Below are 69,194 nucleotides of genomic sequence, written 5' to 3'. Positions count from 1 at the left end.
GCCTCACCCTGGACAGGGGAGGTAATTAGCGGACTTCCCCCTGCCAGGGAACACCTGTGACACCAGGCAGCTGCGTGGTGGGCGGCCTCAAACCTCCCCCACACTGTCAGCCGTATTCCGGAATTCAGAGTGTGGGCAGGTTCCGTCATCTGTCTGCAGCACCGGGGATCACCTAGGAGCCCTTCGCGTGTCATCCCTGAGTGCCTCCCAGTGCGGGCTGCCGGGGAAATGCGGGGGTTGGGCTGGAAATGCTGGTAGCATCTAGTGCCTCCCCCTGGACAGGGGAGGTAATTAGCCGACTTCCCCCTGCCAGGGAACACCTGTGACACCAGGCAGCTTCGTGGAGGGCGGCCCCAAACCTCCCCCACACAGTCAGCCATGTTCCGGGATTCTGATTGTGGGGAGGTACCGTCATCTGTCTGCAGCACCCGGGATCTCCTAGGAGCCATTCGCGTGTCTTCCCCGAGTGCCTCCCACTGCGGGCTGCCGGGGAAAGCCGGGGGTTGGGCTGGAAATGCAGGTAGAATCTAGTGCCTCCCCCTGGACAGGGGAGGTAATTAGCGGACTTCCCCATGCCAGGGAACACCTGTGACACCAGGCAGCTGCGTGGAGGGCGGCCACAAACCTCCCCCACACTGTCAGCCGTATTCCGGAATTCAGAGTGTGGGCAGGTTCCGTCATCTGTCTGCAGCACCGGGGATCACCTAGGAGCCCTTCGCGTGTCATCCCTGAGTGCCTCCCAGTGCGGGCTGCCGGGGAAATGCGGGGGTTGGGCTGGAAATGCTGGTAGCATCTAGTGCCTCCCCCTGGACAGGGGAGGTAATTAGCCGACTTCCCCCTGCCAGGGAACACCTGTGACACCAGGCAGCTTCGTGGAGGGCGGCCCCAAACCTCCCCCACACAGTCAGCCATGTTCCGGGATTCTGATTGTGGGGAGGTACCGTCATATGTCTGCAGCACCCGGGATCTCCTAGGAGTCATTCGCGTGTCTTCCCCGAGTGCCTCCCACTGCGGGCTGCCGGGGAAAGCCGGGGGTTGGGCTGGAAATGCAGGTAGAATCTAGTGCCTCCCCCTGGACAGGGGAGGTAATTAGCGGACTTCCCCCTGCCAGGGAACACCTGTGACACCAGGCAGCTGCGTGGAGGGCGGCCACAGACCTCCCCCACACAGTCAGCCGTGTTCCGGAATTCTGAGAGTGGGGAGGTTCCGTCTTCGGTCTGCAGCACCCGAGATCACCTAGGAACCATTCGCGTGTCTTCCCCGAGTCCCTCCCTTTGCGGGCTGCCAGGGAAAGGCGGGGGTTGGGCTGGAAATGGAGGTAGAATCTAGTGCCTCCCCCTGGACAGGGGAGGTAATTAGCGGACTTCCCCCTGCCAGGGAACACCTGTGACACCAGGTAGCTGCGTGGAGGGCGGCCCCAAACGTCCCCCACACAGTCAGCCTTGTTACAGAATTCTGAGTGTGTGGAGGTTCCGTCTTCGCACTGCAGCACCCGGGATCTCCTAGGACACCTTCGCGTGTCTTACCCGAGTGCCTCCCACTGCGGGCTGCTGGGGAAAGCCGGGGGATGTGCTGGAAATGCAGGTAGCATCTAGTGCCTCCCCCTGGACAGGGGAGGTAATTAGCGGACTTCCCCCTGCCAGAGAACACCTGTGACACCAGGCAGTTGCGTGGAGGGCGGCCCAAACCTCCTCCACACAGTCAGCCGTTTTCCGGAATTCTGAGTGAGGGAGGTTCCGTCTTCGATCTGCAGCACCCGGGATCTCCTAGGAGCACTTCGCTTATCTTCCCCGAGTGCCTCACAGTGCGGGCTGCCGGGGAAAGGCGGGGGTTGGGCTGGAAATGCAGGTAGCATCTAGTGCCTCCCCCTGGACAGGGGAGGTAATTAGCGGACTTCCCCCTGCCAGGGAACACCTGTGACAACACTAAGCTGCGTGGAGTGCTGCCCAAAACCTCCCCCACACAGTCAGCCGTTTTCCGGAATTCAGAGTTTGGGGAGGTACCGTCATCTGTCTGCAGCACCCCGGATCACCTAGGAGCCATTCGCGAGACTTCCCCGAGTCCCTCCCATTGCGGGCTGCCGGGGAAATGCGGGGGTTGGGCTGGAAATGCAGGTAGCATCTAGTGCCTCCCCCTGCACAGGGAAGGTAATTAGCGGACATCCCCCTGCCAGGGAACACCTGTGACACAAGGCAGCTGCTTGTAGGGCGCCCCAAACCTCCCCCACACAGTCAGCCGTGTTCCGGAATTCTGAGTGTCGGGAGGTTCCGTCTTCGGTCTGCAGGACCCGGGATCTCCTAGGAGCCATTCGCGTGTCTTCCCCGAGTCCCTCCCATTGTGGGATGCCGGGGAAAGATGGGGGTTGGCCTGGAAATGCAGGTAGCATCTAGTGCCTCCCCCTGGACAGGGGAGGTAATTAGCGGAATTCCCCCTGCCAGGGAACACCTGTGACAACAGGCAGCTGCGTGGAGGGTGGCCCCAAACCTCCCCCACACTGTCAGTCGTGTTCCGGAATTCTGAGTGTGGGCAGGTTCCGTCATCTGTCTGCAGCACCCGGGATCACCTAGGAGCCATTCGCGTGTCATCCCCGAGTGCCTCCCATTGCGGGCTGCCGGGGAAAGGCGGGGGTTGGGCTGGAAATGCAGGTAGCATCTAGTGCCTCCCCCTGGACAGGGGAGGTAATTAGCGGACTTCCCCATGCCAGGGAACACCTGTGACACCAGGTAGCTGCGTGGAGGGCGGCTCCAAACCTCCCCCACACAGTCATCCGTGTTACAGAATTCTGAGTGTGGGGAGGTTCCGTCTTCGCACTGCAGCACCCGGGATCTCCTAGGAGCACTTCGCGTGTATTACCCGAGTGCCTCCCAGTGCGGGGTGCCCGGGAAATGCGGGGGTTGTGCTGGAAATGCAGGTAGCATCTAGTGCCTGCCCCTGCACAGGGGAGGTAATTAGCGGACATCCCCCTGCCAGGGAACACCTGTGACACCAGGCAGCTGCTTGGAGGGCGCCCCAAACCTCCCCCACACAGTCAGCCGTTTTCCGGAATTCTAAGTGTGGGGAGGTTCCGTCTTCGCACTGCAGCACCCGGGATCTCCTAGGACACCTTCGCGTGTCTTACCCGAGTTCCTCCCACTGCGGGCTGCTGGGGAAAGCCGGGGGTTAGGCTGGAAATGCAGGTAGCATCTAGTGCCTCCCCCTAGACAGGGGAGGTAATTAGCGGACTTCCCCCTGCCAGGGAACACCTGTGACACCAGGCAGCTTCGTGGAGGGCGGCCCCAAACCTCCCCCACACAGTCAGCCATGTTCCGGGATTCTGATTGTGGGGAGGTACCGTCATCTGTCTGCAGCACCCGGGATCACCTAGGAACCATTCGCGTGTCTTCCTCGATTCCCTCCCATTGCGGGCTGCCGGGGAAAGGCAGGGGTAGGGCTTGAAATGCAGGTAGCATCTAGTGCCTCCCCCTGGACAGGGGAGGAAATTAGCGGAATTCCCCCTGCCAGGGAACACCTGTGACACCAGGCAGCTGCGTGGAGTGCGGCCCCAAACCTCCCCCAAACAGTCAGCCGTGTTCCGGAATTCTGAGTGTGGGGAGGTTCCGTCTTCGGCCTGCAGCACCCGGGATTTCCTAGGAGCCATTCGCGTGTCTTCCCCGAGTGCCTCCCACTGCGGGCTGCCGTGGAAACCCGGGGGTTGGGCTGGAAATGCAGGTAGCATCTAGTGCCTCCCCCTGGACAGGGGAGGTAATTAGCCGAATTCCCCCTGCCAGGGAACACCAGTGACACCAGGCAGATGCGTGGAGGGCGGCCACAAAACTCCCCCACACAGTCAGCCGTGTTCCGGAATTCTGAGTGTTGGGAGGTTCTGTATTCGGTCTGCAGCACCCGGGATAACCTAGGAGCCCTTCGCGTTTCTTCCCCGCGTCACTCCCAGTGCGGGCTGCCGGGGAAAGGCGGGGGTTGTGCTGGAAATGCAGGTAGCATCTAGTTCCTCCCCCTAGACAGGGGAGGTAATTAGCGGAATTCCCCCTGCCAGAAAACACCTGTGACACCAGGCAGCTTCGTGGAGGGCGGCCCCAAACCTCCCCCACACAGTCAGCCATGTTCCTTGATTCTGATTGTGGGGAGGTACCGTCATCTGTCTGCAGCACCCGGGATCACCTAGGAACCATTTGCGTGTCTTCCTCGATTCCCTCCCATTGCGGGCTGCCGGGGAAAGGCAGGGGTAGGGCTTGAAATGCAGGTAGCATCTAGTGCCTCCCCCTGGATAGGGGAAGAAATTAGCGGAATTCCCCCTGCCAGGGAACACCTGTGACACCAGGCAGCTGCGTGGAGTGCGGCCCCAAACGTCCCCCAAACAGTCAGCCGTGTTCCGGAATTCTGAGTGTGGGGAGGTTCCGTCTTCGGCCTGCAGCACCCGGGATTTCCTAGGAGCCATTCGCGTGTCTTCCCCGAGTGCCTCCCACTGCGGGCTGCTGGGGAAAGCCGGGGGTTGTGCTGGAAATGCAGGTAGCATCTAGTGCCTCCCCCTGGACAGGGGAGGTAATTAGCGGACTTCCCCCTGCCAGAGAACACCTGTGACACCAGGCAGCTGCGTGGAGGGCGGCTCCAAACCTCCCCCACACAGTCAGCCGTGTTACAGAATTCTGAGTGTGGGGAGGTTCCGTCTTCGCACTGCAGCACCCGGGATCTCCTAGGAGCCCTTCGCGTGTATTACCCGAGTGCCTCCCAGTGCGGGCTGCCCGGGAAATGCGGGAGTTGTGCTGGAAATGCAGGTAGCATCTAGTGCCTGCCTCTGCACAGGGGAGGTAATTAGCGGACATCCCCCTGCCAGGGAACACCTGTGACACCAGTCAGCTGCTTGGAGGGCGCACCAAACTTCCCCCACACAGTCAGCCGTGTTCCGGAATTCTGAGAGTGGGGAGGTTCCGTCTTCGGTCTGCAGCACCCGAGATCACCTAGGAACCATTCGCGTGTCTTCCCCGAGTCCCTCCCATTGCGGGCTGCCGGGGAAAGGCGGGGGTTGGGCTGGAAATGCAGGTAGCATCTAGTGCCTCCGCCTGAACAGGGGAGGTAATTAGCGGAATTCCCCCTGCCAGGGAACACCTGTGACACCAGGCAGCTTCGTGGTGGGCGGCCCCAATCCTCCCCCACAGTGTCAGCCGTGTTCCGGAATTCTGAGTGTGGGCAGGTTCCGTTATCTGTCTGCAGCACCCGGGATCACACAGGAGCCCTTCGCGTGTCATCCCCGAGTGCCTCCCATTGCGGCCGCCGGGGAAAGGCGGGGGTTGGGCTGGAAATGCAGGTAGCATCTAGTGCCTCCCCCTGGACAGGGGAGGTAATTAGCGGACTTCCCCCAGCCAGGGAACACCTGTGACACCAGGTAGCTGCGTGGAGGGCGGCCCCAAACGTCCCCCACACAGTCAGCCTTGTTACAGAATTCTGAGTGTGGGGAGGTTCCGTCTTCGCACTGCAGCACCCGGGATCACCTAGGAGCCCTTCGCGTGTCATCCCCGAGTGCCTCCCATTGCGGGCTGCCGGGGAAAGGCGGGGGTTGTGCTGGAAATGCAGGTAGCATCTAGTGCATCCCCCTGGACAGGGGAGGTAATTAGCGGACTTCCCCCTGCCAGGGAACACCTGTGACACCAGGCAGCTTCGTGGAGGGCGGCCCCAAACCTCCCCCACACAGTCAGCCATGTTCCGGGATTCTGATTGTAGGGAGGTACCGTCATCTGTCTGCAGCACCCGGGATCACCTAGGAACCATTCGCGTGTCTTCCTCGATTCCCAACCATTGCGGGCTGCCGGGGAAATGCGGGGTTTTGTTGGAAAAACAGGTAGCATCTATTGCCTCCCCCTGGACGGGGGAGGAATTTAGCAGACTTCCCCCTGCCAGGGAACACCTGTGAAACCAGGCAGCTGCGTGGAGGGCGGCCCCAAACCTCCCCCACACAGTCAGCCCTGTTCCGGAATTCTGAGTGTGGGGAGGTTCCGTCATCTGTCTGCAGCACCCGGGATCGCCTAGGAGCCCTTCGCGTGTCTTCCCCGAGTGCCTCCCAGTGCGGGCTCCCGGGGAAAGTCGGGGGTTGGGCTGGAAATGCAGGTAGCATCTAGTGCCTACCCCTGGACAGGGCAGGTAATTAGCGGACTTCCCCCTGCCAGGGAACACCTGTGACACCAGGCAGCTGCGTGGAAGGCGGCCCCAAACCTCCTCCACACAGTCAGCCGTTTTCCGGAATTCTGAGTGAGGGAGGTTCCGTCTTCGATCTGCAGCACCCGGGATCTCCTAGGAGCCCTTCGCTTATCTTCCCCGAGTGCCTCCCAGTGCGGGCTGCCGGGGAAAGGCGGGGGTTGGGCTGGAAATGCAGGTAGCATCTAGTGCCTCCCCCTGTACAGGGGAGGTAATTAGCGGACTTCCCCCTGCCAGGGAACACCTGTGACAACAGTAACCTGCGTGGAGATCTGCCCAAAACCTCCCCCACACAGTCAGCCGTGTTGCGGAATTCTGAGTGTGGGGAGGTACCGTCATCTGTCTGCAGCACCCGTGATCACCTAGGAACCATTCACGTGTCTACCCCGAGTGCCTCCCACTGCGGGCTGCCGAGGAAAGGCGGGGGTTGGTATGGGCTGGAAATGCAGGTAGCATCTAGTGCCTCCCCCTGGACAGGGGAGTTAATTAGCGGACTTCCCCCTGCCAGGGAACACCTGTGACACCAGGCAGCTGCGTGGAGGGCGGTCACAAACCTCCCCCTCACAGTCAGCCGTGTTCCGGAATTCTGAGTGTGGGCAGGTTCCGTCATCTGTCAGCAGCACCCGGGATCACATAGCAGCCCTTCGCGTGTCATCCCCGAGTGCCTCCCATTGCGGGCTGCCGGGGAAAGGCGGGGGTTGGGCTGGAAATGCAGGTAGCATCTAGTGCATCCCCCTGGACAGGGGAGGCAATTAGCGGACTTCCCCCTGCCAGGGAACACCTGTGACACCAGGCAGCTGCGTGGTCGGCGGCCCCAAACCTCCCCCACACTGTCAGCCGTGTTCCGGAATTCAGAGTGTGAGCAGGTTCCGTCATCTGTCTGCAGCACCGGGGATCACCTAGGAGCCCTTCGCGTGTCATCCCCGAGTGCCTCACAGTGCGGGCTGCCGGGGAAATGCGGGGGTTGGGCTGGAAATGCAGGTAGTATCTAGTGCCTCCCCCTGGACAGGGGAGGTAATTAGCCGACTTCTCCCTGCCAGGGAACACCAGTGACACCAGGCAGATGCGTGGAGGGCGGCCACAAATCTCCCCCACACAGTCAGCCGTGTTCCGGAATTCTGAGTGTGGGGAGGTTCTATCTTCGGTCTGCAGCACTCGGGATAACCTAGGAGCCCTTCGCGTTTCTTCCCCGAGTCACTCCCATTGCGGGCTGCCGGGTAAAGGCGGGGGTTGGGCTGGAAATGCAGGTAGCATCTAGTGCCTCCCCCTGGACCGGTGAGGTATTTAGCGGACTTCCCCCTGATTGGGAACACTTGTGACACCAGGCAGATGCGTGGAGGGCGGCCCCAAACCTCCCCCACACAGTCAGACCTGTTCCGGAATTCTGTGTGGGAAGGTTCCGTCTTCGGTCTGCAGCACCCGGGATCTCCAAGGAGCCTTTCGCGTGTCTTCCCCGAGTGCCTCCCGGTGCGGGCTGTCGAGGAAAGTGGGGGTTGGGCTGGAAATGCAGGTAGCTTGTAGTGCCTCCCCCTGGACAGGGGAGTTAATTAGCGGACTTCCCCCTGCCAGGGAATACCTGTGACACCAGGCAGCTGCGTGGATTGCGGCACCAAACCTCCCCCACAAAGTCAACCGTATTCCGGAATTCTGAGTGTGGGGAGGTTCCGTCTCCGGTCTGCAGCACCCGGGATCACCTAGGAGCCATTCGCGTGTGTTCCCCGAGTGCCTCCGTAGCGGGCTGCAAGGCAAAGAGTGGGTTGGGCTGGAAATGCAGGTAGCATCTAGTGCCTCCCCCTGGACAGGGGAGGTAAATAGCGGAATTCCCTCTGCCAGGGAACACCTGTGACCCCTGGTAGCTGCGTGGTGGGCGGCCCCAAATCTCCCCCACACAGTCAGGCGTGTTCCGGAATTCTGAGTGTGGGGAGGTTCCGTCATCTGTCAGCAGCACCCGGTATCCTCTAGGAGCCCTTCGCGTGTCTTCACCGTTTGACTCCCGGTGCGGTCTGTCGGGGAAAGAGGCGGTTGGGCTGGAAATGCAGGTAGCATCTAGTGCCTCCCCCTGGAAAGGAGAAGTAATTACCGGACTTCCCCCTGCCAGTGAACACCTGTGAAACCAGGCAGCTGCGTGGAGTGCGGCCCCAAACCTCCCACAAAAAGTCAGCCGTGTTCCGGAATTCTAAATGTGGGGAGGTTCCGTCTTCGGTCTGCAGCACCCGGGATCTCCTAGTAGCCATTCGCGTGTCTTCCCCGAGTGCCTTCCAGTGCGGGGTGCCGGAGAAATGCGGGGAATGCGGTGGAAATGCAGGTAACTTGTAGTGCATCCCCCTGGACAGGGGAGGTAATTAGCGGACTTCCCCCTGCCAGGGAACACCTGTGACACCAGGCAGCTGCGTGGAGGGCGGCCCCAAACCTCCCCCACGCAGTCAGCCGTGTTCCGGAATTCTGAGTGTGGGGAGGTTCCGTCATCTGTCTGCAGCACCCGGGGTCTCCTAGGATCCCTTCGATTGTCTTCCCCTAGTGCCTCCAGAGCGGGCTGCCAGGGAAAGAGGGGGTTGGGCTGGAAATGCAGGTAGCATCTAGTGCCTTCCCCTGGACAGGGGAGGTAATTAGCGGATTTCCCCCTGCCAGGGAACACCTGAGACTCCAGGCAGCTGCGTGGAGGGCGGCCCCAAAACTCCCCCACAAAATCAGCCGTGTTCCGGTATTCTCAGTGTGGGGAGGTTCCGTCTTCTGTCTGCAGCACCCGGGAACTCCTAGGAGCCCTTCGCGTGTCTTCCCCGAGTGCCTCCCAGTGCGGGCTGGCGGGGAAATTCGGGGGTTGGGCTGGAAATGCAGGTAGCATCTAGTGCCTCCCCCTAGACCGGTGAGGTATTTAGCGGACTTCCCCCTGCCTGGGAACACTTGTGACACCAGGCAGATGCGTGGAGGGCGGCCCCAAACCTCCCCCACACAGTCAGACCTGTTCCGGAATTCTGAGTGTGGGGAGGTTCCGTCTTCGGTCTGCAGCACCCGGGATCTCCAAGGAGCCCTTCGCGTGTCTTCCCCGAGTGCCTCCCAGTTCGGGCTGCCGAGGAAAGGCGGGGGTTGGGCTGGAAATGCAGGTAGCATCTAGTGCCTCCCCCTGGACAGGGGAGGTAATTAGTGGACTTCACCCTGCCAGGGAACACCTGTGACACCAGGCAGCTGCGTGGAGGGCGGCCCCAAACCTCCCCCACAGAGTCAGCCGTGTTCCGGAATTCTGAGTGTGGGGAGGTTCCATCATCTGTATGTAGCACCCGCGATCTCCTAGGAGACCTTCGCGTGTCTTCACCGAGTGCCTCCCGGTGCGAGCTGTCGGGGAAAGTGGTGGTTGGGCTGGAAATGCAGGTAGCATCTAGTGCTTCCACATGGACAAGGGAGGTAATTAGCGGACTTCCCCCTGCCAGGGAACACCTGTGACACCAGGCAGCTGCGTGGAGGGAGGAACCAAACCTCCCCCACACAGTCAGCCGTGTTCCGGAATTCTGAGTGTGGTGAGGTTCCGTCGTCAGTCTGCAGCACCCGGGATATCCTAGGAGCCCTTCGCTTGTCTTCCCCTAGTGCCTCCGGAGCGTGCTCGAGGGAAAGAGGGGGTTGGGATGGAAATGCAGGTAGCATCTAGTGCCTCCCCCTGGACAGGGGTGGTAATTAGCGGAATTCCTCCTTCCAGGGAACACCTGTGACCCCAGGTAGCTTCAAGGCTTTCGGCCCCAAACCTCACCAACACAGTCAGCCGTGTTCCGGAATTCTGAGTGTGGGGAGGTTCCGTCATCTGTCAGCAGCACCCGGGGTCACCTTGGAGCCCTTCGAGTGTCTTCCCCGAGTGCGTCTCTGTGCGGTGTGCCGGGGAAAGGCGGGGGTTGGGCTGGATATGCAGGTAGCATCTAGTGCTTCCCCCTGGAGAGGGGAGGTAATTAGAGGAATTCCCCCTTCCAGGGAACACCCGTGACACCAGGCAGCTGCGTGGAGGGTGGCCCCAAACCTCCCCCACACAGTCAGCCTTGTTCCGGAATTCTGAGTGTGGGGAGGTTCCGTCTTCGGTCTGCAGCACCCGGGATCTCATAGGAGCCATCCGCGTGTCTTCCCCGAGTGCCACCCAGTTCGGGCTGCCGAGGAAGTGCGGGGGTTGGGCTGGAAATGCAGGTAGCATCTAGTGCCTCCCCCTGGACAGGGGAGGTAATTAGCGGATTTCCCCTGCCAGGGAACAACTGTGACACCAGGCAGCTGCGTGGAGGGCTTCCCAAAACCTCCCCCACACAATCAGGCGTGTTCCGGAATTCTGAGTGTGGGGAGGTTCCATCATCTGTATGCAGCACCCGCGATTTCCTAGGAGCCATTCGCGTGTCTTCACCGAGTGCCTCCCGGTGCGGGCTGTCGAGGAAAGTGGGGGTTGGGCTGGAAAAGCAGGTAGCATCTAGTGCCAACCCCTGGACAGGGGAGGTAATTAGCGGACTTCACCCTGCCAGGGAACACCTGTGACATCAGGCAGCTGCGTGGAGCGCGCCCCCAAACCTCCCCCACACAGTGAGCCGTGTTCTGGAATTCTGAGTGTGGGGAGGTTCCGTCACCTGTCTGCAGCACCCTGGATATCATAGGAGCCCTTCGCGTGTTTTCCACAAGTGCCTCCGTAGCGGGCTGCCGGGGAAAGAGGGGGATGGGCTCGAAATGCATGTAGCATCTAGTGCCTTCCCCTGGACAGGGGAGGTAATTAGCGGAATTCCCCCTGCCAGGGAACACCTGTGACCCCAGGAAGCTGCGTGGGGGGCGGCCCCAAACCTCCCCCACACAGTCAGCCGTGTTCCGGAATTCTGAGTGTGGGGAGGTTCCGTCATCTGTCTGCAGCACCCGGGATCTCCTAGCAGCCATCCGAGTGTCTTCACCGAGTCCCTCTCAGTGCGGGCTGCCGAGGAAAGGCGGGGGTTGGGCTGGAAATGCAGGTAGCATCTAGTGCCTCCCCCTGGACAGGGGAGGTAATTAGCGGACTTCCCCCTGCCAGGGAACACCCGTGACACCAGGCAGCTGCGTGGAGGGCGGACCCAAACCTCCCAGACACAGTCTGCCGTGTTCTGGATTTCTGAGTGTGGGGAGGATCCGTCTTTGGTCTGCAGCACCCGGGATCTCCTAAGAGCCATTCGCGTGTTTTCCCCGAGTGCCTCTCTGTGCGGGCTGCCGGGGAAACGCGGGGGTTGGGCTGGAAATGCAGGTAGAATCTAGTGCCTCCCCCTGGACAGGGGAGGTAATTAGCGCACTTCCCCCTGCCAGGGAACACCTGTGACCCCAAGTAGCTGTGTGGTGGGCGGCCCCAAACCTCCCCCACACAATCAGGCGTGTTCCGGAATTCTGAGTGTGGGGAGGTTCTGTCATCTGTCTGCAGCACCCGGGATCTCCTTGGAGCCCTTCGCGTGTTTTCCCTGAGGGCCTAAGGAGCGGGCTGCCGGGGAAAGAGCGGGTTGGGCTGGACATGCAGGTAGCATCTTGTGCCCTCCCCTGGACAGGGGAGGTAATTAGCGGAATTCCCTCTGACAGGGAACACCTGTGACCCCAGGAAGCTGCGTGGGGGGCGGCCCCAAACCTCCCCCACACAGTCAGCCGTGTTCCGGAATTCTGAGTGTGGGGAGGTTCTGTCATCTGTCTGCAACACCCGGGATCTCCTAGCAGCCATCCGAGTGTCTTCCCCGAGTGCATCCCAGTTCGGGCTGCCGAGGAAAGGCGGGGATTGGGCTGGAAATGCGGGTAGCATCTAGTGCATCCCCCTGGACAGGGGAGGTAATTAGCGGATTTCACCCTGCCAGGGAACACCTGTGACACCAGGAACCTGCGTGGATGGCGGCCCCAAACCTCCCGCACACAGTCAGCCGTGTTCCAGAATTCTGAGTGTGGGGAGGTTCCGTCTTCGGTCTGCAGCACCCAGGATCTCCTAGGAGCCCTTCGCGTGTTTTCCCCGAGTGCCTCCGTAGCGGGCTGCCGGGAAAAGAAGGGGTTTGGCTCGAAATGCATGTAGCATCTAGTGCCTCCCCCAGTACAGGAGAGGTAATTAGCGGAATTCCCTCTGCCAGGGAACACATGTGACCCCAGGAAGCTGCGTGGGGGGCGGCCCCAAACCTCCCCCACACAGTCAGCCGTGTTCCGGAATTCTGAGTGTGGGTAGGTTCCGTCATTTCTCTGCAGTACCCGTGATCTCCTAGGATCCCTTCGCATTTCTTCACGGAGTGCCTCCCCGTGCGGGCTGTCAGGGAAAGACGGGGTTGGGCTGGAAATGCAGGTAGCATCTAGTGCCACCCCCTGAATAGAGGAGGTAATTAGCGGACTTCCCCCTGCCAGGGAACACCTGTGACAGCAGGCAGCTGATTGGAGGGCGGCCCCAAACCTCCGCCACACAGTGAGCCGTGTTCTGGAATTCTGAGTGTGGGGAGGTTCCGTCATCTGTCTACAGCACCCGGGATATCCTAGGAGCCCTTCGCGTGTTTTCCCCGAGTGCCTCCACTTGCGGGCTACCGGGGAAATGCGGGGATTGGGCTGGAAATGCAGGTAGCATGTAGTGCCTCCCCCTGGACAGGGGAGGTAATTAGCGGACTTCCCCCTGCCAGGGAACACCTGTGACAGCAGGCAGCTGATTGGAGGGCGGCCCCAAACCTCCCCCACACAGTGAGCCGTGTTCTGGAATTCTGAGTGTGGGGAGGTTCCGTCATCTGTCTGCAGCACCCGGGATATCCTAGGAGCCCTTCGCTTGTTTTCCCCGAGTGCCTCCACTTGCGGGCTGCCGGGGAAATGCGGGGATTGGGCTGGAAATGCAGGTAGCATGTAGTGCCTCCCCCTGGACAGGGGAGGTAATTAGCGGACTTCACCCTGCCAGGGAACACCTGTGACATCAGGCAGCTGCGTGGAGGGCGGCCCCAAACCTCCCCCACACAGTGAGCCGTGTTCTGGAATTCTGAGTGTGGGGAGGTTCCGTCATCTGTCTGCAGCACCCGGGATATCATAGGAGCCCTTCGCGTGTTTTCCCCAAGTGCCTCCGTAGCGGGCTGCCGGGCAAAGAGGGGGTTGGGCTGGAAATGCAGGTAGCATCTAGTGCCTTCCCCTGGACAGGGGAGGTAATTAGCGGAATTCCCTCTGCCAGGGAACACCTGTGACCCCAGGTAGCTGCGTGGGGGGCGGCCCCAAACCTCCCCCACACAGGTAGGCGTGTTCCGGTATTCTGAGTGTGGGGAGGTTCCGTCTTCGGTCTGCAGCACCCGGGAACTCCTAGGAGCCCTTCGCGTGTTTTCCCCGAGTGCCTCTCTGTGCGGGCTGCCGGGGAAACGCGGGGGTTGGGCTGGAAATGCAGGTAGAATCTAGTGCATCCCCCTGGACAGGGGAGGTAATTAGTGGAATTCCCCCTGCCAGGGAACACCTGTGACACCAGGCAGCTGCGTGGAGGGAGGAACCAAACCTCCCCCACACAGTCAGCCGTGTTCCGGAATTCTGAGTGTGGTGAGCTTCCGTCGTCAGTCTGCAGCACCCGGGATATCCTAGGAGCCCTTTGCTTGTCTTCCCCTAGTGCCTCCGGCGCGGGCTCGAGGGAAAGAGGGGGTTGGGATGGAAATGCAGGTAGCATCTAGTGCCTCCCCCTGGACAGGGTTGGTAATTAGCGGAATTCCCCCTTCCAGGGAACACCTGTGACCCCAGGTAGCTTCAAGGCTTTCGGCCCCAAACCTCACCAACACAGTCAGCCGTGTTCCGGAATTCTGAGTGTGGGGAGGTTCCGTCATCTGTCAGCAGAACCCGGGGTCACCTTGGAGCCCTTCGCGTGTCTTCCCCGAGTGCGTCTCTGTGCGGTGTGCCGGGGAAAGGCGGGGGATGGGCTGGATATGCAGGTAGCATCTAGTGCTTCCCCCTGGAGAGGGGAGGTAATTAGAGGACTTCCCCCTTCCAGGGAACACCCGTGACACCAGGCAGCTGCGTGGAGGGTGGCCCCAAACCTCCCCCACACAGTCAGCCGTGTTCCGGAATTCTGAGTGTGGGGAGGTTCCGTCTTCGGTCTGCAGCACCCGGGATCTCCTAGGAGCCATCCGCGTGTCCTCCCCGAGTGCCACCCAGTTCGGGCTGCCGAGGAAATGCGGGGGTTGGGCTGGAAATGCAGGTAGCATCTAGTGCCTCCCCCTGGACAGGGGAGGTAATTAGCGGACTTCCCCCTGCCAGTGAACACCTGTGACACCAGGCAGCTGCGTGGAGGGCTGCCCCAAACCTCCCCCACACAGTCAGCCGTGTTCTGGAATTCTGAGTGTGGGGAGGTTCCGTCTTCGGTCTGCAGCACCCGGGATCTCCTAGGAGCCCTTCGCGTGTCTTCCCCGAGTGCCTTTCTGTGCGGGCTGCCGCGGAAACGCGGGGGTTGGGCTGGAAAAGCAGGTAGCATCTAGTGCCTCCCCCTGGACAGGGGAGGTAATTAGCGGAATTCCCCCTGCCAGGGAACACCTGTGACACCAGGCAGCTGCGTGAATGGCGGCCCCAAACCTCCCCCACACAGTCAGCCGTGTTCCGGAATTCTGAGTGTGGGGAGGTTCCGTCATCTGTCTGCAGCACCTGGGATCAACTTGGAGCCCTTCGCGTGTCTTCCCCGAGTGACTCAGGAGCGGGCTGCCTGGAAAGAGCGGGTTGGGCCTGACATGCATGTAGCATCTAGTGCCCTCCCCTGGACAGGGTAGGTAATTTGCGGAATTCCCCCTGCCAGGGAACACCTGTGACATCAGGCAGATGCGTGGACGGCGGCCCCAAACCTCTCACACACAGTCAGGCGTGTTCCGGAATTCTGACTGTGGGGAGGTTCCGTCTTCGGTCTGCAGCACCCGGGATCTCCTAGGAGCCCTTCGCGTGTCTTCCCCGAGTGCCTCCCATTGCTGGCTGCCGGGGAAAGTCAGGGATTGGGCTGGAAATGCAGGTAGCATCTAGTGCCTCCCCCTGGACAGGGGAGGTTATTAGCGGAATTCACCCTGCCAGGTAACACCTGTGACATCAGGCAGCTGCGTGGATGTAGGCCCCAAATCTCCCCCACACAGTCAGCCGTGTTCTGGAATTCTGAGTGTGGGGAGGATCCGTCTTCGGTCTGCAGCACCCGGGAACGCCTAGGAGCCCTTCCCGTGTCTTCCCCGAGTTCCTCCCAGTGCGGGCTGTTGGGGAAAGCGGGGGTTTGGCTGGAAATATAGGTAGCATCTAGTGCCTCCCCCTGGACAGGGAAGGTAAATAGCGGACTTCCCCCTGCCAGGGAACACCTGTGACAGCAGGCAGCTGCGTAGAGGGCGGAACCAAACCTCCCACACACAGTCAGCCATGTTCTGGATTTCTGAGTGTGGGGAGGATCCGTCATCTGTCTGCAGCACCCGGGATCTCCTAGGAGCCCTTCGCGTGTCTTCACCGAGTGCCACCCGGTGCGGGCTGTTGGGGAAAGCGGGGGTTTGGCTGGAAATATAGGTAGCATCTAGTGCCTCCCCCTGGACAGGGGAGGTAATTAGCGGACTTCCCCCTGCCAGGGAACACCTGTGACAGCAGGCAGCTGCGTGGAGGGCGGAACCAAACCTCCCCAACCCAGTCAGCCGTGTTCCGGAATTCTGAGTGTGGTGAGGTTCCGTCGTCTGTCTGCAGCAACCGGGATCTCCTAGGAGCCCTTCGCTTGTCTTCCCCTAGTGCCTCCGGAGCGGGCTGCGAGGGAAAGAGGGGGTTGGGCTGGAAATGCAGGTAGCATCTAGTGCCTCCCCCTGGACAGGGGAGGTAATTAGCGGAATTCCCCCTTCCAGGGAACACCTGTGACCCCAGGTAGCTTCATGGTTTTCGGCCCCAAACCTCACCAACACAGTCAGCCGTGTTCCGGAATTCTGAGTGTGGGGAGGTTCCGTCATCTGTCAGCAGCACCCGGGATCACCTTGGAGCCATTCGCGTGACTTCCCCGAGTGCGTCCCTGTGCGGTGTGCCGGGGAAAGGCGGGGGTTGGGCTGGACATGCAGGTAGCATCTAGTGCCCTCCCCTGGACAGGGGAGGTAATTAGCGGAATTCCCCCTGCCAGGGAACACCTGTGACATCAGGCAGATGCGTGGAGGGCGGCCCCAAACCTCCCCCACACAGTCATCCGTGTTCCGGAATTCTGAGTGTGGGGACGTTCCGTCTTCGGTCTGCAGCACCCGGGATCTCCTAGGAGCCCTTCGCGTGTGTTCCACGAGTGCCTCCGTAGCGGGCTGCCGGGGAAAGAGGAGTTTGGGCTGGAAATGCACGTAGCATCTAGTGCCTTCCCCTGGACAGGGGAGGTAATTAGCGGAATTCCTTCTGCCAGGGAACACCTGTGACCCTAAGTAGCTGTGTGGTGGGCGGCCCCAAACCTCCCGCACACAATCAGGCGTGTTCCGGAATTCTGAGTGTGGGGAGGTTCCGTCATCTGTCTGCAGAACCCGGGATCACCTTGGAGCCCTTCGCGTGTCTTCCCCGAGTGCCTCACTGTGCGGGGTGCCGGGGAAAGTCGGGGGTTGGGCTGGAAATGCAGGTAGCATCTAGTGCTTCCCCCTGGACTGGGGAGGTAATTAGCGGACTTCCCCCTGCCAGGGAACACCTGTGAAACCAGGCAGCTGCGTGGAGGGCGACCCCAAAATTCCCCCACACAGTCAGCCGTGTTCTGGATATCTGAGTGTGGGGAGGTTCCGTCTCCGGTCTGCAGCACCCGGGATCTCCTAGGAGCCCTTTGCGTGTGTTCCCCGAGTGCCTCCGTAGCGTGCTGCCGGGCAAAGTGGGGGTTGGGCTGGAAATGCAGGTAGCATCTAGTGCCTTCCCCTGGACAGGGGAGGTAATTAGCGGAATTCCCTCTGCCAGGGAACACCTGTGACCCCAGGTAGCTGCGTGGGGGTCGGCCCCAAACCTCCCCCACACAGGTAGGCGTGCTCCGGAATTCTGAGTGTGGGGAGGGTCTGTCTTCTGTCTGCAGCACCCGGGATCACCTTGGAGCCCTTCGCGTGTCTTCCCAGAATGCCTCCCTGTACGGGGTGCCGGGGAAAGTCGGGGGTTGGGCTGGAAATGCAGGTAGCATCTAGTGCCTTCCCCTGGATAGGGGAGGTAATTAGGGGACTTCCCCCTGCCAGGGAACACCTGTGACCCCAGGTAGCTGCGTGGATTGCGGACCCAATCCTCCCCTACACAGTCAGCCGTGTTCCGAAATTCTGAGTGTGGGGAGGTTCCGTCTTCGGTCTGCAGCACCCGGGAACTCCTAGGAGCCCTTCGCGTGTCTTCACCGAGTGCCTCCCACTGCGGGCTGCCGGGGAAAGGCGGGGGTTGTGTTGGAAATGCAGGTAGCATCTAGTGACTCCCCCTGGACAGGGGAGGTAATTAGCGGACATCCCCCTGGCAGGGAACACCCGTGACAACAGGCAGCTTCGTGGAGGGCGGCCCCAATCCTCCCCCACACAGTCAGCCGTATTCAGGAATTCTGAGTGTGGGGAGGTTCCGTCTTCGGTCTGCAGCACCCGGGATCTCCTAGGAGCCCTTCACGTGTGTTCCACGAGTGCCTCCGTAGCGGGCTGCCGGGGAAAGAGGAGTTTGGACTGGAAATGCAGGTAGCATCTAGTGCCTTCCCCTCGACAGGGGAGGTAATTAGCGGAATTCCTTCTGCCAGGGAACACCTGTGACCCCAAGTAGCTGTGTGGTGGGCGGCCCCAAACCTCCCCCACACAATCAGGCGTGTTCCGGAATTCTGAGTGTGGGGAGGTTCCGTCATCTGTCTGCAGCACCCGGGATCACCTTGGAGCCCTTCGGGTGTCTTCCCCGAGTGCCTCACTGTGCGGGGTGCCGGGGAAAGTCTGGGGTTGGGCTGGAAATGCAGGTAGCATCTAGTGCTTCCCCCTGGACAGGGGAGGTAATTAGCGGAATTCCCCCTGCCAGGGAACACCTGTGAAACCAGGCAGCTGCGTGGAGGACGACCCCAAAATTCCCCCACACACTCAGCCGTGTTCCGGAATTCTGAGTGTGGGGAGGTTCCGTCTCCGGTCTGCAGCACCCGGGATCTCCTAGGAGCCCTTTGCGTGTGTTCCCCGAGTGCCTCCGTAGCGTGCTGCCGGGCAAAGAGGGGGTTGGGCTGGAAATGCAGGTAGCAACTAGTGCCTTCCCCTGGACAGGGGAGGTAATTAGCGGAATTCCCTCTGCCAGGGAACACCTGTGACCGCAGGTAGCTGCGTGGATTGCGGACCCAATCCTCCCCTACACAGTCAGCCGTGTTCCGGAATTCTGAGTGTGGGGAGGTTCCGTCTTCGGTCTGCAGCACCCGGGAACTCCTAGGAGCCCTTCGCGTGTCTTCCCCGAGTGCCTCCCAGTGCGGGCTGCCGGGGAAAGGCGGGGGTTGGGTTGGAAATGCAGGTAGCATCTAGTGCCTCCCCCTGGACAGGGGAGGTAATTAGCGGACTTCCCCCTGGCAGGGAACACCCGTGACACCAGGCAGCTTCGTGGAGGGCGGCCCCAATCCTCCCCCACACAGTCAGCCGTATTCCGGAATTCTGAGTGTGGGGAGGTTCCGTCTTCGGTCTGCAGCACCCGGGATCTCCTAGGAGGCCTTCGCGTGTCTTCACCGAGTCCCTCCCAGTGAGGGCTGCCGAGGAAATGCGGGGGTAGGGCTTGAAATGCAGGTAGCATCTAGTGCCTCCCCCTGGACAGGGGAGGTAATTAGCGGACTTCCCCCTGCCAGGGAACACCCAAGACACCAGGCAGCTGCGTGGAGGGCGGCCCCAAACTTCCCCCACACAGTCAGCCGTGTTCCGGAATTCTGAGTGTGGGGAGGTTCCGTCTTCGGTCTGCAGCGCCCGGGATCTCCTAGGAGCCCTTCGCGTGTGTTCTCCGAGTGCCTCCGTAGCGGGCTGCCGGGAAAGAGGAGTTTGGGCTGGAAATGCAGGTAGCATCTAGTGCCTTCCCCTGGACAGGGGAGGTAATTAGGGGATTTCCTTCTGCCAGGGAACACCTGTGACACCAGGCAGCTGCGTGGAGGGCGGCCCCAAACCTCCCCCACACAGTCAGCCGTGTTCCAGAATTCTGAGTGTGGGGAGGTTACGTCTTCGGTCTGCAGCACCCGGGATCGCCTAGGAGCCTTTCGCGTGTCTTCCCCGAGTGCCTCCCTGTTCGGGCTGTCGAGGACAGGCGGGGGTTTGGCTGGAAATGCAGGTAGCATCTAGTGCATCCCCCTGGACAGGGGAGGTAATTAGCGGACTTCCCCCTGCCAGGGAATACCTGTGACACAAGGCAGCTGCGTGGAGGGCGGCCCCAAACCTCCCCCACACAGTCAGCCGTGTTCCGGAATTCTGAGTGTGGGGAGGTTCCATCATCTGTATGCAGCACCCGCGATTTCCTAGGAGCCATTCGCGTGTCTTCACCGAGTGCCTCCCGGTGCGGGCTGTCGAGGAAAGTGGGGGTTGGGCTGGAAATGCAGGTAGCATGTAGTGCCTCCCCCTGGAGAGGGGAGGTAATTAGCGGAATTCCCCCTGCCAGGGAACACCTGTGAAACCAGGCAGCTGCGTGGAGGGCGACCCCAAAATTCCCCCACACACTCAGCCGTGTTCCGGAATTCTGAGTGTGGGGAGGTTCCGTCTCCGGTCTGCAGCACCCGGGATCTCCTAGGAGCCCTTTGCGTGTGTTCCCCGAGTGCCTCCGTAGCGTGCTGCCGGGCAAAGAGGGGGTTGGGCTGGAAATGCAGGTAGCAACTAGTGCCTTCCCCTGGACAGGGGAGGTAATTAGCGGAATTCCCTCTGCCAGGGAACACCTGTGACCGCAGGTAGCTGCGTAGGGGACGGCCCCAAACCTCCCCCACACAGTCAGGCGTGATCCGGAATTCTGAGTGTGGGGAGGTTCTGTCATCTGTCTGCAGCACCCGGGATCACCTTGGAGCCTTTCGTATGTCTTCCCAGAATGCCTCCCTGTACGGGGTGCCGGGGAAAGTCGGGGGTTGGGCTGGAAATGCAGGTAGCATCTAGTGCCTTCCCCTGGATAGGGGAGGTAATTAGCGGACTTCCCCCTGCCAGGGAACACCTGGGACCCCAGGTAGCTGCGTGGATTGCGGACCCAATCCTCCCCTACACAGTCAGCCGTGTTCCGGAATTCTGAGTGTGGGGAGGTTCCGTCTTCGGTCTGCAGCACCCGGGAACTCCTAGGAGCCCTTCGCGTGTCTTCCCCGAGTGCCTCCCAGTGCGGGCTGCCGGGGAAAGGCGGGGGTTGGGTTGGAAATGCAGGTAGCATCTAGTGCCTCCCCCTGGACAGTGGAGGTAATTAGCGGACTTCCCCCTGGCAGGGAACACCCGTGACACCAGGCAGCTTCGTGGAGGGCGGCCCCAATCCTCCCCCACACAGTCAGCCGTATTCCGGAATTCTGAGTGTGGGGAGGTTCCGTCTTCGGTCTGCAGCACCCGGGATCTCCTAGGAGGCCTTCGCGTGTCTTCACCGAGTCCCTCCCAGTGCGGGCTGCCGAGGAAATGCGGGGGTAGGGCTTGAAATGCAGGTAGCATCTAGTGCCTCCCCCTGGACAGGGGAGGTAATTAGCGGACTTCCCCCTGCCAGGGAACACCCGTGACACCAGGCAGCTGCGTGGAGGGCGGCCTCAAACCTCCCCCACACAGTCAGCCGTGTTCCGGAATTCTGAGTGTGGGGAGGTTCCGTCTTCGGTCTGCAGCGCCCGGGATCTCCTAGGAGCCCTTCGCGTGTGTTCTCCGAGTGCCTCCGTAGCGGGCTGCCGGGAAAGAGGAGTTTGGGCTGGAAATGCAGGTAGCATCTAGTGCCTTCCCCTAGACAGGGGAGGTAATTAGGGGATTTCCTTCTGCCAGGGAACACCTGTGACACCAGGCAGCTGCGTGGAGGGCGGCCCCAAACCTCCCCCACACAGTCAGCCGTGTTCCGGAATTCTGAGTGTGGGGAGGTTCCATCATCTGTATGCAGCACCCGCGATTTCCTAGGAGCCATTCGCGTGTCTTCACCGAGTGCCTCCCGGTGCGGGCTGTCGAGGAAAGTGGGGGTTGGGCTGGAAATGCAGGTAGCATGTAGTGCCTCCCCCTGGAGAGGGGAGGTAATTAGCAGACTTCCCCCTGCCAGGGAACACCCGTGACACCAGGCAGCTGCGTGGAGGGCGGCCCCAAACCTCCCCCACACAGTCATCCGTGTTCCGGAATTCTGAGTGTGGGGACGTTCCGTCTTCGGTCTGCAGCACCCGGGATCTCCTAGGAGCCCTTCGCGTGTGTTCCACGAGTGCCTCCGTAGCGGGCTGCCGGGGAAAGAGGAGTTTGGGCTGGAAATGCAGGTAGCATCTAGTGCCTTCCCCTCGACAGGGGAGGTAATTAGCGGAATTCCTTCTGCCAGGGAACACCTGTGACCCCAAGTAGCTGTGTGGTGGGCGGCCCCAAACCTCCCCCACACAATCAGGCGTGTTCCGGAATTCTGAGTGTGGGGAGGTTCCGTCATCTGTCTGCAGCACCCGGGATCACCTTGGAGCCCTTCGGGTGTCTTCCCCGAGTGCCTCACTGTGCGGGGTGCCGGGGAAAGTCTGGGGTTGGGCTGGAAATGCAGGTAGCATCTAGAGCTTCCCCCTGGACAGGGGAGGTAATTAGCGGAATTCCCCCTGCCAGGGAACACCTGTGAAACCAGGCAGCTGCGTGGAGGGCGACCCCAAAATTCCCCCACACACTCAGCCGTGTTCCGGAATTCTGAGTGTGGGGAGGTTCCGTCTCCGGTCTGCAGCACCCGGGATCTCCTAGGAGCCCTTTGCGTGTGTTCCCCGAGTGCCTCCGTAGCGTGCTGCCGGGCAAAGAGGGGGTTGGGCTGGAAATGCAGGTAGCAACTAGTGCCTTCCCCTGGACAGGGGAGGTAATTAGCGGAATTCCCTCTGCCAGGGAACACCTGTGACCGCAGGTAGCTGCGTAGGGGACGGCCCCAAACCTCCCCCACACAGTCAGGCGTGATCCGGAATTCTGAGTGTGGGGAGGTTCTGTCATCTGTCTGCAGCACCCGGGATCACCTTGGAGCCTTTCGCGTGTCTTCCCAGAATGCCTCCCTGTACGGGGTGCCGGGGAAAGTCGGGGGTTGGGCTGGAAATGCAGGTAGCATCTAGTGCCTTCCCCTGGATAGGGGAGGTAATTAGCGGACTTCCCCCTGCCAGGGAACACCTGTGACCCCAGGTAGCTGCGTGGATTGCGGACCCAATCCTCCCCTACACAGTCAGCCGTGTTCCGGAATTCTGAGTGTGGGGAGGTTCCGTCTTCGGTCTGCAGCACCCGGGAACTCCTAGGAGCCCTTCGCGTGTCTTCCCCGAGTGCCTCCCAGTGCGGGCTGCCGGGGAAAGGCGGGGGTTGGGTTGGAAATGCAGGTAGCATCTAGTGCCTCCCCCTGGACAGGGGAGGTAATTAGCGGACTTCCCCCTGGCAGGGAACACCCGTGACACCAGGCAGCTTCGTGGAGGGCGGCCCCAATCCTCCCCCACACAGTCAGCCGTATTCCGGAATTCTGAGTGTGGGGAGGTTCCGTCTTCGGTCTGCAGCACCCGGGATCTCCTAGGAGGCCTTCGCGTGTCTTCACCGAGTCCCTCCCAGTGAGGGCTGCCGAGGAAATGCGGGGGTAGGGCTTGAAATGCAGGTAGCATCTAGTGCCTCCCCCTGGACAGGGGAGGTAATTAGCGGACTTCCCCCTGCCAGGGAACACCCGTGACACCAGGCAGCTGCGTGGAGGGCGGCCCCAAACCTCCCCCACACAGTCAGCCGTGTTCCGGAATTCTGAGTGTGGGGAGGTTCCATCATCTGTATGCAGCACCCGCGATTTCCTAGGAGCCATTCGCGTGTCTTCACCGAGTGCCTCCCGGTGCGGGCTGTCGAGGAAAGTGGGGGTTGGGCTGGAAATGCAGGTAGCATGTAGTGCCTCCCCCTGAACAGGGGAGTTAATTAGCGGACTTCCCCCTGCCAGGGAATACCTGTGACACCAGGCAGCTGCGTGGATTGCGGCACCAAACCTCCCCGACAAAGTCAGCCGTATTCCGGAATTCTGAGTGTGGGGAGGTTCCGTCTCCGGTCTGCAGCACCCGGGATCACCTAGGAGCCATTCGCGTGTGTTCCCCGAGTGCCTCCGTAGCGGGCTGCAAGGCAAAGTGTGGGTTGGGCTGGAAATGCAGGTAGCATCTAGTGCCTCCCCCTGGACAGGGGAGGTAATTAGCGGAATTCCCTCTGCCAGGGAACACCTGTGACCCCAGGTAGCTGCGTGGATTGCGGCCCCAAACCTCCCACAAAAAGTCAGCCGTGTTCCGGAATTCTAAGTGTGGGGAGGTTCCGTCTTCGGTCTGCAGCACCCGGGATCTCCTAGTAGCCATTCGCGTGTCTTCCCCGAGTGCCTCCCAGTGCGGGGTGCCGGAGAAATGCGGGGAATGGGGTGGAAATGCAGGTAACTTGTAGTGCATCCCCCTGGACAGGGGAGGTAATTATCGGACTTCCCCCTGCCAGGGAACACCTGTGACACCAGGCAGCTGCGTGGAGGGCGGCCCCAAACCTCCCCCACGCAGTCAGCCGTGTTCCGGAATTCTGAGTGTGGGGAGGTTCCGTCATCTGTCTGCAGCACCCGGGGTCTCCTAGGAGCCCTTCGATTGTCTTCCCCTAGTGCCTCCAGAGCGGGCTGCCAGGGAAAGAGGGGGTTGGGCTGGAAATGCAGGTAGCATCTAGTGCCTTCCCCAGGACAGGGGAGGTAATTAGCGGATTTCCCCCTGCCAGGGAACACCTGTGACTCCAGGCAGCTGCGTAGAGGGCGGCCCCAAATCTCCCCCACAAAATCAGCCGTGTTCCGGTATTCTCAGTGTGGGGAGTTTCCGTCTTCTGTCTGCAGCACCCGGGAACTCCTAGGAGCCCTTCGCGTGTCTTCCCCGAGTGCCACCCAGTGCGGGCTGGCGGGGAAATTCGGGGGTTGGGCTGGAAATGCAGGTAGCATCTAGTGCCTCCCTCCGGACCGGTGAGGTATTTAGCGGACTTCCCCCTGCCTGGGAACACTTGTGACACCAGGCAGATGCCTGGAGGGCGGCCCCAAACCTCCCCCACACAGTCAGCCGTGTTCCGGAATTCTGAGTGTGGGGAGGTTCCATCATCTGTATGCAGCACCCGCGATTTCCTAGGAGCCATTCGCGTGTCTTCACCGAGTGCCTCCCGGTGCGGGCTGTCGAGGAATGTGGGGGTTGGGCTGGAAATGCAGGTAGCATGTAGTGCCTCCCCCTGGAGAGGGGAGGTAATTAGCGGACTTCCCCCTGCCAGGGAACACCCGTGACACCAGGCAGCTGCGTGGAGGGCGGCCCCAAACCTCCCCCACACAGTCATCCGTGTTCCAGAATTCTGAGTGTGGGGACGTTCCGTCTTCGGTCTGCAGCACCCGGGATCTCCTAGGAGCCCTTCGCGTGTGTTCCACGAGTGCCTCCGTAGCGGGCTGCCGGGGAAAGAGGAGTTTGGGCTGGAAATGCAGGTAGCATCTAGTGCCTTCCCCTCGACAGGGGAGGTAATTAGCGGAATTCCTTCTGCCAGGGAACACCTGTGACCCCAAGTAGCTGTGTGGTGGGCGGCCCCAAACCTCCCCCACACAATCAGGCGTGTTCCGGAATTCTGAGTGTGGGGAGGTTCCGTCATCTGTCTGCAGCACCCGGGATCACCTTGGAGCCCTTCGGGTGTCTTCCCCGAGTGCCTCACTGTGCGGGGTGCCGGGGAAAGTCTGGGGTTGGGCTGGAAATGCAGGTAGCATCTAGTGCTTCCCCCTGGACAGGGGAGGTAATTAGCGGAATTCCCCCTGCCAGGGAACACCTGTGAAACCAGGCAGCTGCGTGGAGGGCGACCCCAAAATTCCCCCACACACTCAGCCGTGTTCCGGAATTCTGAGTGTGGGGAGGTTCCGTCTCCGGTCTGCAGCACCCGGGATCTCCTAGGAGCCCTTTGCGTGTGTTCCCCGAGTGCCTCCGTAGCGTGCTGCCGGGCAAAGAGGGGGTTGGGCTGGAAATGCAGGTAGCAACTAGTGCCTTCCCCTGGACAGGGGAGGTAATTAGCGGAATTCCCTCTGCCAGGGAACACCTGTGACCGCAGGTAGCTGCGTAGGGGACGGCCCCAAACCTCCCCCACACAGTCAGGCGTGATCCGGGATTCTGAGTGTGGGGAGGTTCTGTCATCTGTCTGCAGCACCCGGGATCACCTTGGAGCCTTTCGCGTGTCTTCCCAGAATGCCTCCCTGTACGGGGTGCCGGGGAAAGTCGGGGGTTGGGCTGGAAATGCAGGTAGCATCTAGTGCCTTCCCCTGGATAGGGGAGGTAATTAGCGGACTTCCCCCTGCCAGGGAACACCTGTGACCCCAGGTAGCTGCGTGGATTGCGGGCCCAATCCTCCCCTACACAGTCAGCCGTGTTCCGGAATTCTGAGTGTGGGGAGGTTCCGTCTTCGGTCTGCAGTACCCGGGAACTCCTAGGAGCCCTTCGCGTGTCTTCCCCGAGTGCCTCCCAGTGCGGGCTGCCGAGGAAAGGTGGGGGTTGGGTTGGAAATGCAGGTAGCATCTAGTGCCTCCCCCTGGACAGGGGAGGTAATTAGCGGACTTCCCCCTGGCAGGGAACACCCGTGACACCAGGCAGCTTCGTGGAGGGCGGCCCCAATCCTCCCCCACACAGTCAGCCGTATTCCGGAATTCTGAGTGTGGGGAGGTTCCGTCTTCGGTCTGCAGCACCCGGGATCTCCTAGGAGCCTTTCGCGTGTTTTCCTCGAGTGCCTCCCTGTTCGGGCTGTCGAGGAAAGGCGGGGGTTTGGCTGGAAATGCAGGTAGCATCTAGTGCATCCCCCTGGACAGGGGAGGTAATTAGCGGACTTCCCCCTGCCAGGGAATACCTGTGACACCAGGCAGCTGCGTGGAGGGCGGCCCCATACCTCCCCCACACAGTCAGCCGTGTTCCGGAATTCTGAGTGTGGGGAGGTTCCATCATCTGTATGCAGCACCCGCGATTTCCTAGGAGCCATTCGCGTGTTTTCACCGAGTGCCTCCCGGTGCGGGCTGTCGAGGAAAGTGGGGGTTGGGCTGGAAATGCAGGTAGCATGTAGTGCCTCCCCCTGAACAGGGGAGTTAATTAGCGGACTTCCCCCTGCCAGGGAATACCTGTGACACCAGGCAGCTGCGTGGATTGCGGCACCAAACCTCCCCGACAAAGTCAGCCGTATTCCGGAATTCTGAGTGTGGGGAGGTTCCGTCTCCGGTCTGCAGCACCCGGGATCACCTAGGAGCCATTCGCGTGTGTTCCCCGAGTGCCTCCGTAGCGGGCTGCAAGGCAAAGAGTGGGATGGGCTGGAAATGCCGGTAGCATCTAGTGCCTCCCCCTGGACAGGGGAGGTAATTAGCGGAATTCCCTCTGCCAGGGAACACCTGTGACCCCAGGTAGCTGCGTGGTGGGCGGCCCCAAATCTCCCCCACACAGTCAGGCGTGTTCCGGAATTCTGAGCGTGGGGAGGTTCCGTCATCTGTCAGCAGCACCCGGTATCTCCTAGGAGCCCTTCGCGTGTCTTCACCGTTTGCCTCCCGGTGCGGTCTGTCGGGGAAAGAGGCGGTTGGGCTGGAAATGCAGGTAGCATCTAGTGCCTCCCCCTGGAAAGGAGAAGTAATTACCGGACTTCCCCCTGCCAGTGAACACCTGTGAAACCAGGCAGCTGCGTGGATTGCGGCCCCAAACCTCCCACAAAAAGTCAGACGTGTTCCGGAATTCTAAGTGTGGGGAGGTTCCGTCTTCGGTCTGCAGCACCCGGGATCTCCTAGTAGCCATTCGCGTGTCTTCCCCGAGTGCCTCCCAGTGCGGGGTGCCGGAGAAATGCGGGGAATGGGGTGGAAATGCAGGTAACTTGTAGTGCATCCCCCTGGACAGGGGAGGTAATTAGCGGACTTCCCCCTGCCAGGGAACACCTGTGACACCAGGCAGCTGCGTGGAGGGCGGCCCCAAACCTCCCCCACGCAGTCAGCCGTGTTCCGGAATTCTGAGTGTGGGGAGGTTCCGTCATCTGTCTGCAGCACCCGGGGTCTCCTAGGAGCCCTTCGATTGTCTTCCCCTAGTGCCTCCAGAGCGGGCTGCCAGGGAAAGAGGGGGTTGGGCTGGAAATGCAGGTAGCATCTAGTGCCTTCCCCTGGACAGGGGAGGTAATTAGCGGATTTCCCCCTGCCAGGGAACACCTGTGACTCCAGGCAGCTGCGTAGAGGGCGGCCCCAAAACTCCCCCACAAAATCAGCCGTGTTCCGGTATTCTCAGTGTGGGGAGTTTCCGTCTTCTGTCTGCAGCACCCGGGAACTCCTAGGAGCCCTTCGCGTGTCTTCCCCGAGTGCCACCCAGTGCGGGCTGGCGGGGAAATTCGGGGGTTGGGCTGGAAATGCAGGTAGCATCTAGTGCCTCCCCCTGGACCGGTGAGGTATTTAGCGGACTTCCCCCTGCCTGGGAACACTTGTGACACCAGGCAGATGCCTGGAGGGCGGCCCCAAACCTCCCCCACACAGTCAGACCTGTTCCGGAATTCTGAGTGTGGGGAGGTTCCGTCTTCGGTCTGCAGCACCCGGGATCACCAAGGAGCCCTTCGCGTGTCTTCCCCGAGTGCCTCCCAGTTCGGGCTGCCGAGGAAAGGCGGGGGTTGGGCTGGAAATGCAGGTAGCATCTAGTGCCTCCCCCTGGACAGGGGAGGTAATTAGCGGACTTCACCCTGCCAGGGAACACCTGTGACACCAGGCAGCTGCGTGGAGGGCGGCCCCAAACCTCCCCCACAGAGTCAGCCGTGTTCCGGAATTCTGAGTGTGGGGAGGTTCCATCATCTGTATGCAGCACCCGCGATCTCCTAGGAGCCCTTCGCGTGTCTTCACCGAGTGCCTCCCGGTGCGAGCTGTCGGGGAAAGTGGTGGTTGGGCTGGAAATGCAGGTAGCATCTAGTGCTTCCACATGGACAAGGGAGGTAATTAGCGGACTTCCCCCTGCCAGGGAACACCTGTGATACCAGGCAGCTGCGTGGAGGGCGGCCCCAAAATTCCCCCACACAGTCAGCCGTGTTCCAGAATTCTGATTGTGGGGAGTTTCCGTCTCCGGTCTGCAGCACCCGGGATCTCCTAGGAGCCCTTCGCGTGTGTTCCCCGAGTGCCTCCGTAGCGGGCTGCCGGGCAAAGAGTTGGTTGGGCTGCAAATGCAGGTAGCATCTAGTGCCTCCCCCTGGACAGGGGAGGTAATTAGCGGATTTCCCCTGCCAGGGAACAACTGTGACACCAGGCACCTGCGTGGAGGGCGGCCCAAAACCTCCCCCACACAGTCAGCCGTGTTCTGGAATTCTGAGTGTTGGGAGGTTCCATCATCTGTCTGCAGCACCCGGGATCACCTTGGAGCCCTTCGCGTGACTTCCCTGAATGCCTCCCTGTACGGGGTGCCGGGGAATGTCGGGGGTTGGGCTGGAAATGCAGGTCGCATCTAGTGCTTCCCCCTGGACAGGGGAGGTAATTAGCGGACTTCCCCCTGCCAGGGAACACCTGTGACACCTGGCAGCTGCGTGTAGGGCGGCCCCAAACCTCCCCCACACAGTCAGCCGTGTTCCGGAATTCTGATTGTGGGAAGGTTCCGTCTTCGGTCTGCAGCACCAGGGATCTCCTAGTAGCCATTCGCGTGTCTTCCCCGAGTGCCTCCCAGTGCGGGGTGCCGGAGAAAGGCGGGGATTGGGCTGGAAATGCAGGAAGCATCTAGTGCCTTCCCCTGGACAAGGGAGGTAATTAGCGGAATTCCCTCTGCCAGGGAACACCTGTGACCCCAGGTAGCTGCGTGGGGGGCGGCCCCAAACCTCCCCCACACAGGTAGGCGTGTTCCGGAATTCTGAGTGTTGGGAGGTTCTGTCTTCTGTCTGCAGCACCCGGGATCACCTTGGAGCCCTTCGCGTGTCTTCCCAGAATGCCTCCCTGTACGGGGTGCCGGGGAAATTCGGGGGTTGGGCTGGAAATGCAGGTAGCATCTAGTGCCTTCCCCTGGATAGGGGAGGTAATTAGGGGACTTCCCCCTGCCAGGGAACACCTGTGACCCCAGGTAGCTGCGTGGATTGCGGACCCAATCCTCCCCTACACAGTCAGCCGTGTTCCGAAATTCTGAGTGTGGGGAAGTTCCGTCTTCGGTCTGCAGCACCCGGGAACTCCTAGGAGCCCTTCGCGTGTTTTCCCCGAGTGCCTCTCTGTGCGGGCTGCCGGGGAAACGCGGGGGTTGGGCTGGAAATGCAGGTAGAATCTAGTGCATCCCCCTGGACAGGGGAGGTACTTAGTGGAATTCCCCCTGCCAGGGAACACCTGTGACACCAGGCAGCTGCGTGGAGGGAGGAACCAAACCTCCCCCACACAGTCAGCCGTGTTCCGGAATTCTGAGTGTGGTGAGGTTCCGTCGTCAGTCTGCAGCACCCGGGATATCCTAGGAGCCCTTCGCTTGTCTTCCCCTAGTGCCTCCGGAGCGGGCTCGAGGGAAAGAGGGGGTTGGGATGGAAATGCAGGTAGCATCTAGTGCCTCCCCCTGGACAGGGGTGGTAATTAGCGGAATTCCCCCTTCCAGGGAACACCTGTGACCCCAGGTAGCTTCAAGGCTTTCGGCCCCAAACCTCACCAACACAGTCAGCCGTGTTCCGGAATTCTGAGTGTGGGGAGGTTCCGTCATCTGTCAGCAGAACCCGGGGTCACCTTGGAGCCCTTCGAGTGTCTTCCCCGAGTGCGTCTCTGTGCGGTGTGCCGGGGAAAGGCGGGGGTTGGGCTGGATATGCAGGTAGCATCCAGTGCTTCCCCCTGGAGAGGGGAGGTAATTAGAGGACTTCCCCCTTCCAGGGAACACCCGTGACACCAGGCAGCTGCGTGGAGGGTGGCCCCAAACCTCCCCCACACAGTCAGCCGTGTTCCGGAATTCTGAGTGTGGGGAGGTTCCGTCTTCGGTCTGCAGCACCCGGGATCTCCTAGGAGCCATCCGCGTGTCTTCCCCGAGTGCCACCCAGTTCGGGCTGCCGAGGAAATGCGGGGGTTGGGCTGGAAATGCAGGTAGCATCTAGTGCCTCCCCCTGGACAGGGGAGGTAATTAGCGGACTTCCCCCTGCCAGTGAACACCTGTGACACCAGGCAGCTGCGTGGAGGGCGGCCCCAAACCTCCCCCACACAGTCAGCCGTGTTCTGGAATTCTGAGTGTGGGGAGGTTCCGTCTTCGGTCTGCAGCACCCGGGATCTCCTAGGAGCCCTTCGCGTGTCTTCCCCGAGTGCCTTTCTGTGCGGGCTGCCGCGGAAACGCGGGGGTTGGGCTGGAAATGCAGGTAGCATCTAGTGCCTCCCCCTGGACAGGGGAGGTAATTAGCGGAATTCCCCCTGCCAGGGAACACCTGTGACACCAGGCAGCTGCGTGAAGGGCGGCCCCAAACCTCCCCCACACAGTCAGCCGTGCTCCGGAGTTCTGAGTGTGGGGAGTTTCCGTCATCTGTCTGCAGCACCCGGGATCAACTTGGAGCCCTTCGCGTGTCTTCCCCGAGTGACTCAGGAGCGGACTGCCGGGAAAGAGCGGGTTGGGCCTGACATGCATGTAGCATCTAGTGCCCTCCCCTGGACAGGGTAGGTAATTAGGGAATTCCCCCTGCCAGGGAACACCTGTGACATCAGGCAGATGCGTGGACGGCGGCCCCAAACTTCCCACACACAGTCAGCCGTGTTCCGGAATTCTGACTGTGGGGAGGTTCCGTCTTCGGTCTGCAGCACCCGGGATCTCCTAGGAGCCCTTCGCGTGTCTTCCCCGAGTGCCTCCCATTGCTGGCTGCCGGGGAAAGTCAGGGATTGGGCTGGAAATGCAGGTAGCATCTAGTGCCTCCCCCTGGACAGGGGAGGTTATTAGCGGAATTCACCCTGCCAGGGAACACCTGTGACATCAGGCAGCTGCGTGGAGGTAGGCCCCAAATCTCCCCCACACAGTCAGCCGTGTTCTGGAATTCTGAGTGTGGGGAGGTTCCGTCTTCGGTCTGCAGCACCCGGGAACGCCTAGGAGCCCTTCCCGTGTCTTCCCCGAGTTCCTCCCAGTGGGGGCTGCCAGGGAAAGGCGCGGGTTGGGTTGGAAATGCAGGTAGCATCTAGTGCCTCCCCTTGGACAGGGGAGGTATTTAGCGGACTTCCTCCTGCCAGGGAACACCTGTGACACCAGGCAGCTGCGTGGAGGGCGGCCACAAACCTCCCACACACAGTCAGCCATGTTCTGGATTTCTGAGTGTGGGGAGGATCCGTCATCTGTCTGCAGCACCCGGGATCTCCTAGGAGCCCTTCGCGTGTCTTCACCGAGTGCCACCCGGTGCGGGCTGTTGGGGAAAGCGGGGGTTTGGCTGGAAATATAGGTAGCATCTAGTGCCCTCCCGTGGACAGGGGAGGTAATTAGCGGAATTCCCCCTGCCAGGGAACACCTGTGACATCAGGCAGATGCGTGGAGGGCGGCCCCAAACCTCCCCCACACAGTCATCCGTGTTCCGGAATTCTGAGTGTGGGGACGTTCCGTCTTCGGTCTGCAGCACCCGGGATCTCCTAGGAGCCCTTCGCGTGTGTTCCACGAGTGCCTCCGTAGCGGGCTGCCGGGGAAAGAGGAGTTTGGGCTGGAAATGCACGTAGCATCTAGTGCCTTCCCCTGGACAGGGGAGGTAATTAGCGGAATTCCTTCTGCCAGGGAACACCTGTGACCCCAAGTAGCTGTGTGGTGGGCGGCCCCAAACCTCCCCCACACAATCAGGCGTGTTCCGGAATTCTGAGTGTGGGGAGGTTCCGTCATCTGTCTGCAGCACCCGGGATCACCTTGGAGCCCTTCGCGTGTCTTCCCCGAGTGTCTCACTGTGCGGGGTGCCGGGGAAAGTCGGGGGTTGGGCTGGAAATGCAGGTAGCATCTAGTGCTTCCCCCTGGACTGGGGAGGTAATTAGCGGACTTCCCCCTGCCAGGGAACACCTGTGAAACCAGGCAGCTGCGTGGAGGGCGACCCCAAAATTCCCCCACACAGTCAGCCGTGTTCTGGATATCTGAGTGTGGGGAGGTTCCGTCTCCGGTCTGCAGCACCCGGGATCTCCTAGGAGCCCTTTGCGTGTGTTCCCCGAGTGCCTCCGTAGCGTGCTGCCGGGCAAAGAGGGGGTTGGGCTGGAAATGCACTTAGCATCTAGTGCCTTCGCCTGGACAGGGGAGGTAATTAGCGGAATTCCCTCTGCCAGGGAACACCTGTGACCCCAGGTAGCTGCGTGGGGGGCGGCCACAAACCTCCCCCACACAGGTAGGCGTGTTCCGGAATTTTGATTGTGGGGAGGGTCTGTCTTCTGTCTGCAGCACCCGGGATCACCTTGGAGCCCTTCGCGTGTCTTCCCAGAATGCCTCCCTGTACGGGGTGCCGGGGAAAGTCGGGGGTTGGGCTGGAAATGCAGGTAGAATCTAGTGCCTTCCCCTGGATAGGGGAGGTAATTAGGGGACTTCCCCCTGCCAGGGAACACCTGTGACCCCAAGTAGCTGTGTGGTGGGCGGCCCCAAACCTCCCCCACACAATCAGGCGTGTTCCGGAATTCTGAGTGTGGGGAGGTTCCGTCATCTGTCTGCAGCACCCGGGATCACCTTGGAGCCCTTCGCGTGTCTTCCCCGAGTGCCTCACTGTGCGGGGTGCCGGGGAAAGTCGGGGGTTGGGCTGGAAATGCAGGTAGCATCTAGTGCTTCCCCCTGGACTGGGGAGGTAATTAGCGGACTTCCCCCTGCCAGGGAACACCTGTGAAACCAGGCAGCTGCGTGGAGGGCGACCCCAAAATTCCCCCACACAGTCAGCCGTGTTCTGGATATCTGAGTGTGGGGAGGTTCCGTCTCCGGTCTGCAGCACCCGGGATCTCCTAGGAGCCCTTTGCGTGTGTTCCCCGAGTGCCTCCGTAGCGTGCTGCCGGGCAAAGAGTGGGTTGGGCTGGAAATGCACTTAGCATCTAGTGCCTTCCCCTGGACAGGGGAGGTAATTAGCGGAATTCCCTCTGCCAGGGAACACCTGTGACCCCAGGTAGCTGCGTGGGGGGCGGCCCCAAACCTCCCCCACACAGGTAGGCGTGTTCCGGAATTCTGATTGTGGAGAGGGTCTGTCTTCTGTCTGCAGCACCCGGGATCACCTTGGAGCCCTTCGCGTGTCTTCCCAGAATGCCTCCCTGTACGGGGTGCCGGGGAAAGTCGGGGGTTGGGCTGGAAATGCAGGTAGAATCTAGTGCCTTCCCCTGGATAGGGGAGGTAATTAGGGGACTTCCCCCTGCCAGGGAACACCTGTGACCCCAGGTAGCTGCGTGGACTGCGGACCCAATCCTCCCCTACACAGTCAGGCGTGTTCCGAAATTCTGAGTGTGGGGAGGTTCCGTCTTCGGTCTGCAGCACCCGGGAACTCCTAGGAGCCCTTCGCGTGTCTTCCCCGAGTGCCTCCCACTGCGGGCTGCCGGGGAAAGGCGGGGGTTGGGTTGGAAATGCAGGTAGCATCTAGTGACTCCCCCTGGACAGGGGAGGTAATTAGCGGACTTCCCCCTGGCAGGGAACACCCGTGACACCAGGCAGCTTCGTGGAGGGCGGCCCCAATCCTCCCCCACACAGTCAGCCGTATTCCGGAATTCTGAGTCTGGGGAGGTTCCGTCTTCGGTCTGCAGCACCCGGGATCTCCTAGGAGGCCTTCGCGTGACTTCACCGAGTCCCTCCCAGTGCGGGCTGCCGAGGAAATGCGGGGGTTGAGCTTGAAATGCAGGTAGCATCTAGTGCCTCCCCCTGGAGAGGGGAGGTAATTAGCGGACTTCCCCCTGCCAGGGAACACCCGTGACACCAGGAAGCTGCGTGGAGGGCGGCCCCAAACCTCCCCCACACAGTCATCCGTGTTCCGGAATTCTGAGTGTGGGGACGTTCCGTCTTCGGTCTGCAGCACCCGGGATCTCCTAGGAGCCCTTCGCGTGTGTTCCACGAGTGCCTCCGTAGCGGGCTGCCGGGGAAAGAGGAGTTTGGGCTGGAAATGCAAGTAGCATCTAGTGCCTTCCCCTGGACAGGGGAGGTAATTAGCGGAATTCCTTCTGCCAGGGAACACCTGTGACCCCAAGTAGCTCTGTGGTGGGCGGCCCCAAACCTCCCCCACACAATCAGGCGTGTTCCGGAATTCTGAGAGTGGGGAGGTTCCGTCATCTGTCTGCAGCACCCGGGATCACCTTGGAGCCCTTCGCGTGTCTTCCCCGAGTGCCTCACTGTGCGGGGTGCCGGGGAAAGTCGGGGGTTGGGCTGGAAATGCAGGTAGCATCTAGTGCTTCCCCCTGGACAGGGGAGGTAATTAGCGGACTTCCCCCTGCCAGGGAAAACCTGTGAAACCAGGCAGCTGCGTGGAGGGCGACCCCAAAATTCCAACACACAGTCAGTCGTGTTCCGGAATTCTGAGTGTGGGGAGGTTCCGTCTCCGGTCTGCAGCACCCGGGATCTCCTAGGAGCCCTTTGCGTGTGTTCCCCGAGTGCCTCCGTAGCGTGCTGCCGGGCAAAGAGGGGGTTGGGCTGGAAATGCAGGTAGCAACTAGTGCCTTCCCCTGGACAGGGGAGGTAATTAGCGGAATTCCCTCTGCCAGGGAACACCTGTGACCCCAGGTAGCTGCGTGGATTGCGGACCCAATCCTCACCTACACAGTCAGCCGTGTTCCGAAATTCTGAGTGTGGGGAGGTTCCGTCTTCGGTCTGCAGCACCCGGGAACTCCTTGGAGCCCTTCGCGTGTCTTCCCCGAGTGCCTCCCACTGCGGGCTGCCGGGGAAAGGCGGGGGTTGGGTTGGAAATGCAGGTAGCATCTAGTGACTCCCCCTGGACAGGGGAGGTAATTAGCGGACTTCCCCCTGGCAGGGAACACCCGTGACACCAGGCAGCTTCGTGGAGGGCGGCCCCAATCCTCCCCCACACAGTCAGCAGTATTCCGGAATTCTGAGTGTGGGGAGGTTCCGTCTTCGGTCTGCAGCACCCGGGATCCCCTAGGAGGCCTTCGCGTGTCTTCACCGAGTCCCTCCCAGTGCGGGCTGCCGAGGAAATGCGGGGGTTGAGCTTGAAATGCAGGTAGCATCTAGTGCCTCCCCCTGGAGAGGGGAGGTAATTAGCGGACTTCCCCCTGCCAGGGAACACCCGTGACACCAGGCAGCTGCGTGGAGGGCGGCCCCAAACCTCCCCCACACAGTCATCCGTGTTCCGGAATTCTGAGTGTGGGGACGTTCCGTCTTCGGTCTGCAGCACCCGGGATCTCCTAGGAGCCCTTTGCGTGTGTTCCCCAAGTGCCTCCGTAGCGTGCTGCCGGGCAAAGAGGGGGTTGGGCTGGAAATGCAGGTAGCATCTAGTGCCTTCCCCTGGACAGGGGAGGTAATTAGGGGATTTCCTTCTGCCAGGGAACACCTGTGACCCCAAGTAGCTGTGTGGGGGGCGGCCCCAAACCTCCCCCACAAAGTCAGCCGTGTTCCGGAATTCTGAGTGTGGGGAGGTTCCGTCTTCGGTCTGCAGCACCCGGGAACTCCTAGGAGCCCTTCGCGTGTCTTCCCCGAGTGCCTCCCAGTGCGGGCTGGCGGGGAAATGCGGGGGATGTGCTGGAAATGCAGGTAGCATCTAGTGCCTCCCCCTGGACAGGGGAGGTATTTAGCGGACTTCCCCCTGCCAGGGAACACCTGTGACACCAGGCAGCTGCGTGGAGGGCGGCCCCAAACCTCCCCCACACAGTCAGCCGTGTTCCGGAATTCTGAGTGTGGGGAGGTTCCGTCTTCGGTCTGCAGCACCCGGGATCTCCTAGGAGCCTTTCGCGTGTCTTCCCCGAGTGCCTCCCTGTTCGGGCTGCCGAGGAAAGGCGGGGGTTTGGCTGGAAATGCAGGTAGCATCTAGTGCATCCCCCTGGACAGCGGAGGTAATTAGCGGAATTCCCCCTGCCAGGGAATACCTGTGACACCAGGCAGCTGCGTGGAGGGCGGCCCCAAACCTCCCCCACACAGTCAGCCGTGTTCCGGAATTCTGAGTGTGGGGAGGTTCCATCATCTGTATGCAGCACACGCGATTTCCTAGGAGCCATTCGCGTGTCTTCACCGAGTGCCTCCCGGTGCGGGATGTCGAGGAAAGTGGGGGTTGGGCTGGAAATGCAGGTAGCATGTAGTGCCTCCCCCTGGACAGGGGAGTTAATTAGCGGACTTCCCCCTGCCAGGGAATACCTGTGACACCAGGCAGCTGCGTGGATTGCGGCACCAAAACTCCCGACAAAGTCAGCCGTATTCCGGAATTCTGAGTGTGGGGAGGTTCCGTCTCCGGTCTGCAGCACCCGGGATCACCTAGGAGTCATTCGCGTGTGTTCCCCGAGTGCCTCCGTAGCGGGCTGCAAGGCAAAGAGTGGGTTGGGCTGGAAATGCAGGTAGCATCTAGTGCCTCCCCCTGGACAGGGGAGGTAATTAGCGGAATTCCCTCTGCCAGGGAACACCTGTGACCCCAGGTTGCTGCGTGGTGGGCGGCCCCAAATCTCCCCCACACAGTCAGGCGTGTTCCGAAATTCTCAGTGTGGGGAGGTTCCGTCATCTGTCAGCAGCACCCGGTATCTCCTAGGAGCCCTTCGCGTGTCTTCACCGTTTGCCTCCCGGTGCGGTCTGTCGGGGAAAGAGGCGGTTGGGCTGGAAATGCAGGTAGCATCTAGTGCCTCCCCCTGGAAAGGAGAAGTAATTACCGGACTTCCCCCTGCCAGTGAACACCTGTGAAACCAGGCAGCTGCGTGGAGTGCGGCCCCAAACCTCCCACAAAAAGTCAGCCGTGTTCCGGAATTCTAAGTGTGGGGAGGTTCCGTCTTTGGTCTGCAGCACCCGGGATCTCCTAGTAGCCATTCGCGTGTCTTCCCCGAGTGCCTCCCAGTGCGGGGTGCCAGAGAAATGCGGGGAATGGGGTGGAAATGCAGGTAACTTGTAGTGCATCCCCCTGGACAGGGGAGGTAATTAGCGGACTTCCCCCTGCCAGGGAACACCTGTGACACCAGGCAGCTGCGTGGAGGGCGGCCCCAAACCTCCCCCACGCAGTCAGCCGTGTTCCGGAATTCTGAGTGTGGGGAGGTTCCGTCATCTGCCTGCAGCACCCGGGGTCTCCTAGGAGCCCTTCGATTGTCTTCCCCTAGTGCCTCCAGAGAGGGCTGCCAGGGAAAGAGGGGGTTGGGCTGGAAATGCAGGTAGCATTTATTGCGTTCCACTGGACAGGGGAGGTAATTAGCGGACTTCCCCCTGCCAGGGAACACCTGTGACCCCATGTAGCTGCGTGGAGGGCGGCCCCAAACCTCCCCCACACAGTCAGGCGTGTTCCGGAATTCTGAGTGTGGGGAGGTTCTGTCATCTGTCTGCAGCACCCGGGATCACCTTGGAGCCCTTCGCGTGTCTTCCCTGAATGCCTCCCTGTACGGGGTGCCGGGGAATGTCGGGGGTTGGGCTGGAAATGCAGGTCGCATCTAGTGCTTCCCCCTGGACAGGGGAGGTAATTAGCGGACTTCCCCCTGTCAGGGAACACCTGTGACACCAGGCAGCTGCGTGTAGGGCAGCCCCAAACCTCCCCCACACAGTCAGCCGTGTTCCGGAATTCTGATTGTGGGGAGGTTCCGTCTTCGGTCTGCAGCACCAGGGATCACCTAGTAGCCATTCGCGTGTCTTCCCCGAGTGCCTCCCAGTGCGGGGTGCCGGAGAAAGGCGGGAATTGGGGTGCAAATGCAGGTAGCTTGTAGTGCCTCCCCCTGGACAGGGGAGGTAATTAGCGGACTTCCCCCTGCCAGGGAACACCTGTGACACCAGGCAGCTGCGTGGAGGGCGGCCCCAAACCTCCCCCACGCAGTCAGCCGTGTTCCGGAATTCTGAGTGTGGGGAGGTTCCGTCATCTGTCTGCAGCACCCGGGGTCTCCTAGGAGCCCTTCGCGTGTCTTCCCCGAGTGCCTCCGGAGCGTGCTGCCGGGGAAAGTGGGGGTTGGGCTGGAAATGCAGGTAGCATTTATTGCCTTCCACTGGACAGGGGAGGTAATTAGCGGACTTCCCCCTGCCAGGGAACACCTGTGACCCCAGGTAGCTGCGTGGAGGGCGGCCCCAAACCTCCCCCACAAAGTCAGCCGTGTTCCGGAATTCTGAGTGTCTGGAGGTTCCATCATCTGTCTGCAGCACCCGGGATCACCTTGGAGCCCTTCGCGTGTCTTCCCCGAGTGCCTCACTGTGCGGGGTGCCGGGGAAAGTCGGGGGTTGGGCTGGAAATGCAGGTAGCATCTAGTGCTTCCCCCTGGACAGGGGAGGTAATTAGCGGACTTCCCCCTGCCAGGGAACACCTGTGAAACCAGGCAGCTGCGTGGAGGGCGACCCCAAAATTCCCCCACACAGTCAGCCGTGTTCCGGAATTCTGAGTGTGGGGAGGTTCCGTCTCCCGTCTGCAGCACCCGGGATCTCCTAGGAGCCCTTTGCGTGTGTTCCCCGAGTGCCTCCGTAGCGTGCTGCCGGGCAAAGAGGGGGTTGGGCTGGAAATGCAGGTAGCATCTAGTGCCTTCCCCTGGACAGGGGAGGTAATTAGCGGAATTCCCTCTGCCAGGGAACACCTGTGACCCCAGGTAGCTGCGTGGTGGGCGGCCCCAAACCTCCCCCACACAGTCAGGCGTGTTTCGGAATTCTGAGTGTGGGGAGGTTCCGTCATCTGTCTGCAGCACCCGGGATCTCCTAGGAGCCCTTCGCGTGTGTTCCCCGAGTGCCTCCGTAGCGGGCTGCCGGGCAAAGAGGTGGTAGGGCTGCAAATGCAGGTAGCATCTAGTGCCTCCCCCTGGACAGGGGAGGTAATTAGCGGATTTCCCCTGCCAGGGAACAACTGTGACACCAGGCAGCTGCGTGGAGGGCGGCCCAAAACCTCCCCCACACAGTCACCCGTGTTCTGGAATTCTGAGTGTGGGGAGGTTCCATCATCTGTATGCAGCACCCGCGATCTCCTAGGAGCCATTCGCATGTCTTCACCGAGTGCCTCCCGGTGCGGGCTGTCGAGGAAAGAGGGGGTTGGGCTGGAAATGCAGGTCGAATCTAGTGCTTCCCCCTGGACAGGGGAGGTAATTAGCGGACTTCCCCCTGCCAGGGAACACCTGTGACACCAGGCAGCTGCGTGTAGGGCGGCCCCAAACCTCCCCCACACAGTCAGCCGTGTTCCGGAATTCTGATAGTGGGGAGGTTCCGTCTTCGGTCTGCAGCACCAGGGATCTCCTAGTAGCCATTCGCGTGTCTTCCCCGAGTGCCTCCCAGTGCAGGGTGCCGGAGAAAGGCGGGAATTGGGCTGGAAATGCAGGTAGCATGTAGTGCCTCCCCCTGGACAGGGGAGGTAATTAGCGGACTTCACCCTGCCAGGGAACACCTGTGACATCAGGCAGCTGCGTGGAGGGCGGCCCCAAACCTCCCCCACACAGTGAGCCCTGTTCTGGAATTATGAGTGTGGGGAGGTTCCTTCGTCAGTCTGCAGCACCCGGGATATCCTAGGAGCCCTTCGCTTGTCTTCCCCTAGTGCTTCCGGAGCGGGCTCGAGGGAAAGAGGGGGTTGGGATGGAAATGCAGGTAGCATCTAGTGCCTCCCCCTGGACAGGGGTGGTAATTTTCGGAATTCCCCCTTCCAGGGAACACCTGTGACCCCAGGTAGCTTCAAGGCTTTCGGCCCCAAACCTCACCAACACAGTCAGCCGTGTTCCGGAATTCTGAGTGTGGGGAGGTTCCGTCATCTGTCAGCAGAACCCGGGGTCACCTTGGAGCCCTTCGCGTGTCTTCCCCGAGTGCGTCTCTGTGCGGTGTGCAGGGGAAAGGCGGGAGTTGGGCTGGATATGCAGGTAGCATCTAGTGCTTCCCCCTGGAGAGGGGAGGTAATTAAAGGAATTCCCCCTTCCAGGGAACACCCGTGACACCAGGCAGCTGCGTGGAGGGTGGCCCCAAACCTCCCCCACACAGTCAGCCGTGTTCCGGAATTCTGAGTGTGGGGAGGTTCCGTCTTCGGTCTGCAGCACCCGGGATCTCCTAGGAGCCATCCGCGTGTCTTCCCCGAGTGCCACCCAGTTCGGACTGCCGAGGAAATGCGGGGGTTGGGCTGGAAATGCAGGTAGCATCTAGTGCCTCCCCCTGGACAGGGGAGGTAATTAGCGGACTTCCCCCTGCCAGTGAACACCTGTGACACCAGGCAGCTGCGTGGAGGGCGGCCCCAAACCTCCCCCACACAGTGAGCCGTGTTCTGGAATTCTGAGTGTGGGGAGGTTCCGTCTTCGGTCTGCAGCACCCGGGATCTCCTAGGAGCCCTTCGCGTTTCTTCCCCGAGTGCCTTTCTGTGCGGGCTGCCGCGTAAACGCGGGGGTTGGGCTGGAAATGCAGGTAGCATCTAGTGCCTCCCCCTGGACAGGGGAGGTAATTAGCGGAATTCCCCCTGCCAGGGAACACCTGTGACACCAGGCAGCTGCGTGAAGGGCGGCCCCAAACCTCCCCCACACAGTCAGCCGTGTTCCGGAATTCTGACTGTGGGGAGGTTCCGTCATCTGTCTGCAGCACCCGGGATCAACTTGGAGCCCTTCGCGTGTCTTCCCCGAGTGACTCAGGAGCGGGCTGCCGGGAAAGAGCGGGTTGGGCCTGACATGCAGGTAGCATCTAGTGCCCTCCCCTGGACAGGGTAGGTAATTAGCGGAATTCCCCCTGCCAGGGAACACCTGTGACATCAGGCAGATGCGTGGACGGCGGCCCCAAACCTCCCACACACAGTCAGCCGTGTTCAGGAATTCTGACTGTGGGGAGGTTCCGTCTTCGGTCTGCAGCACCCGGGATCTCCTAGGAGACCTTCGCGTGTGTTCCCCGAGTGCCTCCCATTGCTGGCTGCCGGGGAAAGTCAGGGATTGGGCTGGAAATGCAGGTAGCATCTAGTGCCTCCCCCTGGACAGGGGAGGTTATTAGCGGAATTCACCCTGCCAGGGAACACCTGTGACATCAGGCAGCTGCGTGGAGGTAGGCCCCAAATCTCCCCCACACAGTCAGCCGTGTTCTGGAATTCTGAGTGTGGGGAGGTTCCGTCTTCGGTCTGCAGCACCAGGGAACGCCTAGGAGCCCTTCCCGTGTCTTCCCCGAGTTCCTCCCAGTGCGGGCTGCCGGGGAAAGGCGCGGGTTGGGTTGGAAATGCAGGTAGCATCTAGTGCCTCCCCTTGGACAGGGGAGGTAATTAGCGGACTTCCTCCTGCCAGGGAACACCTGTGACACCAGGCAGCTGCGTGGAGGGCGGCCACAAACCTCCCACACACAGTCAGCCATGTTCTGGATTTCTGAGTGTGGGGAGGATCCGTCATCTGTCTGCAGCACCCGGGATCTCCTAGGAGCCCTTCGCGTGTCTTCACCGAGTGCCACCCGGTGCGGGCTGTTGGGGAAAGCGGGGGTTTGGCTGGAAATATAGGTAGCATCTAGTGCCTCCCCCTGGACAGGGGAGGTAATTAGCGGACTTCCCCCTGCCAGGGAACACCTGTGACACCAGGCAGCTGCGTGGAGGGCGGAACCAAACCTCCCCCACCCAGTCAGCCGTGTTCCGGAATTCTGAGTGTGGTGAGGTTCCGTCGTCTGTCTGCAGCAACCGGGATCTCCTAGGAGCCCTTCGCTTGTCTTCCCCTAGTGCCTCCGGAGCGGGCTGCGAGGGAAAGAGGGGGTTGGGCTGGAAATGCAGGTAGCATCTAGTGCCTCCCCCTGGACATGGGAGGTAATTAGCGGACTTCCCCCTGCCAGGGAACACCTGTGACACCAGGCAGCTGCGTGGAGGGCGGAACCAAACCTCCCCCACCCAGTCATCCGTGTTCCGGAATTCTGAGTGTGGGGACGTTCCGTCTTCGGTCTGCAGCACCCGGGATCTCCTAGGAGCCCTTCGCGTGTGTTCCACGAGTGCCTCCGTAGCGGGCTGCCGGGGAAAGAGGAGTTTGGGCTGGAAATGCACGTAGCATCTAGTGCCTTCCCCTGGACAGGGGAGGTAATTAGCGGAATTCCTTCTGCCAGGGAACACCTGTGACCCCAAGTAGCTGTGTGGTGGGCGGCCCCAAACCTCCCCCACACAATCAGGCGTGTTCCGGAATTCTGAGTGTGGGGAGGTTCCGTCTTCGGTCTGCAGCACCCGGGATCTCCTAGGAGCCCTTCGCGTATGTTCTCCGAGTGCCTCCGTAGCGGGCTGCCGGGAAAGAGGAGTTTGGGCTGGAAATGCAGGTAGCATCTAGTGCCTTCCCCTGGACAGGGGAGGTAATTAGGGGATTTCCTTCTGCCAGGAAACACCTGTGACCCCAAGTAGCTGTGTGGGGGGCGGCCTCAAACCTCCCCCACACAATCAGGCGTGTTCCAGAATTCTGAGTGTGGGGAGGTTCCGTCATCTGTCTGCAGCACCCGGGATCACCTTGGAGCCCTTCGCGTGTCTTCCCCGAGTGCCTCACTGTGCGGGGTGCCGGGGAAAGTCGGGGGTTGGGCTGGAAATGCAGGTAGCATCTAGTGCTTCCCCCTGGTCAGGGGAGGTAATTAGCGGAATTCACCCTGCCAGGGAACACCTGTGACATCAGGCAGCTGCGTGGAGGTAGGCCCCAAATCTCCCCCACACAGTCAGCCGTGTTCTGGAATTCTGAGTGTGGGGAGGTTCCGTCTTCGGTCTGCAGCACCAGGGAACGCCTAGGAGCCCTTCCCGTGTCTTCCCCGAGTTCCTCCCAGTGCGGGCTGCCGGGGAAAGGCGCGGGTTGGGTTGGAAATGCAGGTAGCATCTAGTGCCTCCCCTTGGACAGGGGAGGTAATTAGCGGACTTCCTCCTGCCAGGGAACACCTGTGACACCAGGCAGCTGCGTGGAGGGCGGCCACAAACCTCCCACACACAGTCAGCCATGTTCTGGTTTTCTGAGTGTGGGGAGGATCCGTCATCTGTCTGCAGCACCCGGGATCTCCTAGGAGCCCTTCGCGTGTCTTCACCGAGTGCCACCCGGTGCGGGCTGTTGGGGAAAGCGGGGGTTTGGCTGGAAATATAGGTAGCATCTAGTGCCTCCCCCTGGACAGGGGAGGTAATTAGCGGACTTCCCCCTGCCAGGGAACACCTGTGACACCAGGCAGCTGCGTGGAGGGCGGAACCAAACCTCCCCCACCCAGTCAGCCGTGTTCCGGAATTCTGAGTGTGGTGAGGTTCCGTCTTCTGTCTGCAGCAACCGGGATCTCCTAGGAGCCCTTCGCTTGTCTTCCCATAGTGCCTCCGGAGCGGGCTGCGAGGGAAAGAGGGGGTTGGGCTGGAAATGCAGGTAGCATCTAGTGCCTCCCCCTGGACAGGGGAGGTAATTAGCGGAATTCCCCCTTCCAGGGAACACCTGTGACCCCAGGTAGCTTCATGGTTTTCGGCCCCAAACCTCACCAACACAGTCAGCCGTGTTCCGGAATTCTGAGTGTGGGGAGGTTCCGTCATCTGTCAGCAGCACCCGGGATCACCTTGGAGCCATTCGCGTGTCTTCCCCGAGTGCGTCCCTGTGCGGTGTGCCGGGGAAAGGCGGGGGTTGGGCTGGACATGCAGGTAGCATCTAGTGCCCTCCCCTGGACAGGGGAGGTAATTAGCGGAATTCCCCCTGCCAGGGAACACCTGTGACATCAGGCAGATGCGTGGAGGGCGGCCCCAAACCTCCCCCACACAGTCATCCGTGTTCCGGAATTCTGAGTGTGGGGACGTTCCGTCTTCGGTCTGCAGCACCCGGGATCTCCTAGGAGCCCTTCGCGTGTGTTCCACGAGTGCCTCCGTAGCGGGCTGCCGGGGAAAGAGGAGTTTGGGCTGGAAATGCACGTAGCATCTAGTGCCTTCCCCTGGACAGGGGAGGTAATTAGCGGAATTCCTTCTGCCAGGGAACACCTGTGACCCCAAGTAGCTGTGTGGTGGGCGGCCCCAAACCTCCCCCACACAATCAGGCGTGTTCCGGAATTCTGAGTGTGGGGAGGTTCCGTCATCTGTCTGCAGCACCCGGGATCACCTTGGAGCCCTTCGCGTGTCTTCCCCGAGTGCCTCACTGTGCGGGGTGCCGGGGAAAGTCGGGGGTTGGGCTGGAAATGCAGGTAGCATCTAGTGCTTCCCCCTGGACTGGGGAGGTAATTAGCGGACTTCCCCCTGCCAGGGAACACCTGTGAAACCAGGCAGCTGCGTGGAGGGCGACCCCAAAATTCCCCCACACAGTCAGCCGTGTTCTGGATATCTGAGTGTGGGGAGGTTCCGTCTCCGGTCTGCAGCACCCGGGATCTCCTAGGAGCCCTTTGCGTGTGTTCCCCGAGTGCCTCCGTAGCGTGCTGCCGGGCAAAGAGGGGGTTGGGCTGGAAATGCAGGTAGCATCTAGTGCCTTCCCCTGGACAGGGGAGGTAATTAGCGGAATTCCCTCTGCCAGGGAACACCTGTGACCCCAGGTAGCTGCGTGGGGGTCGGCCCCAAACCTCCCCCACACAGGTAGGCGTGTTCCGGAATTCTGAGTGTGGGGAGGGTCTGTCTTCTGTCTGCAGCACCCGGGATCACCTTGGAGCCCTTCGCGTGTCTTCCCAGAATGCCTCCCTGTACGGGGTGCCGGGGAAAGTCGGGGGTTGGGCTGGAAATGCAGGTAGCATCTAGTGCCTTCCCCTGGATAGGGGAGGTAATTAGGGGACTTCCCCCTGCCAGGGAACACCTGTGACCCCAGGTAGCTGCGTGGATTGCGGACCCAATCCTCCCCTACACAGTCAGCCGTGTTCCGAAATTCTGAGTGTGGGGAGGTTCCGTCTTCGGTCTGCAGCACCCGGGAACTCCTAGGAGCCCTTCGCGTGTCTTCCCCGAGTGCCTCCCACTGCGGGCTGCCGGGGAAAGGCGGGGGTTGGGTTGGAAATGCAGGTAGCATCTAGTGACTCCCCCTGGACAGGGGAGGTAATTAGCGGACTTCCCCCTGGCAGGGAACACCCGTGACACCAGGCAGCTTCGTGGAGGGCGGCCCCAATCCTCCCCCACACAGTCAGCCGTATTCCGGAATTCTGAGTGTGGGGAGGTTCCGTCTTCGGTCTGCAGCACCCGGGATCTCCTAGGAGGCCTTCGCGTGTCTTCACCGAGTCCCTCCCAGTGCGGGCTGCCGAGGAAATGCGGGGGTTGAGCTTGAAATGCAGGTAGCATCTAGTGCCTCCCCCTGGAGAGGGGAGGTAATTAGCGGACTTCCCCCTGCCAGGGAACACCTGTGACCCCAAGTAGCTGTGTGGTGGGCGGCACCAAACCTCCCCCACACAATCAGGCGTGTTCCGGAATTCTGAGTGTGGGGAGGTTCCGTCTTCGGTCTGCAGCACCCGGGATCTTCTAGGAGCCCTTCGCGTGTGTTCCCCGAGTGCCTCCATAGCGGGCTGCAAGGCAAAGAGTGGGTTGGGCTGGAAATGCAGGTAGCATCTAGTGCCTCCCCCTGGACAGGGGAGGTAATTAGCGGAATTCCCTCTGCCAGGGAACACCTGTGACCCCAGGTAGCTGCGTGGTGGGCGGCCCCAAATCTCCCCCACACAGTCAGGCGTGTTCCGGAATTCTGAGTGTGGGGAGGTTCCGTCATCTGTCAGCAGCACCCGGTATCTCCTAGGAGCCCTTCGCGTGTCTTCACCGTTTGCCTCCCGGTGCGGTCTGTCGGGGAAAGAGGCGGTTGGGCTGGAAATGCAGGTAGCATCTAGTGCCTCCCCCTGGAAAGGAGAAGTAATTACCGGACTTCCCCCTGCCAGTGAACACCTGTGAAACCAGGCAGCTGCGTGGAGTGCGGCCCCAAACCTCCCACAAATAGTCAGCCGTGTTCCGGAATTCTAAGTGTGGGGAGGTTCCGTCTTCGGTCTGCAGCACCCGGGGTCTAATAGGAGCCCTTCGATTTTCTTCCCCTAGTGCCTCCAGAGCGGGCTGCCAGGGAAAGAGGGGGTTGGGCTGGAAATGCAGGTAGCATCTAGTGCCTTCCCCTGGACAGGGGAGGTAATTAGCGGATTTCCCCCTGCCAGGGAACACCTGTGACTCCAGGCAGCTGCGTGGAGGGCGGCCCCAAAACTCCCCCACAAAATCAGCCGTGTTCCGGTATTCTCAGTGTGGGGAGGTTCCGTCTTCTGTCTGCAGCACCCGGGAACTCCTAGGAGCCCTTCGCGTGTCTTCCCCGAGTGCCTCCCAGTGCGGGCTGCCGAGGAAAGGCGGGGGTTGGGCCTGAAATGCAGGTAGCATCTAGTGCCTCCCCCTGGACAGGGGAGGTAATTAGCGGACTTCACCCTGCCAGGGAACACCTGTGACACCAGGCAGCTGCGTGGAGGGCGGCCCCAAACCTCCCCCACAGAGTCAGCCATGTTCCGGAATTCTGAGTGTGGGGAGGTTCCATCATCTGTATGCAGCACCCGCGATCTCCTAGGAGCCCTTCGCGTGTCTTCACCGAGTGCCTCCCGGTGCGAGCTGTCGGGGAAAGTGGTGGTTGGGCTGGAAATGCAGGTAGCATCTAGTGCTTCCCCATGGACAAGGGAGGTAATTAGCGGACTTCCCCCTGCCAGGGAACACCTGTGACACCAGGCAGCTGCGTGGAGGGCGGCCCCAAAATTCCCCCACACAGTCAGCCGTGTTCCGGAATTCTGATTGTGGGGAGGTTCCGTCTCCGGTCTGCAGCACCCGGGATCTCCTAGGAGCCCTTCGCGTGTGTTCCCCGAGTGCCTCCGTAGCGGGCTGCCGGGCAAAGAGGTGGTTGGGCTGCAAATGCAGGTAGCATCTAGTGCCTCCCCCTGGACAGGGGAGGTAATTAGCGGATTTCCCCTGCCAGGGAACAACTGTGACACTAGGCAGCTGCGTGGAGGTCGGCCCAAAACCTCCCCCACACAGTCAGCCGAGTTCTGGAATTCTGAGTGTGGGGAGGTTCCATCATCTGTATGCAGCACCCGCGATCTCCTAGGAGCCATTCGCGTGTCTTCACCGAGTGCCTCCCGGTGCGGGCTGTCGAGGAAATAGGGGGTTGGGCTGGAAATGCAGGTAGCATCTAGTGCCTCCCCCTGGTGAGGGGAGGTAATTAGCGTACTTCCCCATGCCAGGAAACACCCGTGACACCAGGTACCTGCGTGGGGGGCGGCCCCAAACCTCCCCCACACAGTCAGGCGTGTTCCGGAATTCTGAGTGTGGGGAGGTTCTGTCATCTGTCTGCAGCACCCGGGATCACCTTGGAGCCCTTCGCGTGTCTTCCCTGAATGCCTCCCTGTACGGGGTGCCGGGGAATGTCGGGGGTTGGGCTGGAAATGCAGGTCGCATCTAGTGCTTCCCCCTGGACAGGGGAGGTAATTAGCGGACTTCCCCCTGCCAGGGAACACCTGTGACACCAGGCAGCTGGGTGTAGGGCGGCCCCAAACCTCCCCCACACAGTTAGCCGTGTTCCGGAATTCTGATTGTGGGGAGGTTCCGTCTTCGGTCTGCAGCACCAGGGATCTCCTAGTAGCCATTCGCGTGTCTTCCCCGAGTGCCTCCCAATGCGGGGTGCCGGAGAAAGGCGGGAATTGCGCTGGAAATGCAGGTAGCATGTAGTGCCTCCCCCTGGACAGGGGAGGTAATTAGCGGACTTCACCCTGCCAGGGAACACCTGTGACAGCAGGCAGCTGATTGGAGGGCGGCCCCAAACCTCCCCCACACAGTGAGCCGTGTTCTGGAATTCTGAGTGTGGGGAGGTTCCGTCATCTGTCTGCAGCACCCGGGATATCCTAGGAGCCCTTCGCGTGTTTTCCCCGAGTGCCTCCACTTGCGGGCTGCCGGGGAAAGCCGGGGATTGGGCTGGAAATGCTGGTAGCATGTAGTGCCTCCCCCTGGACAGGGGAGGTAATTAGCGGACTTCACCCTGCCAGGGAACACCTGTGACATCAGGCAGCTGCGTGGAGGGCGGCCCCAAACCTCCCCCACACAGTGAGCCGTGTTCTGGAATTCTGAGTGTGGGGAGGTTCCGTCATCTGTCTGCAGCACCCGGGATATCATAGGAGCCCTTCGCGTGTTTTCCCCAAGTGCCTCCGTAGCGGGCTGTCGGGGAAAGAGGTGGTTGGGCTCGAAATGCATGTAGCATCTAGTGCCTTCCCCTGGACAGGGGAGGTAATTAGCGGAATTCCCTCTGCCAGGGAACACCTGTGACCCCATTAAGCTGCGTGGGGGGCGGCCCCAAACCTCCCCCACACAGTCAGCCTTGTTCTGGAATTCTGAGTGTGGGGAGGTTCCGTCTCCGGTCTGCAGCACCCGGGATCTCCTAGGAGCCCTTTGCGTGTGTTCCCCGAGTGCCTCCGTAGCGTGCTGCCGGGCAAAGAGGGGGTTGGGCTGGAAATGCAGGTAGCATCTAGTGCCTTCCCCTGGACAGGGGAGGTAATTAGCGGAATTCCCTCTGCCAGGGAACACCTGTGACCCCAGGTAGCTGCGTGGGGGGCGGCCCCAAACCTCCCCCACACAGGTAGGCGTGTTCCGGAATTCTGAGTGTTGGGAGGTTCTGTCTTCTGTCTGTAGCACCCGGGATCACCTTGGAGCCCTTCGCGTGTCTTCCCAGAATGCCTCCCTGTACGGGGTGCCGGGGAAAGTCGGGGGTTGGGCTGGAAATGCAGGTAGCATCTAGTGCCTTCCCCTGGATAGGGGAGGTAATTAGGGGACTTCCCCCTGCCAGGGAACACCTGTGACCCCAGGTAGCTGCGTGGATTGCGGACCCAATCCTCCCCTACACAGTCAGCCGTGTTCCGAAATTCTGAGTGTGGGGAGGTTCCGTCTTCGGTCTGCAGCACCCGGGAACTCCTAGGAGCCCTTCGCGTGTTTTCCCCGAGTGCCACTCTGTGCGGGCTGCCGGGGAAACGCGGGGGTTGGGCTGGAAATGCAGGTAGAATCTAGTGCATCCCCCTGGACAGGGGAGGTAATTAGTGGAATTCCCCCTGCCAGGGAACACCTGTGACACCAGGCAGCTGCGTGTAGGGCGGCCCCAAAACTCCCCCACACAGTTAGCCGTGTTCCGGAATTCTGATTGTGGGGAGGTTCCGTCTTCGGTCTGCAGCACCAGGGATCTCCTAGTAGCCATTCGCGTGTCTTCCCCGAGTGCCTCCCAGTGCGGGCTGCCGAGGAAATGCGGGGGTTGGGCTTGAAATGCAGGTAGCATCTAGTGCCTCCCCCTGGACAGGGGAGGTAATTAGCGGACTTCCCCCTGCCAGGGAACACCCGTGACACCAGGCAGCTGCGTGGAGGGCGGCCCCAAACCTCCCCCACACAGTCAGCCGTGTTCCGGAATTCTGAGTGTGGGGAGGTTCCGTCTTCGGTCTGCAGCACCCGGGATCTCCTAGGAGCCCTTCGCGTGTGTTCCCCGAGTGCCTCCATAGCGGGCTGCAAGGCAAAGAGTGGGTTGGGCTGGAAATGCAGGTAGCATCTAGTGCCTCCCCCTGGACAGGGGAGGTAATTAGCGGAATTCCCTCTGCCAGGGAACACCTGTGACCCCAGGTAGCTGCGTGGTGGGCGGCCCCAAATCTCCCCCACACAGTCAGGCGTGTTCCGGAATTCTGAGTGTGGGGAGGTTCCGTCATCTGTCAGCAGCACCCGGTATCTCCTAGGAGCCCTTCGCGTGTCTTCACCGTTTGCCTCCCGGTGCGGTCTGTCGGGGAAAGAGGCGGTTGGGCTGGAAATGCAGGTAGCATCTAGTGCCTCCCCCTGGAAAGGAGAAGTAATTACCGGACTTCCCCCTGCCAGTGAACACCTGTGAAACCAGGCAGCTGCGTGGAGTGCGGCCCCAAACCTCCCACAAATAGTCAGCCGTGTTCCGGAATTCTAAGTGTGGGGAGGTTCCGTCTTCGGTCTGCAGCACCCGGGGTCTAATAGGAGCCCTTCGATTTTCTTCCCCTAGTGCCTCCAGAGCGGGCTGCCAGGGAAAGAGGGGGTTGGGCTGGAAATGCAGGTAGCATCTAGTGCCTTCCCCTGGACAGGGGAGGTAATTAGCGGATTTCCCCCTGCCAGGGAACACCTGTGACTCCAGGCAGCTGCGTGGAGGGCGGCCCCAAAACTCCCCCACAAAATCAGCCGTGTTCCGGTATTCTCAGTGTGGGGAGGTTCCGTCTTCTGTCTGCAGCACCCGGGAACTCCTAGGAGCCCTTCGCGTGTCTTCCCCGAGTGCCTCCCAGTGCGGGCTGGCGGGGAAATTCGGGGGTTGGGCTGGAATGCAGGTACCATCTAGTGCCTCCCCCTGGACCGGTGAGGTATTTAGCGGACTTCCCCCTGCCTGGGAACACTTGTGACACCAGGCAGATGCGTGGAGGGCGGCCCCAAACCTCCCCCACACAGTCAGACCTGTTCCGGAATTCTGAGTGTGGGGAGGTTCCGTCTTCGGTCTGCAGCACCCGGGATCTCCAAGGAGCCCTTCGCGTGTCTTCCCCGAGTGCCTCCCAGTTCGGGCTGCCGAGGAAAGGCGGGGGTTGGGCTGGAAATGCAGGTAGAATCTAGTGCCTCCCCCTGGACAGGGGAGGTAATTAGCGGACTTCACCCTGCCAGGGAACACCTGTGACACCAGGCAGCTGCGTGGAGGGCGGCCCCAAACCTCCCCCACAGAGTCAGCCGTGTTCCGGAATTCTGAGTGTGGGGAGGTTGCATCATCTGTATGCAGCACCCGCGATCTCCTAGGAGCCCTTCGCGTGTCTTCACCGAGTGCCTCCCGGTGCGAGCTGTTGGGGAAAGTGTTGGTTGGGCTGGAAATGCAGGTAGCATCTAGTGCTTCCCCATGGACAAGGGAGGTAATTAGCGGACTTCCCCCTGCCAGGGAACACCTGTGACACCAAGCAGCTGCGTGGAGGGCGGCCCCAAAATTCCCCCACACAGTCAGCCGTGTTCCGGAATTCTGATTGTGGGGAGGTTCCGTCTCCGGTCTGCAGCACCCGGGATCTCCTAGGAGCCCTTCGCGTGTGTTCCCCGAGTGCCTCCGTAGCGGGCTGCCGGGCAAAGAGGTGGTTGGGCTGCAAATGCAGGTAGCATCTAGTGCCTCCCCCTGGACAGGGGAGGTTATTAGCGGATTTCCCCTGCCAGGGAACAACTGTGACACTAGGCAGCTGCGTGGAGGTCGGCCCAATACCTCCCCCACACAGTCAGCCGAGTTCTGGAATTCTGAGTGTGGGGAGGTTCCATCATCTGTATGCAGCACCCGCGATCTCCTAGGAGCCATTCGCGTGTCTTCACCGAGTGCCTCCCGGTGCGGGCTGTCGAGGAAATAGGGGGTTGGGCTGGAAATGCAGGTAGCATCTAGTGCCTCCCCCTGGAGAGGGGAGGTAATTAGCGTACTTCCCCCTGCCAGGAAACACCCGTGACACCAGGTACCTGCGTGGGGGGCGGCCCCAAACCTCCCCCACACAGTCAGGCGTGTTCCGGAATTCTGAGTGTGGGGAGGTTCTGTCATCTGTCTGCAGCACCCGGGATCACCTTGGAGCCCTTCGCGTGTCTTCCCTGAATGCCTCCCTGTACGGGGTGCCGGGGAATGTCGGGGGTTGGGCTGGAAATGCAGGTCGCATCTAGTGCTTCCCCCTGGACAGGGGAGGTAATTAGCGGACTTCCCCCTGCCAGGGAACACCTGTGACACCAGGCAGCTGCGTGTAGGGCGGCCCCAAACCTCCCCCACACAGTTAGCCGTGTTCCGGAATTCTGATTGTGGGGAGGTTCCGTCTTCGGTCTGCAGCACCAGGGATCTCCTAGTAGCCATTCGCGTGTCTTCCCCGAGTGCCTCCCAGTGCGGGGTGCCGGAGAAAGGCGGGAATTGCGCTGGAAATGCAGGTAGCATGTAGTGCCTCCCCCTGGACAGGGGAGGTAATTAGCGGACTTCACCCTGCCAGGGAACACCTGTGACAGCAGGCAGCTGATTGGAGGGCGGCCCCAAACCTCCCCCACACAGTGAGCCGTGTTCTGGAATTCTGAGTGTGGGGAGGTTCCGTCATCTGTCTGCAGCACCCGGGATATCCTAGGAGCCCTTCGCGTGTTTTCCCCGAGTGCCTCCACTTGCGGGCTGCCGGGGAAAGCCGGGGATTGGGCTGGAAATGCTGGTAGCATGTAGTGCCTCCCCCTGGACAGGGGAGGTAATTAGCGGACTTCACCCTGCCAGGGAACACCTGTGACATCAGGCAGCTGCGTGGAGGGCGGCCCCAAACCTCCCCCACACAGTGAGCCGTGTTCTGGAATTCTGAGTGTGGGGAGGTTCCGTCATCTGTCTGCAGCACCCGGGATATCATAGGAGCCCTTCGCGTGTTTTCCCCAAGTGCCTCCGTAGCGGGCTGTCGGGGAAAGAGGTGGTTGGGCTCGAAATGCATGTAGCATCTAGTGCCTTCCCCTGGACAGGGGAGGTAATTAGCGGAATTCCCTCTGCCAGGGAACACCTGTGACCCCAGGAAGCTGCGTGGGGGGCGGCCCCAAACCTCCCCAACACAGTCAGCCGTGTTCTGGAATTCTGAGTGTGGGGAGGTTCCGTCTCCGGTCTGCAGCACCCGGGATCTCCTAGGAGCCCTTTGCGTGTGTTCCCCGAGTGCCTCCGTAGCGTGCTGCCGGGCAAAGAGGGGGTTGGGCTGGAAATGCAGGTAGCATCTAGTGCCTTTCCCTGGACAGGGGAGGTAATTAGCGGAATTCCCTCTGCCAGGGAACACCTGTGACCCCAGGTAGCTGCGTGGGGGGCGGCCCCAAACCTCCCCCACACAGGTAGGCGTGTTCCGGAATTCTGAGTGTTGGGAGGTTCTGTCTTCTGTCTGTAGCACCCGGGATCACCTTGGAGCCCTTCGCGTGTCTTCCCAGAATGCCTCCCTGTACGGTGTGCCGGGGAAAGTCGGGGGTTGGGCTGGAAATGCAGGTAGCATCTAGTGCCTTCCCCTGGATAGGGGAGGTAATTAGGGGACTTCCCCCTGCCAGGGAACACCTGTGACCCCAGGTAGCTGCGTGGATTGCGGACCCAATCCTCCCCTACACAGTCAGCCGTGTTCCGAAATTCTGAGTGTGGGGAGGTTCCGTCTTCGGTCTGCAGCACCCGGGAACTCCTAGGAGCCCTTCGCGTGGTTTCCCCGAGTGCCACTCTGTGCGGGCTGCCGGGGAAACGCGGGGGTTGGGCTGGAAATGCAGGTAGAATCTAGTGCATCCCCCTGGACAGGGGAGGTAATTAGTGGAATTCCCCCTGCCAGGGAACACCTGTGACACCAGGCAGCTGCGTGTAGGGCGGCCCCAAACCTCCCCCACACAGTTAGCCGTGTTCCGGAATTCTGATTGTGGGGAGGTTCCGTCTTCGGTCTGCAGCACCAGGGATCTCCTAGTAGCCATTCGCGTGTCTTCCCCGAGTGCCTCCCAGTGCGGGGTGCCGGAGAAAGGCGGGAATTGCGCTGGAAATGCAGGTAGCATGTAGTGCCTCCCCCTGGACAGGGGAGGTAATTAGCGGACTTCACCCTGCCAGGGAACACCTGTGACATCAGGCAGCTGCGTGGAGGGCGGCCCCAAACCTCCCCCACACAGTGAGCCGTGTTCTGGAATTCTGAGTGTGGGGAGGTTCCGTCATCTGTCTGCAGCACCCGGGATATCATAGGAGCCCTTCGCGTGTTTTCCCCAAGTGCCTCCGCAGCGGGCTGTCGGGGAAAGTGGTGATTGGGCTCGAAATGCATGTAGCATCTAGTGCCTTCCCCTGGACAGGGGAGGTAATTAGCGGAATTCCCTCTGCCAGGGAACACCTGTGACCCCAGGAAGCTGCGTGGGGGGCGGCCCCAAAACTCCCCCACAAAATCAGCCGTGTTCCGGTATTCTCAGTGTGGGGAGGTTCCGTCTTCTGTCTGCAGCACCCGGGAACTCCTAGGAGCCCTTCGCGTGTCTTCCCCGAGTGCCTCCCAGTGCGGGCTGGCGGGGAAATTCGGGGGTTGGGCTGGAATGCAGGTACCATCTAGTGCCTCCCCCTGGACCGGTGAGGTATTTAGCGGACTTCCCCCTGCCTGGGAACACTTGTGACACCAGGCAGATGCGTGGAGGGCGGCCCCAAACCTCCCCCACACAGTCAGACCTGTTCCGGAATTCTGAGTGTGGGGAGGTTCCGTCTTCGGTCTGCAGCACCCGGGATCTCCAAGGAGCCCTTCGCGTGTCTTCCCCGAGTGCCTCCCAGTTCGGGCTGCCGAGGAAAGGCGGGGGTTGGGCTGGAAATGCAGGTAGCATGTAGTGCCTCCCCCTGGACAGGGGAGGTAATTAGCGGACTTCACCCTGCCAGGGAACACCTGTGACAGCAGGCAGCTGATTGGAGGGCGGCCCCAAACCTCCCCCACACAGTGAGCCGTGTTCTGGAATTCTGAGTGTGGGGAGGTTCCGTCATCTGTCTGCAGCACCCGGGATATCCTAGGAGCCCTTCGCGTGTTTTCCCCGAGTGCCTCCACTTGCGGGCTGCCGGGGAAAGGCGGGGATTGGGCTGGAAATGCTGGTAGCATGTAGTGCCTCCCCCTGGACAGGGGAGGTAATTAGCGGACTTCACCCTGCCAGGGAACACCTGTGACATCAGGCAGCTGCGTGGAGGGCGGCCCCAAACCTCCCCCACACAGTGAGCCGTGTTCTGGAATTCTGAGTGTGGGGAGGTTCCGTCATCTGTCTGCAGCACCCGGGATATCATAGGAGCCCTTCGCGTGTTTTCCCCAAGTGCCTCCGTAGCGGGCTGTCGGGGAAAGAGGTGGTTGGGCTCGAAATGCATGTAGCATCTAGTGCCTTCCCCTTTACAGGGGAGGTAATTAGCGGAATTCCCTCTGCCAGGGAACACCTGTGACCCCAGGAAGCTGCGTGGGGGGCGGCCCCAAAACTCCCCCACAAAATCAGCCGTGTTCCGGTATTCTCAGTGTGGGGAGGTTCCGTCTTCTGTCTGCAGCACCCGGGAACTCCTAGGAGCCCTTCGCGTGTCTTCCCCGAGTGCCTCCCAGTGCGGGCTGGCGGGGAAATTCGGGGGTTGGGCTGGAATGCAGGTACCATCTAGTGCCTCCCCCTGGACCGGTGAGGTATTTAGCGGACTTCCCCCTGCCTGGGAACACTTGTGACACCAGGCAGATGCGTGGAGGGCGGCCCCAAACCTCCCCCACACAGTCAGACCTGTTCCGGAATTCTGAGTGTGGGGAGGTTCCGTCTTCGGTCTGCAGCACCCGGGATCTCCAAGGAGCCCTTCGCGTGTCTTCCCCGAGTGCCTCCCAGTTCGGGCTGCCGAGGAAAGGCGGGGGTTGGGCTGGAAATGCAGGTAGCATCTAGTGCCTCCCCCTGGACAGGGGAGGTAATTAGCGGACTTCACCCTGCCAGGGAACACCTGTGACACCAGGCAGCTGCGTGGAGGGCGGCCCCAAACCTCCCCCACAGAGTCAGCCGTGTTCCGGAATTCTGAGTGTGGGGAGGTTCCATCATCTGTATGCAGCACCCGCGATCTCCTAGGAGCCCTTCGCGTGTCTTCACCGAGTGCCTCCCGGTGCGAGCTGTCGGGGAAAGTGGTGGTTGGGCTGGAAATGCAGGTAGCATCTAGTGCTTCCCCATGGACAAGGGAGGTAATTAGCGGACTTCCCCCTGCCAGGGAACACCTGTGACACCAGGCAGCTGCGTGGAGGGCGGCCCCAAAATTCCCCCACACAGTCAGCCGTGTTCCGAAATTCTGAGTGTGGGGAGGTTCCGTCTTCGGTCTGCAGCACCCGGGAACTCCTAGGAGCCCTTCGCGTGTTTTCCCTGAGTGCCACTCTGTGCGGGCTGCCGGGGAAACGCGGGGGTTGGGCTGGAAATTCAGGTAGAATCTAGTGCATCCCCCTGGACAGGGGAGGTAATTAGTGGAATTCCCCCTGCCAGGGAACACCTGTGACACCAGGCAGCTGCGTGGGGGGAGGAACCAAACCTCCCCCACACAGTCAGCCGTGTTCCGAAATTCTGAGTGTGGGGAGGTTCCGTCTCCGGTCTGCAGCACCCGGGATCACCTAGGAGCCATTCGCGTGTGTTCCCCGAGTGCCTCCATAGCGGGCTGCAAGGCAAAGAGTGGGTTGGGCTGGAAATGCAGGTAGCATCTAGTGCCTCCCCCTGGACAGGGGAGGTAATTAGCGGAATTCCCTCTGCCAGGGAACACCTGTGACCCCAGGTAGCTGCGTGGTGGGCGGCCCCAAATCTCCCCCACACAGTCAGGCGTGTTCCGGAATTCTGAGTGTGGGGAGGTTCCGTCATCTGTCAGCAGCACCCGGTATCCCCTAGGAGCCCTTCGCGTGTCTTCACCGTTTGCCTCCCGGTGCGGTCTGTCGGGGAAAGAGGCGGTTGGGCTGGAAATGCAGGTAGCATCTAGTGCCTCCCCCTGGAAAGGAGAAGTAATTACCGGACTTCCCCCTGCCAGTGAACACCTGTGAAACCAGGCAGCTGCGTGGAGTGCGGCCCCAAACCTCCCACAAATAGTCAGCCGTGTTCCGGAATTCTAAGTGTGGGGAGGTTCCGTCTTCGGTCTGCAGCACCCGGGGTCTAATAGGAGCCCTTCGATTTTCTTCCCCTAGTGCCTCCAGAGCGGGCTGCCAGGGAAAGAGGGGGTTGGGCTGGAAATGCAGGTAGCATCTAGTGCCTTCCCCTGGACAGGGGAGGTAATTAGCGGATTTCCCCCTGCCAGGGAACACCTGTGACTCCAGGCAGCTGCGTGGAGGGCGGCCCCAAAACTCCCCCACAAAATCAGCCGTGTTCCGGTATTCTCAGTGTGGGGAGGTTCCGTCTTCTGTCTGCAGCACCCGGGAACTCCTAGGAGCCCTTCGCGTGTCTTCCCCGAGTGCCTCCCAGTGCGGGCTGGCGGGGAAATTCGGGGGTTGGGCTGGAATGCAGGTACCATCTAGTGCCTCCCCCTGGACCGGTGAGGTATTTAGCGGACTTCCCCCTGCCTGGGAACACTTGTGACACCAGGCAGATGCGTGGAGGGCGGCCCCAAACCTCCCCCACACAGTCAGACCTGTTCCGGAATTCTGAGTGTGGGGAGGTTCCGTCTTCGGTCTGCAGCACCCGGGATCTCCAAGGAGCCCTTCGCGTGTCTTCCCCGAGTGCCTCCCAGTTCGGGCTGCCGAGGAAAGGCGGGGGTTGGGCTGGAAATGCAGGTAGCATCTAGTGCCTCCCCCTGGACAGGGGAGGTAATTAGCGGACTTCACCCTGCCAGGGAACACCTGTGACACCAGGCAGCTGCGTGGAGGGCGGCCCCAAACCTCCCCCACAGAGTCAGCCGTGTTCCGGAATTCTGAGTGTGGGGAGGTTCCATCATCTGTATGCAGCACCCGCGATCTCCTAGGAGCCCTTCGCGTGTCTTCACCGAGTGCCTCCCGGTGCGAGCTGTCGGGGAAAGTGGTGGTTGGGCTGGAAATGCAGGTAGCATCTAGTGCTTCCCCATGGACAAGGGAGGTAATTAGCGGACTTCCCCCTGCCAGGGAACACCTGTGACACCAGGCAGCTGCGTGGAGGGCGGCCCCAAAATTCCCCCACACAGTCAGCCGTGTTCCGGAATTCTGATTGTGGGGAGGTTCCGTCTCCGGTCTGCAGCACCCGGGATCTCCTAGGAGCCCTTCGCGTGTGTTCCCCGAGTGCCTCCGTAGCGGGCTGCCGGGCAAAGAGGTGGTTGGGCTGCAAATGCAGGTAGCATCTAGTGCCTCCCCCTGGACAGGGGAGGTAATTAGCGGATTTCCCCTGCCAGGGAACAACTGTGACACTAGGCAGCTGCGTGGAGGTCGGCCCAAAACCTCCCCCACACAGTCAGCCGAGTTCTGGAATTCTGAGTGTGGGGAGGTTCCATCATCTGTATGCAGCACCCGCGATCTCCTAGGAGCCATTCGCGTGTCTTCACCGAGTGCCTCCCGGTGCGGGCTGTCGAGGAAATAGGGGGTTGGGCTGGAAATGCAGGTAGCATCTAGTGCCTCCCCCTGGAGAGGGGAGGTAATTAGCGTACTTCCCCCTGCCAGGAAACACCCGTGACACCAGGTACCTGCGTGGGGGGCGGCCCCAAACCTCCCCCACACAGTCAGGCGTGTTCCGGAATTCTGAGTGTGGGGAGGTTCTGTCATCTGTCTGCAGCACCCGGGATCACCTTGGAACCCTTCGCGTGTCTTCCCTGAATGCCTCCCTGTACGGGGTGCCGGGGAATGTCGGGGGTTGGGCTGGAAATGCAGGTCGCATCTAGTGCTTCCCCCTGGACAGGGGAGGTAATTAGCGGACTTCCCCCTGCCAGGGAACACCTGTGACAGCAGGCAGCTGATTGGAGGGCGGCCCCAAACCTCCCCCACACAGTGAGCCGTGTTCTGGAATTCTGAGTGTGGGGAGGTTCCGTCATCTGTCTGCAGCACCCGGGATATCCTAGGAGCCCTTCGCGTGTTTTCCCCGAGTGCCTCCACTTGCGGGCTGCCGGGGAAAGGCGGGGATTGGGCTGGAAATGCTGGTAGCATGTAGTGCCTCCCCCTGGACAGGGGAGGTAATTAGCGGACTTCACCCTGCCAGGGAACACCTGTGACATCAGGCAGCTGCGTGGAGGGCGGCCCCAAACCTCCCCCACACAGTGAGCCGTGTTCTGGAATTCTGAGTGTGGGGAGGTTCCGTCATCTGTCTGCAGCACCCGGGATATCATAGGAGCCCTTCGCGTGTTTTCCCCAAGTGCCTCCGTAGCGGGCTGTCGGGGAAAGAGGTGGTTGGGCTCGAAATGCATGTAGCATCTAGTGCCTTCCCCTGGACAGGGGAGGTAATTAGCGGAATTCCCTCTGCCAGGGAACACCTGTGACCCCAGGAAGCTGCGTGGGGGGCGGCCCCAAACCTCCCCCACACAGTCAGCCGTGTTCTGGAATTCTGAGTGTGGGGAGGTTCCGTCTCCGGTCTGCAGCACCCGGGATCTCCTAGGAGCCCTTTGCGTGTGTTCCCCGAGTGCCTCCGTAGCGTGCTGCCGGGCAAAGAGGGGGTTGGGCTGGAAATGCAGGTAGCATCTAGTGCCTTCCCCTGGACAGGGGAGGTAATTAGCGGAATTCCCTCTGCCAGGGAACACCTGTGACCCCAGGTAGCTGCGTGGGGGGCGGCCCCAAACCTCCCCCACACAGGTAGGCGTGTTCCGGAATTCTGAGTGTTGGGAGGTTCTGTCTTCTGTCTGTAGCACCCGGGATCACCTTGGAGCCCTTCGCGTGTCTTCCCAGAATGCCTCCCTGTACGGGGTGCCGGGGAAAGTCGGGGGTTGGGCTGGAAATGCAGGTAGCATCTAGTGCCTTCCCCTGGATAGGGGAGGTAATTAGGGGACTTCCCCCTGCCAGGGAACACCTGTGACCCCAGGTAGCTGCGTGGATTGCGGACCCAATCCTCCCCTACACAGTCAGCCGTGTTCCGAAATTCTGAGTGTGGGGAGGTTCCGTCTTCGGTCTGCAGCACCCGGGAACTCCTAGGAGCCCTTCCCGTGTTTTCCCCGAGTGCCACTCTGTGCGGGCTGCCGGGGAAACGCGGGGGTTGGGCTGGAAATGCAGGTAGAATCTAGTGCATCCCCCTGGACAGGGGAGGTAATTAGTGGAATTCCCCCTGCCAGGGAACACCTGTGACACCAGGCAGCTGCGTGGGGGGAGGAACCAAACCTCCCCCACACAGTCAGCCGTGTTCCGAAATTCTGAGTGTGGTGAGGTTCCGTCGTCAGTCTGCAGCACCCGGGATATCCTAGGAGCCCTTCGCTTGTCTTCCCCTAGTGCCTCCGGAGCGGGCTCCAGGGAAAGAGGGGGTTGGGATGGAAATGCAGGTAGCATCTAGTGCCTCCCCCTGGACAGGGGTGGTAATTAGCGGAATTCCCCCTTCCAGGGAACACCTGTGACCCCAGGTAGCTTCAAGGCTTTCGGCCCCAAACCTCACCAACACAGTCAGCCGTGTTCCGGAATTCTGAGTGTGGGGAGGTTCCGTCATCTGTCAGCAGAACCCGGGGTCACCTTGGAGCCCTTCGCGTGTCTTCCCCGAGTGCGTCTCTGTGCGGTGTGCCGGGGAAAGGCGGGGGTTGGGCTGGATATGCAGATAGCATCTAGTGCTTCCCCCTGGAGAGGGGAGGTAATTAGAGGACTTCCCCCTTCCAGGGAACACCCGTGACACCAGGCAGCTGCGTGGAGGGTGGCCCCAAACCTCCCCCACACAGTCAGCCGTGTTCCGGAATTCTGAGTGTGGGGAGGTTCCGTCTTCGGTCTGCAGCACCCGGGATCTCCTAGGAGCCATCCGCGTGTCTTCCCCGAGTGCCACCCAGTTCGGGCTGCCGAGGAAATGAGGGGGTTGGGCTGGAAATGCAGGTAGCATCTAGTGCCTCCCCCTGGACAGGGGAGGTAATTAGCGGACTTCCCCCTGCCAGTGAACACCTGTGACACCAGGCAGCTGCGTGGATGGCGGCCCCAAACCTCCCCCACACAGTCAGCCGTGTTCTGGAATTCTGAGTGTGGGGAGGTTCCGTCTTCGGTCTGCAGCACCCGGGATCTCCTAGGAGCCCTTCGCGTGTCTTCCCCGAGTGCCTTTCTGTGCGGGCTGTCGCGGAAACGCGGGGGTTGTGCTGGAAATGCAGGTAGCATCTAGTGCCTCCCCCTGGACAGGGGAGGTAATTAGCGGAATTCCCCCTGCCAGGGAACACCTGTGACACCAGGCAGCTGCGTGAAGGGCGGCCCCAAACCTCCCCCACACAGTCAGCCGTGTTCTGGAATTCTGAGTGTGGGGAGGTTCCGTCATCTGTCTGCAGCACCCGGTATCAACTTGGAGCCCTTCGCGTGTCTTCCCCGAGTGACTCAGGAGCGGGCTGCCGGGAAAGAGCGGGTTGGGCCTGACATGCAGGTAGCATCTAGTGCCTTCCCCTGGACAGGGGAGGTAATTAGCGGAATTCCCTCTGCCAGGGAACACCTGTGACCCCAGGTAGCTGCGTGGACGGCGGCCCCAAACCTCCCCCACACAGGTAGGCGTGTTCCGGAATTCTGAGTGTTGGGAGGTTCTGTCTTCTGTCTGTAGCACCCGGGATCACCTTGGAGCCCTTCGCGTGTCTTCCCAGAATGCCTCCCTGTACGGGGTGCCGGGGAAAGTCGGGGGTTGGGCTGGAAATGCAGGTAGCATCTAGTGCCTTCCCCTGGATAGGGGAGGTAATTAGGGGACTTCCCCCTGCCAGGGAACACCTGTGACCCCAGGTAGCTGCGTGGATTGCGGACCCAATCCTCCCCTACACAGTCAGGCGTGTTCCGAAATTCTGAGTGTGGGGAGGTTCCGTCTTCGGTCTGCAGCACCCGGGAACTCCTAGGAGCCCTTCGCGTGTTTTCCCCGAGTGCCACTCTGTGCGGGCTGCCGGGGAAACGCGGGGGTTGGGCTGGAAATGCAGGTAGCATCTAGTGCCTCCCCTTGGACAGGGGAGGTATTTAGCGGACTTCCTCCTGCCAGGGAACACCTGTGACACCAGGCAGCTGCGTGGGGGGAGGAACCAAACCTCCCCCACACAGTCAGCCGTGTTCCGAAATTCTGAGTGTGGTGAGGTTCCGTCGTCAGTCTGCAGCACCCGGGATCTCCTAGGAGCCCTTCGCTTGTCTTCCCCTAGTGCCTCCGGAGCGGGCTGTTGGGGAAAGAGGGGGTTGGGATGGAAATGCAGGTAGCATCTAGTGCCTCCCCCTGGACAGGGATGGTAATTAGCGGAATTCCCCCTTCCAGGGAACACCTGTGACATCAGGCAGATGCGTGGAGGGCGGCCCCAAACCTCCCCCACACAGTCATCCGTGTTCCGGAATTCTGAGTGTGGGGACGTTCCGTCTTCGGTCTGCAGCACCCGGGATCTCCTAGGAGCCCTTCGCGTGTGTTCCACGAGTGCCTCCGTAGCGGGCTGCCGGGGAAAGAGGAGTTTGGGCTGGAAATGCACGTAGCATCTAGTGCCTTCCCCTGGACAGGGGTGGTAATTAGCGGAATTCCTTCTGCCAGGGAACACCTGTGACCCCAAGTAGCTGTGTGGTGGGCGGCCCCAAATCTCCCCCACACAATCAGGCGTGTTCCGGAATTCTGAGTGTGGGGAGGTTCCGTCATCTGTCTGCAGCACCCGGGATCACCTTGGAGCCCTTCGCGTGTCTTCCCCGAATGCCTCACTGTGCGGGGTGCCGGGGAAAGTCGGGGGTTGGGCTGGAAATGCAGGTAGCATCTAGTGCTTCCCCCTGGACTGGGGAGGTAATTAGCGGACTTCCCCCTGCCAGGGAACACCTGTGAAACCAGGCAGCTGCGTGGAGGCGACCCCAAAATTCCCCCACACAGTCAGCCGTGTTCTGGATATCTGAGTGTGGGGAGGTTCCGTCTCCGGTCTGCAGCACCCGGGATCTCCTAGGAGCCCTTTGCGTGTGTTCCACGAGTGCCTCCGAAGCGTGCTGCCGGGCAAAGAGGGGGTTGGGCTGGAAATGCAGGTAGCATCTAGTGCCTCCCCCTGGAAAGGGGATGTAATTAGCGGACTTCCCCCTGCCAGGGAACACCCGTGACACCAGGCAGCTGCGTGGAGGGCGGCCCCAAACCTCCCCCACACAGTCATCCGTGTTCCGGAATTCTGAGTGTGGGGACGTTCCGTCTTCGGTCTGCAGCACCCGGGATCTCCTAGGAGCCCTTCGCGTGTGTTCCACGAGTGCCTCCGTAGCGGGCTGCCGGGGAAAGAGGAGTTTGGGCTGGAAATGCACGTAGCATCTAGTGCCTTCCCCTGGACAGGGGAGGTAATTAGCGGAATTCCTTCTGCCAGGGAACACCTGTGACCCCAAGTAGCTGTGTGGTGGGCGGCCCCAAACCTCCCCCACACAATCAGGCTTGTTCCGGAATTCTGAGTGTGGGGAGGTTCCGTCATCTGTCTGCAGCACCCGGAATCACCTTGGAGCCCTTCGCGTGTCTTCCCCGAGTGCCTCACTGTGCGGGGTGCCGGGGAAAGTCGGGGGTTGGGCTGGAAATGCAGGTAGCATCGAGTGCCTTCCCCTGGATAGGGGAGGTAATTAGGGGACTTCCCCCTGCCAGGGAATACCTGTGACCCCAGGTAGCTGCGTGGATTGCGGACCCAATCCTCACCTACACAGTCAGCCGTGTTCCGAAATTCTGAGTGTGGGGAGGTTCCGTCTCCGGTCTGCAGCACCCGGGATCTCCTAGGAGCCCTTTGCGTGTGTTCCACGAGTGCCTCCGAAGCGTGCTGCCGGGCAAAGAGGGGGTTGGGCTGGAAATGCAGGTAGCATCTAGTGCCTCCCCCTGGAAAGGGGATGTAATTAGCGGACTTCCCCCTGCCAGGGAACACCCGTGACACCAGGCAGCTGCGTGGAGGGCGGCCCCAAACCTCCCCCACACAGTCATCCGTGTTCCGGAATTCTGAGTGTGGGGAGGTTCCGTCATCTGTCTGCAGCACCCGGAATCACCTTGGAGCCCTTCGCGTGTCTTCCCCGAGTGCCTCACTGTGCGGGGTGCCGGGGAAAGTCGGGGGTTGGGCTGGAAATGCAGGTAGCATCTAGTGCTTCCCCCTGGACAGGGGAGGTAATTAGCGGACTTCCCCCTGCCAGGGAACACCTGTGAAACCAGGCAGCTGCGTGGAGGGCGACCCCAAAATTCCCCCACACAGTCAGCCGTGTTTCGGAATTCTGAGTGTGGGGAGGTTCCGTCTCCGGTCTGCAGCACCCGAGATCTCCTAGGAGCCCTTTGCGTGTGTTCCCCGAGTGCCTCCGTAGCGTGCTGCTGGGCAAAGAGGGGGTTGGGCTGGAAATGCAGGTAGCAACTAGTGCCTTCCCCTGGACAGGGGAGGTAATTAGCGGAATTCCCTCTGCCAGGGAACACCTGTGACCCCAGGTAGCTACGTGGGGGGCGGACCCAAACCTCCCCCACACAGGTAGGCGTGTTCCGGAATTCTGAGTGTGGGGAGGGTCTGTCTTCTGTCTGCAGCACCCGGGATCACCTTGGAGCCCTTCGCGTGTCTTCCCAGAATGCCTCCCTGTACGAGGTGCCGGGGAAAGTCGGGGGTTGGGCTGGAAATGCAGGTAGCATCGAGTGCCTTCCCCTGGATAGGGGAGGTAATTAGGGGACTTCCCCCTGCCAGGGAATACCTGTGACCCCAGGTAGCTGCGTGGATTGCGGACCCAATCCTCACCGACACAGTCAGCCGTGTTCCGAAATTCTGAGTGTGGGGAGGTTCCGTCTTCGGTCTGCAGCACCCGGGAACTCCTAGGAGCCCTTCGCGTGTCTTCCCCGAGTGCCTCCCACTGCGGGCTGCCGGGGAAAGGCGGGGGTTGGGTTGGAAATGCAGGTAGCATCTAGTGCCTCCCCCTGGAGAGGGGAGGTAATTAGCGGACTTCCCCCTGCCAGGGAACACCCGTGACACCAGGCAGCTGCGTGGAGGGCGGCCCCAAACCTCCCCCACACAGTCATCCGTGTTCCGGAATTCTGAGTGTGGGGACGTTCCGTGTTCGGTCTGCAGCACCCGGGATCTCCTAGGAGCCCTTCGCGTGTGTTCCACGAGTGCCTCCGTAGCGGGCTGCCGGGGAAAGAGGAGTTTGGGCTGGAAATGCAGGTAGCATCTAGTGCCTTTCCCTCGACAGGGGAGGTAATTAGCGGAATTCCTTCTGCCAGGGAACACCTGTGACCCCAAGTAGCTGTGTGGTGGGCGGCCCCAAACCTCCCCCACACAATCAGGCGTGTTCCGGAATTCTGAGTGTGGGGAGGTTCCGTCATCTGTCTGCAGCACCCGGGATCACCTTGGAGCCCTTCGCGTGTCTTCCCAGAATGCCTCCCTGTACGAGGTGCCGGGGAAAGTCGGGGGTTGGGCTGGAAATGCAGGTAGCATCGAGTGCCTTCCCCTGGATAGGGGAGGTAATTAGGGGACTTCCCCCTGCCAGGGAATACCTGTGACCCCAGGTAGCTGCGAGGATTGCGGACCCAATCCTCACCTACACAGTCAGCCGTGTTCCGAAATTCTGAGTGTGGGGAGGTTCCGTCTTCGGTCTGCAGCACCCGGGAACTCCTAGGAGCCCTTCGCGTGTCTTCCCCGAGTGCCTCCCACTGCGGGCTGCCGGGGAAAGGCGGGGGTTGGGTTGGAAATGCAGGTAGCATCTAGTGACTCCCCCTGGACAGGGGAGGTAATTAGCGGACTTCCCCCTCGCAGGGAACACCCGTGACACCAGGCAGCTTCGTGGAGGGCGGCCCCAATCCTCCCCCACACAGTCAGCCTTATTCCGGAATTCTGAATGTGGGGAGGATCCGTCTTCGGTCTGCAGCACCCGGGATCTCCTAGGAGGCCTTCGCGTGTCTTCACCGAGTCCCTCCCAGTGCGGGCTGCCGAGTTAATGCGGGGGTTGATCTTGAAATGCAGGTAGCATCTAGTGCCTCCCCCTGGACAGGGGAGGTAATTAGCGGACTTCCCCCTGCCAGGGAACACCCGTGACACCAGGCAGCTGCGTGGAGGGCGGCCCCAAACCTCCCCCACACAGTCATCCTTGTTCCGGAATTCTGAGTGTGGGGACGTTCCGTCTCCGGTCTGCAGCACCCGGGATCTCCTAGAAGCCATTTGCGTGTGTTCCCCGAGTGCCTCCGTAGCGTGCTGCCGGGCAAAGAGGGGGTTGGGCTGGAAATGCAGGTAGCAACTAGTGCCTTCCCCTGGACAGGGGAGGTAATTAGCGGAATTCCCTCTGCCAGGGAACACCTGTGACCACAGGTAGCTGCGTAGGGGGCGGCCCCAAACCTCCCCCACACAGTCAGGCGTGTTCCGGAATTCTGAGTGTGGGGAGGATCTGTCATCTGTCTGCAGCACCCGGGATCACCTTGGAGCCCTTCGCGTGTCTTCCCAGAATGCCTCCCTGTACGGGGTGCCGGGGAAAGTCGGGGATTGGGCTGGAAATTCAGGTAGCATCTAGTGCCTTCCCCTGGATAGGGGAGGTAATTAGCGGACTTCCCCCTGCCAGGGAACACCTGTGACCCCAGGTAGCTGCGTGGATTGCGGACCCAATCCTCCCCTACACAGTCAGCCGTGTTCCGGAATTCTGAGTGTGGGGAGGTTCCGTCTTCGGTCTGCAGCACCCGGGAACTCCTACGAGCCCTTCGCGTGTCTTCCCCGAGTGCCTCCCAGTGCGGGCTGCCGGGGAAAGGCAGGGGTTGGGTTGGAAATGCAGGTAGCATCTAGTGCCTCCCCCTGGACAGGGGAGGTAATTAGCGGACTTCCCCCTGGCAGGGAACACCCGTGACACCAGGCAGCTGCGTGGAGGGCGGCCCCAATCCTCCCCCACACAGTCAGCCGTATTCCGGAATTCTGAGTGTGGGGAGGTTCCGTCTTCGGTCTGCAGCACCCGGGATCTCCTAGGAGGCCTTCGCGTGTCTTCACCGAGTCCCTCCCAGTGCGGGCTGCCGAGGAAATGCGGGGGTTGGGCTTGAAATGCAGGTAGCATCTAGTGCCTCCCCCTGGACAGGGGAGGAAATTAGCGGACATCCCCCTGCCAGGGAACACCCGTGACACCAGGCAGCTGCGTGGAGGGCGGCCCCAAACCTCCCCCACACAGTCAGCCGTGTTCCGGAATTCTGAGTGTGGGGAGGTTCCGTCTTCGGTCTGCAGCACCCGGGATCTCCTAGGAGCCTTTCGCGTGTCTTCCCCGAGTGCCTCCCTGTTCGGGCTGACGAGGAAAGGCGGGGGTTGGGCTTGAAATGCAGGTAGCATCTAGTGCCTCCCCCTGGACAGGGGAGGAAATTAGCGGACATCCCCCTGCCAGGGAACACCCGTGACACCAGGCAGCTGCGTGGAGGGCGGCCCCAAACCTCCCCCACACAGTCAGCCGTGTTCCGGAATTCTGAGTGTGGGGAGGTTCCGTCTCCGGTCTGCAGCACCCGGGATCACCTAGGAGCCATTCGCGTGTGTTCCCCGAGTGCCTCCGTAGCGGGCTGCAAGGCAAAGAGTGGGTTGGGCTGGAAATGCAGGTAGCATCTAGTGCCTCCCCCTGGACAGGGGAGGTAATTAGCGAAATTCCCTCTGCCAGGGAACACCTGTGACCCCAGGTAGCTGCGTGGTGGGCGGCCCCAAATCTCCCCCACACAGTCAGGCGTGTTCCGGAATTCTGAGTGTGGGGAGGTTCCGTCATCTGTCAGCAGCACCCGGTATCTCCTAGGAGCCCTTCGCGTGTCTTCACCGTTTGCCTCCCGGTGCGGTCTGTCGGGGAAAGAGGCGGTTGGGCTGGAAATGCATGTAGCATCTAGTGCCTCCCCCTGGAAAGGAGAAGTAATTACCGGACTTCCCCCTGCCAGTGAACACCTGTGAAACCAGGCAGCTGCGTGGAGTGCGGCCCCAAACCTCCCACAAAAAGTCAGCAGTGTTCCGGAATTCTAAGTGTGGGGAGGTTCCGTCTTCGGTCTGCAGCACCCGGGATCTCCTAGTAGCCATTCGCGTGTCTTCCCCGAGTGGCTCCCAGTGCGGGGTGCCGGAGAAATGCGGGGAATGGGGTGGAAATGCAGGTAACTTGTAGTGCATCCCCCTGGACAGGGGAGGTAATTAGCGGACTTCCCCCTGCCAGGGAACACCTGTGACACCAGGCAGCTGCGTGGAGGGCGGCCCCAAACCTCCCCCACGCAGTCAGCCGTGTTCCGGAATTCTGAGTGTGGGGAGGTTCCGTCATCTGTCTGCAGCACCCGGGGTCTCCTAGGAGCCCTTCGATTGTCTTCCCCTACTGCCTCCAGAGCGGGCTGCCAGGGAATGAGGGGGTTGGGCTGGAAATGCAGGTAGCATCTAGTGCCTTCCCGTGGACAGGGGAGGTAATTAGCGGATTTCCCCCTGCCAGGGAACACCTGTGACTCCAGGCAGCTGCGTGGAGGGCGACCCCAAAACTCCCCCACAAAATCAGCCGTGTTCCGGTATTCTCAGTGTGGGGAGGTTCCGTCTTCTGTCTGCAGCGCCCGGGAACTCCTAGGAGCCCTTTGCGTGTCTTCCCCGAGTGCCTCCCAGTGCGGGCTGGCGGGGAAATTCGGGGGTTGGGCTGGAAATGCAGGTAGCATCTAGTGCCTCCCCCTGGACCGGTGAGGTATTTAGCGGACTTCCCCCTGCCTGGGAACACTTGTGACACTAGGCAGATGCCTGGAGGGCGGCCCCAAACCTCCCCCACACAGTCAGACCTGTTCCGGAATTCTGAGTGTGGGGAGGTTCCGTCTTCGGTCTGCAGCACCCGGGATCTCCAAGGAGCCCTTCGCGTGTCTTCCCCGAGTGCCTCCCAGTTCGGGCTGCCGAGGAAAGGCGGGGGTTGGGCTGGAAATGCAGGTAGCAGCTAGTGCCTCCCCCTGGACAGGGGAGGTAATTAGCGGACTTCACCCTGCCAGGGAACACCTGTGACACCAGGCAGCTGCGTGGAGGGCGGCCCCAAACCTCCCCCACAGAGTCAGCCGTGTTCCGGAATTCTGAGTGTTGGGAGGTTCCATCATCTGTATGCAGCACCCGCGATCACCTAGGAGCCCTTCGCGTGTCTTCACCGAGTGCCTCCCGGTGCGAGCTGTCGGGGAAAGTGGTGGTTGGGCTGGAAATGCAGGTAGCATCTAGTGCTTCCCCATGGACAAGGGAGGTAATTAGCGGACTTCCCACTGCCAGGAAACACCTGTGACAACAGGCAGCTGCGTGGAGGGCGGCCCCAAAATTCCCCCACACAGTCAGCCGTGTTCCGGAATTCTGATTGTGGGGAGGTTCCGTCTCCGGTCTGCAGCACCCGGGATCTCCTAGGAGCCCTTCGCGTGTGTTCCCCGAGTGCCTCCGTAGCGGGCTGCCGGGCAAAGAGGTGGTTGGGCTGCAAATGCAGGTAGAATCTAGTGCCTCCCCCTGGACAGGGGAGGTAATTAGCGGAATTCCCTCTGCCAGGGAACACCTGTGACCCCAGGTAGCTGCGTGGGGGGCGGCCCCAAACCTCCCCCACACAGGTAGGCGTGTTCCGGAATTCTGAGTGTTGGGAGGTTCTGTCTTCTGTCTGTAGCACCCGGGACACCTTGGAGCCCTTCGCGTGTCTTCCCAGAATGCCTCCCTGTACGGGGTGCCGGGGAAAGTCGGGGGTTGGGCTGGAAATG

This window comes from Camelus dromedarius, chromosome 15, assembly GCF_036321535.1.
Source record: "Camelus dromedarius isolate mCamDro1 chromosome 15, mCamDro1.pat, whole genome shotgun sequence".
NCBI classification, from domain to species: Eukaryota; Metazoa; Chordata; class Mammalia; order Artiodactyla; family Camelidae; genus Camelus; species Camelus dromedarius.
The sequence above is the reverse complement of the archived record's forward strand: the minus strand, read 5'-3'. Positions refer to the sequence as shown.